General features: G+C 33.2%; 3 protein-coding genes and 1 pseudogene across 4 annotated transcripts in view; 1 reads left to right on the top strand and 3 right to left on the bottom strand.

Annotated features, from left to right (window-relative positions):
• Window positions 1–10,976, bottom strand: part of LOC147384002 (hexokinase-3-like) — a 20,215-nt gene extending 9,239 nt beyond the window's left edge. Inside the window, exons 1-3 of the mRNA XM_086425135.1 lie at window positions 10,462–10,976; window positions 8,480–8,630; window positions 8,201–8,383 (exon numbers count right to left, since the gene is read on the bottom strand). Of these exons, the coding sequence (XP_086281261.1) occupies window positions 8,201–8,383; window positions 8,480–8,630; window positions 10,462–10,733 (606 nt within the window). The 5' untranslated portion in view covers window positions 10,734–10,976. The remainder of the gene's footprint in view (window positions 1–8,200; window positions 8,384–8,479; window positions 8,631–10,461) is intronic.
• A 13,133-nt stretch (window positions 10,977–24,109) lies between these two features.
• On the bottom strand, window positions 24,110–32,600 carry LOC147384001 (ubiquitin carboxyl-terminal hydrolase 24-like). Of its 2 annotated transcripts, none has more exons than XM_086425511.1 (7): window positions 32,150–32,600; window positions 29,628–30,212; window positions 29,087–29,274; window positions 27,911–28,158; window positions 26,574–26,719; window positions 25,538–25,714; window positions 24,110–24,655 (listed from the first exon to the last, which is right to left on the bottom strand). In XM_086425511.1, the coding sequence occupies exons 1-7, from the start codon at window positions 32,162–32,164 to the stop codon at window positions 24,497–24,499; spliced, it is 1,518 nt and encodes a 505-aa protein (XP_086281637.1). In that variant the 5' UTR covers window positions 32,165–32,600; the 3' UTR covers window positions 24,110–24,496. The 2 variants fall into 2 exon arrangements, with proteins under 2 accessions (XP_086281637.1, XP_086281636.1); XM_086425510.1 differs by having other exon boundaries at window positions 24,110–24,635; window positions 32,150–32,588.
• Window positions 32,601–37,366: 4,766 nt separating this feature from the next.
• Window positions 37,367–42,961, top strand: LOC147384000 (glycosyltransferase-like KOBITO 1; annotated as a pseudogene).
• On the bottom strand, window positions 42,555–46,181 carry EMB3131 (Pentatricopeptide repeat (PPR-like) superfamily protein). Its single transcript, XM_086426040.1, is given in 2 exon segments — window positions 42,555–45,383; window positions 45,386–46,181. Coding segments are annotated over 2 exon segments (2,175 nt in total). The 5' UTR covers window positions 46,125–46,181; the 3' UTR covers window positions 42,555–43,947.
• Between the last annotated feature and the right edge of the window lie 25,908 nt (window positions 46,182–72,089).

Raw genomic sequence — 72,089 nt, 5'->3', positions numbered from 1 at the left:
GTGGTTAGCTTGACTCTACTTGAAACCATACCCCACTATGGAACAATGAAACTTTTCATACCATGCTCAAGGAGACTATTTCAAGGCATATAACATCTTTTTAAGTGTACACACTTTCCCTTCAACAGCTGGACATTTAAAAGTGGTATCATATACACTTCTTTCAAATCACCATGCAAAAAAGCATTCTTCACATCAAATTGTAGCAATGCTCAATCTTGATTAGCTGCAAGAGATAACAACACTCTAATAGAGTTCATTTTTGCTACCAGAGCAAATGTTTCACAGTAGTCAATGCCATAAGTTTGAATGTAACCATTGGCGACAAGTCTGACTTTATTCTTGTCCACTAATCCATCTGAGCGATGCTTCACAGTAAATATCCATTTACATCCCATTGGTTTCTTTCCTCTAAGAAGAACAACCATATCCCAAGTATTATTCTTCTCAAAGGCCTGAATTTCCTCTTCCATTGCCTTTTTCCAACTTGATTGAAACAGGGCATCAACAACACTACGAGGAACAGATGTTGAGGACAAAGCAATAGCAAAAGCACGATAAGAGAAAGACAAAGCATAATATGAAACAAAATTGGAGATAGGATGTCGAGTACATGACCGAACACCTTTTCTAATTGCAATGGGAAGATTAGAATTATCAACTTTAAGAGTAGGGATATTACCTTTGACAGACAGATTTGGGGAGGATTCTTGGTTGGGCTCATGAGAACTCTCTTTAGTGCCTTTGTCACGTAGAGAATACATAAGTAATTTTTTCTCTTCTTGTATAATAGGAATCACCCCCTGGCCATTATTATTGTCGACTTGTAATTCTTTCTCTTGTATAATAGGAACCTCCCCCTAGCCATCATCACCATTGTCATGACCACCATCATCACCACTATTGTGACCACTGTCAACATTATCAGAGGGAAGAGGACAAGACAACAACTCTTGGGGAAAAACCATCTCTCTACTTTCATTTGTCTCCCCCTGGAGAGATGTGTTCCAAGAAGAATAAAAAGAGGTAGACTCAAAAAATGTTACATCCATAGATACAAAATATCTATGAGAAGGGGGATGATAATATTTATAACCCTTTTTATTAGAGGAATACCTAAGAAAGACACATTTGATGGCTTTAGAGTCAAGTTTGGTGCGGTCAACTCAAGAGACATGAAAAAACACATACACCCAAAGACTTTGGGGGGAATGAGAAACACCTTATTAGGAGAAAACAAAACCTCAATGGGAATTTTAAATCCCAAGATATGCGAAGGCATGCAATTAATAAGAAACGTAGCAATCAAGAAAGCATCTGACCAAAACACTTTCGGTACATTCATAGTAAATAAAAGAACTCTAGTAACTTCCAATAAGTAACAATTTTTTCTCTCAGCCACGCCATTTTGTTGAGGAGTACTTACACAAGTGGTTTGGTAAATGATACCATACTCACTAAAAAAATGAAGCAAGACCATTAGACATGTATTCTCCACTATTATCATATCTAAGGACTATAATTTTGCACAAAATTGTGTTTCAATAATTTTGTGAAAGAGTTTAAATACAGAATACACATCATTTTTAGCTTTAAGTAAACCCAAGTAACACGAGAAAAATCATCCACAAACGTAACGAAATAATGAAAACCACGTAATGAGGTAACTAGGGAAGGTCCCACACATCAGAATGAAAAAGAGAAAAAGGTGAACTACTTTTGTTACAACTGGCAGGATAAGAGGTTCGACAATGTTTAACAAATTCACACATCTTACACCGAAGATCTAACACAAAAATAGAACAAAATAACTGAAGAAACAAGCGTTTAAGCAACAAAAAAAAGGGGTGGCCAAGGCACTTATGCCACTGTAATAACTCCTCAAAACGATGGCCACTCCAAACAGTAGATGAAAACTTCTGGACTGAGGTAACAACCCGTGATGGGGGATCCAAAAAATAAAATCCTCCTTCCTCATGCCCCATACCAATCATTCTCCTCATATCCAAGCCTAGAAAACATAATGAAAAGGAAAAAAAAAAAAGAAAAAAGTGGCACTACAATTTATGATTTCATGATATGATTTACAAAAAGGAGGTTTAAAGTAAAATTAGGGACATGAAGAACAGATGATAAGGACATAAATGGATGAGTAATAACACTACACTTGCCAGCTATAGAAGAATAAGAACCATCGGCAACTTTTACTTAGTCCATACCAGAACAGATATGATAAGATGAAAAAAATGAAGACATACCAGTAATATGATACGATGCCCCTGAATCAATAACCCAAAAGCTATTAGGAGTGGAAACAGATGCACTAAAGGCCGAGGCCGAAATACCTGAGTAAGTGACCGTTGATGTAGAAATCATACTAGGAGACTCCAATCGAGCCATAAAACGCTGAAAAGCCTCAATCTCACCTCGAGAGAGGTTAGTACTATTAGATGCCGATGTCAGAGTTGGAGTAGGCTATAATGTCTCCATATAAGTAATAGAAAGAGCACTTGAAACCCTTCTACTATTGTAACGACTACCTCCTCGGCCAACTGCAAATGAACCTCTATATGATGGACGGCCATGAATATCCCAACAAGTATCCCTAGTATGACGAGTACGACCACAATTGTCATATTTCAACTTATCTTTATCATCAACAGTTGTCCCTAAACGACCACCACCTCGAGTACGACCACCATTGCGACCTCCTCTTTGGGAGGTCAAGGCTAAGGCTGATCTCTCATGAATGGTAGGTTGGAGCATAGCATTACAACGACACTCCTCACAATGCAAGTAGGAATATGTTGTAGTTAATGATAGAAGAGGCTCCTTTCCTAGAATTTGAACACTGACTTGTTCGTACTCGGAGTTTAAACCGGCAAGTAACTCAAATACATGATTTTCTGCAACCAACTTCTTATACGCAATAGCATCAATGGGCCTGAAATGTCTGACAATGATACAACTCTTCCATAGACGTCGGAGAGTGGAGTAATATGTAAACAAGGGCTTATCACCTTGCCTCATCTGCCAAATACTATGGCACAACTCATACACACGAACTGTGTTGCCTACTTTTGAATGTCTCTGTAACTGCATCCCATATCTCCTTAGCGGTATGTAAAAATAAGTAATTACTACTAAAGTTGGGTTGCATAGAATGGAGAAGTCAAGACATAACAATAACATTCTCTGCATCCCATCTGTCAAAGGTTGGATCTTCAGAATCAGGAATTGGTACACTACCGGTCAAATATCTCATTTTGCCCTTTCCTTTAATGTATAGTATGACCAATTTAGACCAAGTAAGGAAATTATGGTCATCTAGCTTCACTGAAGTGATCTGAAGAGTAGGAGTAATACTTTGAGGCATACTCAATACTCCCTTCACCATTCAAAGGTACATTCGAAAACTGACTAACCTCAGACATTGTAAAAAAACCTTTTTGAAAAAAACAACAAACACCTTGTGAGCACGAAATACACTCCACTAGATATCCGAAATTGATGTACACTTCACCCGATGAAGAAACACACTTTTATCCTCTTTAACAACACATGGCAAGCATTAAAATATGGAGAACTAGTCAATCCAAATCAAAAAATAGCACAAAAGATCAGATTTGCATAAAAAACACAATTTTCAGCAAAAAAAAATCAAAAAATGGGTCCAAAGAAAGGATCACTGAAGCTTCAATATCTGACCAATCGATCAAGGGCTACCACCATTAAATTCCTCATAAAAAAACAACCAAACTACTCATGTCCAAACTCAGAAGCAAGTGATCGAAATGAACAGACAGAGAGAAAATAACAGATCTTGAATTTTCGTCATTTTTGTTGATTTTCCACTAAAAACATCATAACTTACTCAAAACAACTCCAAATCGCATGAAACTTGTTTCAAAAATTCTCTAAAATCGCCCTCTTTTAGAAACAATCAGAAAAGATCAAAATATCCGACTAAAACAGTGTCAGATCACGTTAGCACACCAACTGCTGACATCATTAAACGTAGCAAGTAAGAGAGTATTCTTCTCTCTACTTTTTCTTTAAATTTGTTTCTAAGGTCCTTTTTGATCTTGAGTTCTGATACCAAGTAGATTTGAGAGTTTTAGAGTTAGGATTTTTGTGGAGAAGAAAAGAAATGAAGAGAGAGTTGTTTTATTTTCTCTCTCACTCGTATATATATATATATATATTAACATCATAAGAGTATTACTAATAACAAAAGAACCCTTGGGAGATTGTAAATAACCAAGAAACCCTTATAAGAATTTCTACAGTGATGAGCCTTTCGAAAAGGCATGGAGGCCTTGGTTAAAGACTGATGGAGATCATATTAAATCTTGTATTTGAGGGGACTTAGTTTTCAGGAGGTACGTTAACAATTGGGGATGGATGATTTAGGCATTCTTTCGGACAAAAGGGTGATGAAAATGGAAGAGAATAAGAGGATTTGGAAGTCGAAACGAAACGGATTATTCTCCGTGAAGTCATTTAATCTAGATAAGCAAAGAGAGAAAAATATAAAAACAATGAGAATCAAACACATCTTCTAAGGAAAAAAGAAAGAAAAAGAATTACAACATAGCTAACATCCCTCTCACACAATAAGATTCCATAAATATATTAAATTTTGACATTCTCCGCCCAACATATCGAAATATTTCCATTTCCACAAGGCTTGATAGAAATTTCAATTTCTTTTTCCATATATTTCAGTGGAAATCATTGTTCATTTAGCGAGATATGTCAGTGATGTATAAATATCAACCAAAACAATCAAATTTCAAGTACAAAATTGTCAGATTTTCTTGGAAACAAGGTATTAAATTTTAATTTCAATATATAATTTCATCAACCTAGAAATGGATCTTTTTCATAGAAATAATTCAATAAATAAGAAAATTAATATAACGAGAAAAAATTCTTTGAAATTCTAAGAAATGACTAAATTGGTACCAAAAAAATATTAACAAGTCATCAAACTACAATAAACAACCATACATAGGATGGAAATGAATATCAGTAGTGTTTAGCTACAAGTTCAAACAAGTATGTGTTTAGCTATATTCATCGTGGGAACAAGTTTATAAAACAATGTCATCCAACAATTTATGTATTAAACCAAACAAAAACAAAAAAAAATACAATCATTAATCTTAAGTAGAAAAACTATTGAGTACTATAAGCACATATTATTATATTTTTTATTTTTAAATATGCAAATAATTATAATATCGACAATTGCATGTATGAGCTTATATGAACATGTTAATATGCTTAACATACACAATATAATATTACGTATTGATATCTAATTAATTATAGTCGTTTTTAATTTATACTAATGATAATGAATGGATATTGCGTGTAATTTACAAGTCCTTTCTAAAAGATTAATAAATTTTATTATTTTTATATAAATTTTATCAAATTCTTCTTTAGAATACTTCGGTCAAACTTTATTGTTTATTGAAATATTTCCACCAAAATATTACATTTTCATACTTGCAATTTGATTATTTCTATCAAAATTAGTATTACCGGAATATTTAGAGAAATGAAGTGATTACGGTTTATAAAAAAATGAAACTATCACTTTGAGCCTTATCGCAATGGAATTATACCATTATTTTTTTTTAATTTATACTAATGATAATGAATGGATACTGCGTGTAATTTGCATGTCCTTTCTAGAAGATTAATAATTTTTATTATTTTTATATAAATTTTATCAAATTATTTAGAATACTTCAGTCAAACTTTATTGTTTATTGAAATATTTCCACCGAAATATTACATTTTCATACTTGAAATTTGATTATTGCTATCAAAATTAGTATTACCGGAATATTTTGCAAAATGAAATGATTACAGTTTATAAAAAAAGAAACTATTGATTAAATTTCACGTTGAGTCTTATCGCAATGGAGTTATACCAGTATATTTCATTGAAATATCTTGATATTTAATACTATGGATGGAAATATTGAGGTCAACAATAAATTTCTAGCAGAATACGTTCGTATGTGCATAGTGGGTGTGGGTATAATTGTAATATTTGTTTTAGTATTAGTGCAAGACAAGTAGAGCACATTGCTCTAACCAAGTCATTACAGAAAATCAAGTTGGTATTAGAAGTTAGAGCACTCAATTCCAGGGTTTCTTTTTTGTTGATGTTATTTAACTCTATCTTTGAACCTATCTAGTCTAATTTCTCATCTTTTTGAAGTTTTGTGGAGGTTCTTAGGCATTGTGTGGGTCACCTTGTTTTTGGACTTTGTGAAGCAGATTCATTCCTATGCTTGGACTTCTACCCAATGGAGTCTGCGAGTCTTGCCCCCTACTTTTCTCTCTGATTTCCTTGTTCATTATATCACCAACATAAAATTTAACGGTGACAATTTTATGGCTTGGTCTCGAACAGCCATGCTTAATATTGGGGATTGTTTGACGGTGGATCATTCTGGGATGAATTTTGAATTCAATAGAAGCTCAATTTGCTGCAAAATATATATTTTTAAGAGACTGCTTCTGAGTTTTGGGAAGCTCTCAACCAAACTTACGCTATGCAAAATGATCTAATGTTCCTATATTTCCTTCTAAGAGATCTTGACTTCAATGGTATTCAAAGTTGTGTCCCTTACTTTTCCAACCATTCCCCCAAATTACCTGCATGAAAAGGTATCGAAGCAATTTTTTCCTCAAGTAATCGAATGAAGATTCACAGATTTAAAGGATTAGCACACTCATCACATGATACAGCTAAAAGATTGGAGGTTCTAGAAGACCTTGATGTTGAGGTAGCTAACCCAAGCGAAATGCTTTTATTCTCATCATGATTTAACAAAAAATGAAGATTAATCTTCAATAAATATCCAAAATTTGAAGAAATCTAGATCTAGTTATGGAAGAAAGAAGAAAAGGCAGAAATTAGATAAGAGAGTTTTTTTTTTTTTTTTTTTTTTTTTTGTAAGTATAAAAACTTTTATTGATAAAAGTGGCGAGATGGGCCCAAATACAAGAAAAAAGGGAAGGAAAAAAAGCAGCCGAGAATATTTATGTTTTTGAAAATTTCTTCAACAATGAAATCTATGACGTTCAATGTTGTTCTTAGCAACTTCCTTGAGATTGGAAAGATTTGTAAACAAGAAAATCAAAGAGAGACTGTAGAAGGAGTGTTGGACACATACAAAGTGTTCAATCAAATGTGAGTTTTACGGGGGGATGATACAGCCCAAAGCAATAGGCCTTGTAAATCAAATGGCCGAATCAAATACCATGTTTGTGAAAAGCCACAAGAAATATAACATCTAGTCTCTCACATCCCGTCGGATCTAGATATTACTAATGTCCAAGAATCAATTTTTTTACTCGAATATTTGATTAAAATGTCGGGGGGATAGATTGAGAAGCTCATTCCGAGATCTAAACTATGTCATAACTTTTCTAGAAATTATGATGTTTTGGACGTCAAAACTATGTTGTGATTGTTGTATAAAAGAAGTGACTTAAATTAAGAGTATTTTGGTTATTAGTAAGAAAGTGGTATGCTATCATAAATGTAATGTTGTGATTTGTTACTTCTATCCTAAGTTAGGTTTGGGATTTTGTTTTCAGATGATTTTAGGAGAACATTGTAAAGAGACTAGTGATTATTGAATGATATGTTCCCTTAGCATGTTTTTAAGCTCTTTTTTGAATTCTTAAGATTTCTTCTCTTATCACCCTTCAGGAGATTTTCCTAGATTTCCCTCCAAGAATTCTTGATTTCGACCCTACTTGAAGTTGAGACCCTTACTTTTCCAACCATTCTTCTAATTTTCTGCATCAATCACTTTATAATGGTATCTATGCCACAAATCCTACAACTTGAACTAAATCCATAGTAATTAAATTGGGTCCTTCAAGTAACTGTTTAAACATGATGATCAGTCTTCAAGAAAAGACTTGATTATTAGGTTCAGACCTTCATGATCAAAGGTGGCACTTCAAGAATCAGTGGTTTTTAAGCATTACAAAATTTACATCATAAAGCAAAAAAGAAAAGGTTCTATTATCCAATTTAAGCATTAAAAAAAGATGGATTATGACCCACTAACTTCTATGGTGGAACTTTATAAAGCATAAAATGGTTTTGAGTATTTATGAACAACTAAAATGCATTAGCTGCAAACGTCATGCCACTTACCATGTCTTCTATGGAAAATCCTTTAGTCCATTTGATAAGAAAGCCAGAAGAAACAGATGTTTGTCTAACAGGAAAAGAGAACGTAAATCCAAGCTCCCTTGTACTGTCCAATGGAGTCTCAGAACCATTGCCTTCTTTTTCGACAAACTTCTTCAATCTCACTGCAATGAAATCGAAGAGTTCCTACGTGCAAGAAAAAAAATCATTGATTCACATCCATGATACTGCTTAGTATCAAACAACGGTAATCTAAAGCCCGATGGCGCAAAATTCGCCTACCTCGGTTGTACTAGACATTAAATGTTGAGGAATGACTTGTCGATCCACTTCAGGTCTCAAGATCGTGGACCTTTTATTGTCTAGGTGAATCCTCAAGACTCTAAAATTTGTGCCTCCAAGATCAAGAGCATAATAAGTTCCACTTTCATTCCTGAAGAATATATAACATATCAGTAACTAATTTGTTACATTCAATAACCACAATCACTAAATGAAAGCAACAAAATTAATTAAAAATATTTACTTAGCAGATTACAAACCATCTGTCCTTTTCCATAAATCAATCCAAAACAAACATTGTCAAAAACCCTAGTTAAGGAAATAGTCAAGCAGATTACAAACCATCTGTCATTTTCTATCAAATCAATTCCAAAACCAACATTGTTAAAAACCCAAGTTATGGAAATATTCATGCAGATTATCTTTTTGTATAGAGAAATAGAACATATTCCTTTGAACTGACTAAGGAAGAAAAGGACCAAACTTGTCATTTTTATACAACCCAACGTTAGGGAAATAGTATGCAGATTATCTTTTGAGTTAAAAAAAAATCTGTAATTTTCCATAAATCAATCCAAAACAAACATTGTTAAAAACCCAAGTTAAGGAAACAGTCATGAAGATTATCTTTGGAACTACAAACCATCTGCCCCTTTCCATCAAATCAATCCAAAACCAACATTGTTAAAAACCCAAATTATGGAAATATTCATGCAGATTATCTTTTGTGTAGAGAAATAGAACATATTCCTTTGAACTGACTAAGGAGAAAAAGGACCAAACTTGTCATTTTTATGAAACCCAATATTGTTAAAAGCCCCCAAGTGAAGGAAATAGCCATGCAGATTATCTTTTGAATAGCAAACCACCTGTCATTTTCCATCAAATCAGTCCAAAATTACAAACTATCTTTTGTGTAGAGATATAAAACAGATTCCTTTTAACTGACTAAGGAGGGAAAGGACCATATGACCTATCATTTTTTATACAACCCAACATTGTAAAGCCCAAGTTAAGGAAATAACTATGCAGATTATCTCTTGAATTACAAATCATCTGTCCTTTTCCATCAAATTAATCTCAAACCAACATTGTTAAAAACCAAGTTAAGGAGATATTCGTGGAGACTTTCTTTTTTGTACAGAAATATAACAAATTGAGATTCCTTTGAATTGACAAAAAGGGAAAAGGACCAAACTTGTCATTTTTAAACAACCCAATGTGGGAAAAAAAAACTTATTCCCTCATTTAAAAAGCCATAGAAGAATATTTCGAAAACCAAAAGAAGAGGAGGACAAAACAAGAAGTGATGCTTCTTCAAATCAAACTATTGCAGTAAACCCAAAGTTACATGTAACCCAATCTACATTACCATTATACAAGACATTAAAACTCAAAACATCCCCCCACCCCGCAAAAAAAAAATATATGTCGAAATTTGAGACAACAAAGCAAAAAAACATAAACACACAAGAATAATACTAAACTTCAATCCTACCAAAAAAAACTAACAACCCATTTTCAAAATCAACAAAAGAACCCAAATACATTCAAATTCAAACTTTTGCAGTAAACCCACAGTTATGTGTAACCTAATCTACATTACCATTCTCCAAAACACTTGAACCCAAAAACATCTCAAAAGAAGACCAAATTGCATCGAAATTTGAGACAACAAATCGAAACACATAAACAAATAAGAATAACTAAACTTCATCAATCCTACTAAAACTAACAACCCATTTTCAAAATCAACAAAAAGGACTCAAATACATTAAAAAAACTCCATTATTGTAACAAAAATCACAAATCCTTAATCACAGAACCCAAAAAGAAATAAAAAAATATCAAATTTTTTATACCAAACTAACAACCCATTTTCAAAATCAACAAAAAGAACCCAACCCCATTATTGTAACACAAATCGTAAATCTTCAATCACAGAAACCCAAAACAAATAAAAACTATCAAATTTGTTATACCCATTGGGAAGATTATCGATGTAAGTGAGAAGCATCTTGAGCTTGCTTCCACCTTCGGATGCCAACCCTGCGTGCATCTCGACAGCCATGGCATCAACAACTTGTCTCAATCTCCCTATTGAGGTCGAACAACCTTCTTCAAATTCCCTCAAAACTTCCACAACTCGATTCCATTTTCTTCGATTCTTCACTCTTCTACTTACTAAAAACGAAGCGATCGCACACGAAGCCACTGCGCAACTCATCGCCAACCCAAAACTCAACTTACCCATCCTTCTCTAACTCTCTCTCTCTCTCTCTATGATTCTCACGCCATCGAAAGAACAACAAGGATTCCCCCGCCCTTCTCTCTCTTCTAGCTTTTCCTACTTCACCGGAGGATGGCCGGACTGGTTCTCCCGGCGACAAAAACGGCTAGTTTTCACCGGAAGATAGATGAAGACGAAGTGTTCGACGAAAAGCCGACTAAAATCGCGTTTTTGCAGAGAGAGAGAGAGAGAGAGGAAAGGAAACTATCCTTCTCTGATCCTAAGTAGTGTTGGAAAGCGAAACTGCGTATGTAAATTGACTGATTTGCCCTTTCAAATATTCTATATTTCCGGATATGTTACAATTTTCGCATGGAAATTGACTTGTGTCGTTTTATAATTTTCAGAGGATTCGTTGTTTTTATTTTAGTATTTTGCTTTCGACACTGAAAGTTATAGATATTACATGTTTGCCATTAGTCAACTTCATTGACAATTATTAGTTATAGTAATTGTGTTTGATGAAGACCTTCTCTTAATAAAGTTTAAGAAGAAAAAAAGGGAAAGATAGAATAAGATGTTTTATTTGGTAAGATTTTCTCTCCAAGTGGTATTGTAGATGTTGATGTTGATGTTTGAATTTAATATTTATAAGAAAATTACACAATTTTCTACACTAAATCAACTGCGTCAGGAAGCTTACGTATACTTGTGAATCCTTTTTTTTCTTACAAATAATTTTGTTTTTGGTGTCTGTTATAAAAGATTGTCAAATGAGTCACTCAATTACCTAACTTGTCGACAAAACATAAAATAATCAATTAGGTTTGAATTCATCTTTTCAAACAAATTAAAAATCAAGTCAAAAAAATTTATATTTACATACATCATGTGTTTATATTAATTCAAGTGTATTCGTATTCACTCTAATTATCTTAGTTCATCTTTACTTTTTGTTATTCTTATTATTTTAGAATATTCAATTTACATGTTTATTTTAATTAGATAATTATTAATATTTATTTTACATGATCAAACCAACTTAATTGGCTTTCCCAAAAAATATTAAATTTAGAATCATAATGTCTATTTTAAATATAAGTAATATTTTTTTTGGATAATCAAGTATCCTTGTGAACAACGGACCAAGCCTGTATCTGGGTTTTACCTGGTCTAGAGACCATTTTCCTGTAAACACTCTCACTTATTTAGTGTGTGTGATATGCGAGGGTGCACCCTCACAGGTGGCTCTAAGGAATTATTGCTCATACTGGATATCAAACTCATAATCAACGGACTTTCATTGTTTATCGATTCAAAATAAATAAAAATTAGGATCAACATCCATGATCTTTCGTGGAATAAAGATGATTGAATTTGCTTATTAGGGAACTAATTCTCCTTTAAAAAAAAGTTTTTAAATTTTTAAATGATGAACGAATGAGACGAGAAGATATTCCATAGAGATTCTCTAATGGAACTAATCCCTAGGAAGCCTGTATTTCTAAAGATTTCCTAAGAGAACTGATACCTCTCTAAAAAAAAAAATATATTCTAGTGTCCAAATGAATAGTAGTCGAGATAGGAAGATATTTCCTAGGGATTCCCAAGGGAACTAATCACTAGGAAACTTTTCGTTTTTAGGGTTTCATGGAAAATATCTTAAGAATGATGAACAGGACATATAAGGAAATTTCTACAAAGGTAAGGACTTATTCGGAAATTTGCATAAGGGCCACTTGCGGCCCATGCTTTTATATTACTTTCGAACACAGCGCGGCTACAGTTCTAGACAGAAGAACGGCGTCGGTAGCTGCATATCCACCACCGTACATGACAGCTGTACCACGCTAGCTCCAGCTAAGCAAAAGCTACACCGTACGATCTTGGTTTTATTAAAAGAATAGGAGAATCATTATGTTGTCCTCTTATACATACCTTTATCAAGATGTACTGTCTATTTGATTGATTATGACCGTCTGATTTATGGATCAATGACTCTTTAACTGCCACTCTTGCATTTACAACCGTCGGATTTAAAATGAGATTGATTTGATTGGTGGGAATATCTTAATGAATCTAACTCTTTATCTTAAGAAATTTCTATCCTGGGACCCACAATAATGAGGCAACTTGTCATTTTTAGGGCCCATACTATTAATGGTATTGTAGTACGGTAAGTACTAGATCTGTACCCTATACAATAAAAAAAATGTAGGCGCTTAGACTTTAGCGTCACGTGGTAAATGCAGTCTTAAAAGCCATTTGTTTCCCATTGTCCTTGAGATTTTTCTAGGGTACAGCGACGTTGGATGCTTACTGTCCAACAAACATGTAATATTCGAAAGTAAAATAGTTTTTCTGGGATTGGCTTCCCATCTTTGCCTTTTATGTTTGCTAACGTTCGGTCAACTCATGACGATCAATCTTGACCATCAAATTGGTAGAGATTGAATTATCAGAAATCATAAATTGGATTATCATCTTGAATCACAACCATCAAATAGGTGGACTAGCAATGAAATTACAAATTTTTTTGTGTATCAATTTTCAAATATCATTCTAGGTAAGCATCCAGCCTATTCTTGTTTGTAGGAGTCGGGGACGAGAGGGTAGCTATCGCCTTGGAAGAAGCACACATGGTTTTAAAACTCGTCCGAGATCGAGATGTATTGCCCGAGTTAACTCGGTATCGGAGATGAACAAGACCAACTCACAAAGTCACTTTTTTAACCGAGATTTAGGACTTATGTTCAACTTTTTTATTTGTCTCACAAAACATCTCAAAAGTATCAGAAAACTTGTCCAAGACGACTCGGTATCGGGCCTACACGAGACGAGATGAGATGCAAAACCGAGTTTTAAAATCATGGGATCACATGATGTTAAAAGTTAGCTAATATTGGTATCGAGCTAGCTAATATTGTACTTGTTCCCACAAGAAATGTTAAAAGTTAGAGTCGTGATATTCTGACTCCCCCACGTAACATACTCAATTGACTCCCTGACGTGGGGTATGTTGGAATTATGGATTTCCTTTCTTCAGGATACATAATCGCATGGGTTTATGGGGATGTGCGATTGTGTATCCTGAGGTATAAAGTGGTTCTAGCAAACCCCATGTCAGAGTAGTCGATTGAGTATGCCATGTGGGGGAGTCATATTACACCATTCTGAAAGTCATAAGGATTTTCTGACACAACCACAAATAATAATGGTCAACGAAAAAAAATTGTCGATATTGCCCCCACTTTGAGAAAATATTGGCTCCATCCCTTGTCATCTCTACATGTGAATAATGACAACATTCTAAAACGAAAAATAAATATCAGTTGTTGAATAAATGATGGAATTGGTAACAAAATGAATAAGAATAATTTTCAAAGAGAAGAACGAGCACATGCCTACATAAGCAGAGGAAGTATTTTATTTGAGTTTTAATATGTGATTTTGATTAAAATTTGACAATTAGTCTGGCTTGGGCTCCAAACATGGGCGGATTTATGGTGTGGGCAATGGAAGAACTTTTCCCCACAATTTGACATATTTTGAGTTTGCCCCCATGCCACTCAATTTTTTGGGTTAATTAATGTAAGAGAATATGATGCAAGAAATACATTGTATCATTATCAATGTATTTCATCACAAAAAGAAGGTAGTAATGAAAAACAATATATGTACCAATATCAACTAGGATATTCTATATTTACAATATTAATAAAGTAGAATATTTATATATTATGCTAATTTTCATATTTTGGTTGATGTAATTGTCGGCAACAAATTTCACAAGTCTACGTCGAGATTCATGAAATAAAATCGCAAATGATTTTATATTGATTTTTGATAATAATAATAAAAAAGAATACAGATCTTAGCATTTTCCTCTGATTAACAATCAAGTACAAAATAGTGGTGACATGTGTATAGTTTTATTCTCTTCGGGCATCGTGCGTAATCTGTTAAGATGGTTGTTTTGACAGTGATTTTGTTTGTACTTGATATTTTGTAGATTTTCTTTTCTCTGGACTTCGTGCTTTATTGATTGAAAATAATTTCTTAATTTTCAGAGAATGAGCTTTAGGCTTGATATTTTCTTTAATTGGAATTCAAATCTTTTGAAGAACTTTACTTCATCTTTAAAAAAAAGCTTGAGAGTTTCTATCTTTTAAGAGATAGTGATCTAGATCATGCCCCTTAATTGAGGGAAGATTTGGTATTTATAGACTTAAGGATAATTTAGCTTCACAATTAAACTTTGACTTAAAGAGCTTTGATTGGTTTATCTACAAGTTAAATTTGTCAAAATCTGATTAAAAAGATTCTATGGATTGTTAGTGGGGCCATACTCATTTATTTGGGTGTAGAACCCAATACTTAATATGTGGATCACTTAGATTTATTGTGGACCATGGGCTTTTATTTATGAAAATCCAAAACCCCCATCTTTAGAAGGTTAGTCAATGGGTCATAATTAAAATGTATAGGCCCAAGTCTAATTTTAGGGATTTTCTGATAATTTAGAGAGTTGCAAAGTCTCTTAAATTTTTTTGATACCTACAATAATCTCTAGAAATATCCTATTAGGAATCATGCAATATTCATTCAAGAATTCTCAATAAAATTCAGATTTCTTCATGGTATCATAGCTCAAACTCCACTAAGCACATCGATCTTGGTTCGTCGTTCTTCGAGGATGATGCCACTTCTATCATCACCGAACCTAAATTATTTTGTTTCCATTATTAGTATTTTTTTTTCAATAAAAATATTGCTTTTCTCTATGTTTCTTCAAATCTCTCTACTTCATAAGTTAATCCTTCACGATTTCAATTTTCATTTTATCTATAATCTCTTCAATAAAAGTTTTTGTATTTAAACCACATGATCCTTATTTGTGTGCTTATAGAGAGATCAAACCTAATCTAGTAGGTTACCAACTCTGACATACTCAAAAATGAGCGGGATGCTATATTGATGAACTTCACAGACAGACGGTGACCATCATCAAGCTTGATTAAACATTTGCGAATATCCATCATCAAATATTTTATGAGATCAAGATGAATTATTCAATTAAACCAATTGCATACTCTTTCATCAAAAGATCATGCAATTGTAGAAAGATGTAAAAGAATACGATGCATGAGATATATTGTATCATTATCGATGTATCTCATCACAAAAGAAAGATAGTGATAGAAAATAATATATGTAGCAATATCATTTAGGATATTCTACATTAGGAATATTAATAAAATATAATATTTATATATTATACTAGTCTCCATTTCTTTGTTGATGTAATCTCTATAAATAACCTATTAGAGCAACTCCAACCAATCTCTACCTCTCTATATTTAGAGATAAAGGCCTCTAGACCAAGCTCCAATCGGTCTCTTAATTTTTGACAGAGCCTCTAAATCACTATTTACGTCTTTAGATTGGAGACGAGCAAAACAAATAGAGATGGTCTCTATTTCACTATTCATCTTGTACAAATATCAATTGTGTCTCCATCATTTTACAAATGCCATTCTTAATTTCCTTTTTCAATAAAATATATGTTTTAAATATAATTTTTGTCCCTTATTTATTTTCAATTATTATTATTCAATATTTTTAATTCTTTTTTATTAAACATTTATAAAAATATTTTAAACTCAGATTTAATCAATTATTCGACCAAATTCAACAAAAAATTGTAATCAGGCCAAATTTGATCTCTCATACAATTAGTGGATTTTTATTTAAATTGGGGTGTAACAAATAAAGATGGCTTGCCAATAGCATTTTTCATTTTTTTTTTTAATATTTAACTTGGAGTGTAATAAGTAAAGTTGGGTTGCCAATAGCATTTTTTCATTTTTTTTTAATATTTATCTGGAGTGTAACAAGTAAAGTAGGGTTGTTAATAGCAAATTTTCTTTTCTTTTTTTAATGTTTAACTTGGGGTATAACAAGTAAAGTTGGGTTGCCAAGAGCAATTTTTTTTATAAAATATTTAACTTGGGGTGTAATAAGTAAAGTTGGGTTGCCAATAACAAGTCTATTGTTTTTTATTGTGTGAATAGTGAATTAGATATGTGAATAGTAATTTAGAGGTTGGGACTCGTTGGAGTTTGTTTAGGTTCGGAGGAGAGAATCATCTCTAAAATGTGAGAATATGCCAAAATAGAGACACCTTTAGAGCAACTCCAACAAGTATTTCTATTTTGTCTTTATTTTGGCATATTCTCTCATTATAGAGATGATGCTCTCCTCTGAACCTAAATCAACTCTAAGGGGTCTCAACCTCTAAATCACTATTCATATCTCTAATTCATTATTCGTATAATAAAAAATAATAAACTTTTTATTGGCAACTAAACTTTTACTTATTACACCCCAACTTAAATTTATAAAGTTTGTTATTGACAATCCAACTTTACAAGTTACACCCCAAGTTAAATATTTACACAAAAAAAAAATTACAAATTTACAACAACAAAAAATGAATATTCATGATCAAACTTATTTTTTATTATAAATTTTTGTCGAATTTGATCGAACAATTGATTAAATACAAGTTTTTAAATATTTTTATAAATATTTAATAAAAATATTGAATAATAATAATTAAAAATAAGGGACAAAAATTATATTTAAAACATATTTTTATTCAAAAAGTGAATTAAGAATGGCGTTTATGTAAAATGATGAGGGCACAATTGATTTTTGTACAAGATGAATAGTGAATAAAGACCATCTTTATTTTTTATTTTTTTCTTCGTCTCCAAATCTATAGACGTGAATAGTGTTTTAGAGGGTGTGTCAGAAATTAAGAGGCCGGTTGGAATTAGGTTCAGAGGTCTTTATCTCTAAATATAGAGATATAGAGACCGGTTGGAGTTGCTCTTAGGGTTTCTGTAATATTCATCCAATAATTCGCAACAAAATTCAGATTTCTTCGATTAGAATCCCTCTGTTAAGTCAATATTTGAGATATAACATGTGTTTGCTAACTATGGCATTTTTAATTTCTGAACATTTGAGACACCCCATTGCTTTCAAATTGATAATATGTACCTTCAAATTTTAATGGATATTTGGGATACCCCCTATATATTTATAAACTGACGACATGCCCCTCCCTACCCACTCCATTATTTTTGTTGATTTGGACACTCTCCACATGTGGGTGAATATTTGAGAAGCCTCGATGACATGCCCCCATTGACCTTGTTCTTTTTTCCTATACTAACAAAAAAAAAAACCTAAATACCCTCGTCCTTAACTTATAACTAAAAATCTTTCATTTTCCGTCCTAAAATCGGTCATGATCTTATAACTCTTCAACTTCTTTCAAATATTAATTTTAATTTATTTAACCTCATTGCGTTAATCCCTCTATAGAAAATCCTAAAATTTTCTTTTGAAGAATATTACCTTCTATTTAAAAAATTCTATATGATTGGTTGAGTTTGATGGTTAAAGTAACCATTTCTATGGTAAAATTTTTTTACCCAAGATGTTGAAGATGAGTAGCTTTGGGAATAGAAATCAAATGGCTATTTATTTTAAGTTGAAGCAAAGGGCATTGAGGTCATTTTGTATTAATACTATATAAAGGACCAAGATCACGAAGGCATGTAGGTATTTTTTTTTTTCATATTTTAGATCCCCTATCTATGCTTTTAAACTGATGACATTCTCCCATTGACTTAGGTCCTCTCTCAAAGACTAATGAGAAATGACTTAAAATGCCATTTTCATATATAATTTAAAAAAGAACGAATACTCTCACTATTATATGATACAACAAGACAAGAAATCAAATTAAAGGGTATTGTTTAAGGGTTCTTCTCACAATGTAATTTAGTTGAATTCTCCCATCATACAGCATGTGTTAGAACCATAGATCTTTTTTCCTTGGGATACACAACTACACATTTATGGAGATGTGCAATTGTGTATCTCAAGAAATATATATGGTTCTAGCCCATGCGATGTATGAGGGGTGTATGTTAGAGAGGGCATCAGAAAATCACAACTCTTTAAAAGACTAGCCTAAGTGCAAATTGTTTTCTGCCACATACTTCCCTGGTGTGGTAGTGTGTAGAACCAAAATTTTCTTCTTGGGATACACAATTGCACATACGGGGATGTGCAATTATGTATCCTGATGAAAAAACCTTTATAGCTCTATACATTGCCTCACTAGGGGAGTGGGGAGTTAAATTATCATGACTCTTGTTTATTATCTTGGTCAAGTCATGCTTTTAGAAAGACAACATAACCAAACCATGATGAGAAGAGATCAAATTTGATTCAGTAGGATCTTTCATTCGCATTTGTTCCACCAAAAAAATGTTCCTGAATTTGGAGTTCTTTATTTTCACGTGATTCAGAAGATTCGAAAAGAAATGATATTTTACGAACAAAGTCCAAGTCCTATTCTCTAACTATATGAACATAATCCAAACGACCCAAATCGACTTAGCTACACAAGTTGTCCAATTCCCACATTGAAGGCCCTCCAAATGTGCTTATAGACTTTGCAACAAACCCATGAAAATAATTATTAAAAAAAAAAAAAGTACTCATAAAGACAATTTAATATTCTAAAATCTATAGAAATTTCAAGTGATCATCATTGTCTAAATATGTCGACAATTGTTGTCCCGATGAATATAGAATCAAGCATAACTAATCAAATATCAAATATTCGATTCTAATTCGCCTAAAACACCCTAACTCCTATTTATCTTTGTTGTTCTTTTGGACGTTAATGTGATTTCGTAATCATCATTTGACTTGATTTGACTAAGTAAATAGGAATAAGAATCTATAAATAATATCCCTATTGAAACTGTTTTATCTAACATGGGAATAAGTATTTGAATATAAATAATTTCTCTTCATTTAAATTACTAAAATACCCCTCCAAAAGAGTGATTGTTTGACCACATATTTTTAGGGCATCATCTCCAACCCTTTTTAAGACTAGTGGTACCCACCGAGAGCAACTCTTTTTGAATATTCTCCTTTTTGTAGAATATTGTTGAAAAGGACAACAAACCTACCCCTTTTTCATTCTCCTTTTCTCACTATTTCCATATCCATTGGATCTAATACCTAAAATAGGGGGATTTCAATGGGCTTGGTTTAAGCCCAACATCCGTGGATCGGGTTGATTATAGATTCACATTTAGGGCCATATTTGGGCCTTGGAGGTAAGCCCATATAATGGCTTGGCCCAATTACTTCTACTATTATTATTTTATAAAAAAATAAAATTATATTTGAAACTGGATCTAGCCCAAAAATAAATCGAAAAATTTATGAGTTGGGTTTCGGCTAGGTTTTTGAAACTCGGTTAACATTGGGTCCTGTGTGAGTAAAAAGTAGTACAAGACACGTGGTGTAAATAAGACAAATATTAATGATCGATCACACGACAAATTTAATATGTATCTCAAGGCATCGATTGATATATTTGAATTAATGGAGAATCTTGAATTATTTATCTTTTTTAGGGTTTAGTTTTTATATCTATATAAGAAGAAATATTAGATAATAAAAAAAGAACAAAAAGGAAGAAGAGGTTAGGTTTTGTAAATCTTGTAATGGTTTCAAGAATAGTGGAATGGTTCTTCGGAACTCAGGGACGCACTGCGGATTTATGACAAATCTCGTGAACAAATTTTGATTATTGTCTTTTTTCCTTTGATTATTTTTCTATGTGATTTTTTATTATTCGTGTGCATCAATAATAATAAAGATTGATCATTAGGGACAAATCTCGAGGAATTAGTGGCATCCGAGATTTTACCTTAGTCCAAACCTGACCCAACCCACTGGAACCAATCATTGGTCCCTACTCTTAGATTATTCCTCTACTGATCATAGGAATTGCTTTGATCCTCACACCCTCAAGGGCGTACTCATGTGGAACAAATCTTATAAGATCGAAACATGATTGATCCGAATCCGATCCAGTAGGTTATCAAATCAGACTTAATTGTGTTGGAACAAATCAGGTTTCAGGTCTAATCCGATCCATTTGTTCAAGGTACATGGTTGATCCAAATTCGATCCAGTAGGTTATCAAATTAGATCCTTATTGTTCTCAAATCCTTGACGAATCGGATTGGATCAGGTTACATTGGATCATTTCATTAGTCTATCGTTGAAGACCATAATCAAGGGGTATGGTGTCATAAGTTTGAATATGTAGGGAGTATCTCAAATATTCACCAAAAACCTCACAGTAATACCGATTCCAAGCCACGCCGAGTCGACTTAAACCGACTAGAGTGGAGTCAATTAGCTGTGTTGTGGTCGCATAAACCTCACGTGTTGAAAGGAACGAAAATAAATCCCATTCTGCAGTAATTACGTGGCGTTCTAGGGAATTGACACGTGTAAATCCATTAAGATCAATGATTGGAGACCAACCCATGTTTCTGCGCGTACAGCTCAGATCACCATGGATGGGACCACCACTCCAGCTCTAATTAACCCTAAGTGGGCCCCACTGTTAGTAAAGGATAGTAAATATTTGCAAAATCTTTATTCTCACCTTGTCGTCTACTGGTCCTTCTTCATTGCTGTATCTGTGGGCCCATGATAATTACTGACCGTCAAAATAAATGTAAATTAAAATTATTAATTAGTGGTCGTCTGACCTATAAATAACTTCATCATTGGTGTTGAGCATGAAATAAGGATCCGATCTCGATCATAATAGAAGAATTGTTAGAGATGAGAATAAATTAGTTATTTTATGATGATTAATGCTGGAGTAACCTCAGTGGGGGACATCTTGACGTGGTGGAGCACTCATGCTCATAGATGTATTTTCTTCGAGATACGAGTGAAATGCATTTACGGACATGTGCACACCACCACGTCAAGGTGTCCCTTGCTGAGGGCACTTCAACATAACTCTTTTATGATATATGTTTTAACCATGACTCTTTTATGATATATGTTTTAACCATTTTTTTTGAGTCGTGTTGGAGTAACATTGAAATTGACATCGTTTCACACATCATTATGCACATAACTATAGATGCTTCTCACTCGTATCTCGATAAGCATGCGAAACGATGTTAATTTCAATGGTACTTCATCATTTTCCTTTTTTTTTTATACAATAATAGATCTAAACTATATATACAATATCGATTAAAAAAAAAAAAAAAAATTCAAAGGACCTTGGTGGAGGGACATTTTTTTCGAAGCAGTCCCTAAGTTTTGGGCGGTCCTCTTAATAGTCAATTTAGTAAACTTTCATTTTCTTAATAGTCTCGGGATCTCATCTCATGTTTACAATGTCTTTCAAATACTTAGACTACCCTTTTCTCATCTTCTTCGCATAGTTAGATTTTTCAATGGAGATTGTGATCATTTCTGGTGATCTTTGATCATAAATGAAGACTGGAAAATGATATTATCTTAATTTTAAACATTTAGACATATTTGTATTTATTTATTTCAATCTTTCATTAAAAAAAAAAATGAAGAACAAAGTTGATATTCTAATTTTTTTATTTATGATTACATTGTAACTTTTGATTTGCTAGTATGATATATGCATTTTGGGTATTCCAAGGAGATTTACCAAGTATCGAAGTAAAAAAAATAACCCCCAAAAAATATGATTTATATTACAGTGTTGAGTTCACCACTTTTTATTGTGTAGTTCAACATTTAATTAATGTTAAGTTTGGCAATATTTTCACTAAAAGAAAATGTCGAGCTCGACACTACGTAATTAAATGTTGAACTGAACAATAAAAAGTGGTGAACTTGAGTTCGATACTGGGTAATCTTCTCGAAATGCACAAAATGTATAAATTATAGTTGCAAATAAAAAATCTCAACATTATCATCAAAAAATTTAAAATCTCAATTTCATTTTTTTTTCTTATAAATCATCAAAATAAATACATCTAGATGTTAAAAATTAAAAGAATATCACTCTCCATTCGTCATTCATGATCAAAGATCATCGAAAATGATAAGAGTTGGAAAACCTAATTGTGTGAAGAAGATGAGAAAAAAGGTAATTTGGATATATTAGACACTTGAGATGAACTCCAGAGATTATTAAGAAAAGAAAATTTTATTAAATGGACTAATAACAGACCGCCCAAAACTTAAGGATTATTTAGAAAAGAGTCCCTCCGCCAGGGTCCTATAAGTAATTTTCCCTAAAGAAAAAAAAAACCTATATATGAAATAGTAAAAAGTTAGGGAAGAACGGGTTGGCTTCGTCACATTGCTAGACTGTAACCTTGTCCGAACCTATTTGGCTGAAAAATTGAACCCCACCCTACCTTCAGAGGCTCAAGATCAAGACAAGAGATGGATCAATAAGCCAAATTGACGGCCTTATCCTCGACCTAGGTGTTTAGTATTTCAGCTAAGATCCATTTATTTATTTATTTAAAAAAAAAAAGATTACAAAACTAGGTGCATTTCGAATTTCTAAGCAAAGAAGGCATTTGATGAACCAAGGACTTCCATATCTTTTATTAGCAGCAGCTTGGTATAAGCTTTTTTTAATCTTTCAAGTAGTTACTATATAAAACTTGAACACAAAGCTCTTTCTATTAACATCTTCCAGCATAACTTAAGCACACCTATTTTGTCTGAGTTTTCTAATACGTTTGAGATGTCTCATTTGACAATGAGAAAAATAAACATGGGTTTTAAATCTCGTATGATACGTTTAAATTGTCTATTTGTCTTGTTGGTGGACGATAGCGAGACTTATCGGACAAGTTTTAAAACCATGTGGGTAAGTTGGTTGAACAACTGAACAAATGTCATGTCAGGCAGTGTTATCTTGGCATACAGTGGATGCTAAATCAGTGTCAAGGTGTATGTCTGATATAAGAGACCCTTCCCCGGGCACATGCAACGCCCACACATCACACGCACCAAGTAAGTGAGGTGGCCCCAAGAAAATATTGCTCATACTGAATATTGAACACAACCTACAATCATTGGACTTGCCATTGAACCATACCCTCGTGGTTATACCAATATTAACTTTAAGTACAACAACAAATCTTCTATGAAATCATCACTATTAGTGTGGATTCATTTTTCGATTGTTTTTTTTTCTTATAAAATTTATTTAGAAAAACTGACCTCTACCATTATATATTGACAAGTGCCAAAAAGTCTCAGACACATGATGTGTAAGACTAGTGATTTAAAATCCAGAACGATTGCCCAATTAAACCAGTGAACACATTTGAGAGGATAAGAGAACCTATTATCTTAATTAATTCTCCATGAACTACCTCTGTTTCATAGTCAAAGGATTTCGAATCTTGTTTATTTGGGAGATTTCCAATAGATGATATACAAATAAAAAAATTGTTTAACATGATTTAGACACATACACCAATAATATCACCATTAAGGAGTTCTTCGATACAAGTCGAAAGCCCTAAAATAATAAGAGGAAGGCCAAAGATGAAGATGCACGCCTTGAGTTACGGTTCAACCACCAACCAATCTTAGAATGATTCCATTTTATTAATGAGAAGCCGAAATAACCATTATGACAGATAAGGATCCTATCAAGGTTTTCGTCCAATCTTCACCATCAAGGCTATAACATTATAACCATAAAGGAACTCTCCCAACAGGCCAAGTCCCACTTGTGTAACACTTAAATATCATTTTTGTTTTCTTTTTTACATGGTGACAATTAGGACAGAAGAACTTCTACCCACATACCTGTTTGTAGAAGAGAATGTAAGCTTGGTCGTGCAATACCTTGTTCATACCCACGGCAGTGACAGTAGCATCGTTGTACCGCAGCCACTGCCCATCAGAGTAGCGAGTATCAGCAGTGTAATGCCCCTTTGAAGGTTCCCTTCCATGGTGGGTAATTGTAGCGACAAGCTCGTATCTCCGACCCTGTAAGAAAAGATCACAATCTAAGAGTCAAAAAATGTCGGGTTTTGTTAAATTGTGCCCTAACGGTATACGTTAAGGTGCATTAAATACACCTTGGAATTTTATTTTACTACCAGAAATGCCCTCAAGAAAAAACATTGTTACCAAAAATACCCTCAAATGCTTATTTCCAAGGTGTATTTAATGGGACTTAAATGTGTGTCCCTAGGGCACATGTTAACAAAACCCAAAGGAGTCTACAAGGAAATCATCTCACTTCTCATTGGCATCCAAGATTTGTGGTAGGTAGCTATCATTGGAACGGTAAGTAGGGCTTAAAATGGATCGGGTTCGGTCCGGATCTGACTATATCCATGTTCGGATCCAATTTTTTTATATCTGAATCCATACAAGACTCAGATCCTATTTTAGCTAAAACCAAATCTGAATCTTTGCCGTTCATTGAATTTGGATCCGGATCCAATCCAATCGAGTTGCTTGATTCGGGTTGGATAATCCTGGTCGTTCAACATTTTTTTTCTTCTTCTACGTTTCTTTTCTAATTGCTATATTATTCTATTTACCATTATAATTCTTTTACTCATAAGAATTCATGTTATATTAAACTAGTAGAAAAATGATATTTTGCAGAAACATAAAAATATCATTTTCAAGGCAATACATCATTCGGATCTAGACGAAAATAGGGATGGATCCATATCTGACCTAGATCCAACTCGGATCAAGGGACATCAAACCATATTTGACCCATTTTTATTTGGATCTACTCCAAGGGTCCAAACACGTTAAATTCGGATTTTGGGCCACTAGGATTTCAGATAAAATTCGGCCCATTTTATGCCCTAACGGTAAGGTCATAATGGCTAATGACAATGGGAGGTAGGGATGAAATGAAAACTCACCTCAGAAGATGGAGAAAAGAGTAACTCACGGCCCAGAACAAGTTCAAGAGGAAAGCGTACAGGCTTATGCAATTTTGTGCTTCCTTGGATTCCATACCCGAATCGCATCAGATGCAATACCATTATCTTCGAAAGTTTTTGTATCTTTAAAGACTTGCTAGCACTGACCACCCCAGCCTGCAAGTGAAGACCATTAGTATTTTTCAGAAAATATATCTATATGAACATGGAGCTATCCAATAACTTAATAAATAGAAAAATAGAATGTACGGAGAACTATTGATTGACAATAGAGTGTGGAGGATGGAACCTCAAACCCCTTTTAGATTTGACAATTTGGGCATCTTCTCTGCTACCATAGATTAGTCAATATTGAAGGACTTCAGGCTAATGTTGTAAAATCTAAATTGTATCTAGCAGCAGGTTTTCTAACCTTTCTCAAGTTGGCAAAGAAATGCAGTACATCATATTAAAACGTGAGTCCGATTAGCCTTAATAACTTAGTAAGATTTCAACTCTTACTAAGAGTCGTTGACCTCACCTTCTGGCATCTGAAAACATGATCCAATGGCACAGAGTTGTAGAGGACAAAATTCTATGAACTTAGGGAAAAAAAAATAAAAATAATAATAAGTTCTTTTTCACCGTTGAATTTTAATATAAATTTGTGAGTTCCATGCAAGTTTGGCAGCGGTCCATTTTCAAAACCATGGAAGAAGCCTAAAAAACCATTTTTTTTTTTTTTAAATTATTTTTTTGGATCTGAGTTTTTCCTTGAAGTATAGAGGGCTACGGTGTTGGATTGCCAATTTGGTAATTCATTTTAGTAAAATGACCCTTAGTAAAATGCCATAAAATCTTACTAAGGAAGGTGTTTTTCTTAAAACATCATCTGACTTCTCTTTGTCTTTTTTTATTTTTTTATATAAATTTTTTTTGATAAAATCATCTAAATATATTGCACTTAAGATGAAGAAAGAGTAAATTAAGTAGAAATAGTAGACTAGCGGTAGATAACAGCCAAATGAAAAAGTACCTTCCTGGCTGCAGATGGACGGTACCCCTCAAGTGTTTCGGGGGTAGAAAACATACGAAGTGCATCCACAATATTGCAGACAGCTTCGGGAAAAATGTCAAGGTGGAGCAAGAGGAATGGCTGAACTGTAGCAGATGCTTTGTTACCTGCAAATCATTTTCCGATTAATCATGTTTTCTTTTATATTATTTGCTCCACACATCACAAGTTGCATTTATTTTCAATCAAACCTACAAATCATAAAGAGGGGGGCAACATAATTCCAGCAAGCAAACATTTTCCTAACTTCTGACCAAATCAGGCTAAAGATGTATGATATTTATGCAAATTCAATTTATCCATAAAACAACAATCAAGAAGTATTTGATGCCGAACATCAATAAAAACGGTTGATATCTTTTAACAGATCTCTAGAAGTCATCTACAATGCCGCTTTCTATATCAACATCAAGTTGGAATGGTCAACTCTTTCAGAATTATAAAGACTTCCAAGTTGATGATTTGCTTTTGAACAATGCGTTTAACTAATTCGTGTAGAAAAATATTTGCAAAATCAACAACTCTATAACTTAGATAGATGGATAGACTGGCAAGGACTGAATAAGATTAATGCAAGACACAAATCAAGCTAATATGATCCAATTACTGAATCTCAATAAGAAAACTGTAAAATTTCTTTTATTTCCTTGACTGTTAAAATTCAATTACAATAACCTATATATATATATATATATATATATATATATATAGGCTAGACTCAAAACCCTAATCCTAGAATTACATAAACATTGACCATTTTAACCTTGGAATGTGTAAAATTTTGTATTTATTCTTTTAACATATAGCCAATTGGGATTTCTGAAACTTTCTTTTCGAAAAAACATAAAACCATTTTTTTCTAAAAAAATTTCATTTTCACCACCAAATTAGCCTCTCCACCAAGGGTGGAGTCAAGATTTTTCCCTCATGGGGGCAACCATGAGTGAATTTTTTTTTGGAGGGGCAATTAATCACTAGCGATTTTTTTTTTTTTTTTTTGTGTGTGGGGGCAATTGCAGCAGATTTTTGTATCTGCCATTGTTATCTGTTGCAATAACTCATAAATCCTTCAGGACTTTGAAAAATCTTGTAGGGGCAAGTGCCCCCATTACCCCACTATAAATCCTCCCTTGACCTTTCCCAAAGTAGAACCACCTTAGAATCAAACAATTCTAAGTTGTCCTGCATCAAAGATCCACCACTGTGAATAAGAATATCAAAAAACCACCAATGTAAAGTTATTGGCCACGCAGGGTCATATGCTGGGGGATGATACATAAATTGAAAAATTGGCCTACCTCTTGCCTTCACAATACTTCTCAATTGCCCTCCAAAAATTGCACTTAATTCAGATGGAACAAAGCTTTGTGTTCTTGTCACTGCAGATTTGTTCTTCGGCCCTACAGTCTCCCAACCATCATCTTCTGAAGATGAAAGCAAAGATAATTTGCCGCCGCTTAAGCTTGAAAAGTGACCTTCGAGCTTGAGCAATTCGGCATGCATTTGATCCATGACAAAACTCAAAAACTCTTGAGCATCTTCTTGTCTGCCAAAAGAAAAGTATGTTTATCTCATTCAACATAATCCAAGTGTGCAATAATTTTTTTAATAGGCGAGAAGGTATGGAAAACAGGTTAGTGGCATTAGCACTCACAGAGTTTATTACCAAGCCGCCATCTTGACATGCCAAGATAGTTTCAATATTACTTTTTTTGGATAAAGTGCACTTTTACCCCTTGTGGTTTGGCATATTTCTATGTTGACCCCCTGACATTTTGATAATTGCACTTACCTCCCTTATAGTTATCTAAGGGGCTCACTCACCCCCCTTCCATCGACTTGCTGTCAACCAAACAGTTGAAAAATGGTATTTATTTTTATAAAGATCATTTTACTCTTTTTAAAATGTTATTCTTTTTGATAAACAAAAATATCCTAGTGAAAAAATGGGTTCATAAGTAAGAGTGTGAATGCTTAAATGGGGGCATTTTTAACTATCGTTTTTAAATTTATTTATTTATTTTAATAAAAAAAAGACAATTTGGGAGGATAAAAATCGTAAAATAACATCTAAATTTTAACACCTTCAAGTGAAAAGGGAGCTAAGTGCAATTATAAAAATGTTAGGGGGTAAACATGGAATCATGACAAACTACAGGGGTCAAAGTGTAATTTAGCCTACTTTTTTTTCCCCCAAATTATTCTTCTTGAGTGATGAGGTGAATTGACTGACATTCAGCAGTGAGAAACTTATATACCCATAAATACCAAAGTAGTCAAAAAGATGAAAAATCAATAATATGAACAAAAAAATATATATAATTTCTTTCGGGCAAAAAAAAAAAAAAAACTGGAAAATGCAGCAAAACGGAACAATTTTTAAGCAGAAACAAGTCAATGGGGGTGTCATTTCAGGTAACTGTTTTAAATGATAAATAGACGAAAAAACAAACAAAGATGTGGATTTGGACAACCTTGGCCTGCCTGACATGCTATTTGGCACATCAGGGGCAAAATTTTTCAGAACCGGTTCAAACATAGATGGGCTGAAAGACCTCCCAGACTCGAGAACCACCATCTCGTGCTTCTTCAAGCTTGAATCAGTGGGCATGTCAAAGCCAGAGATCAACTCAACAAATGCACGTAATGTTGGATAGCCAATCTAAAAAAAAAAAATGAGGAGTGTTGATGGCCATGTAACAATAAATATCCTAATATAGGTAACAACTGATACTACATTCTGTTCTACGTATTAGCAGCACCATCAAGTCCACTAGTAGCATATAAAAATAGGGTTTTGTTAACATGTGCTCTAAGGGCGCACGTTAAGATGCATTAAATACACCTTGGAAATAAGCATTTAAGCATATTTTGGGTAGGACTTTTTTTTAGGGCATTTTTGGAATGAAAATAAATTTTAAAAGTGTATTTAATGCATCTTAATGTGTGCCCTTACGGCACATGTTAACAAAACCCATAAGAATAATAAGGGAGAACATCTCAGAGGGACCAAACCTTTGGAATATTACGATTTCTTAATCCCTGCAAAAGCTGCACAAATGGAGAACAGGACAGAAGAGCCTGCAGGGTTGCATTGAGAAAGCATAAATTTCCTGAGTTGCTTAAGCCAAGTGGCAGTAGATGTCTAACAACTGAACCAGACCCATTCAATGCCTTAGGGATATCCACTTCTGGAAAACTTATTTCATTTGATCCTCCACTTACAAGGCCATTGGGTTCTGGGCTTATTGATTGCTTTGGCGGAGAGGGTTTAGCTTGAGATATACACAATGAAGTTAAGTCTTCATTAGTTCCTTCAAGTTCCCTTACCCCATTACTAAGGGGAAAGTGACAGTGCGGTGTATGAGTATTTCCATTCTCGTTTGTTATCTTCACACCGTCGAGTGCATTGTCCTCCGTGATCAGATTCAATGGTTGGACACTTCTAATATTCAGACCACCCAAGGATCCTATAGTTGCAAAATCTAAAGAACCAAATTGCAAGCCTTTCTTTTCCAAAGGCTGCCCCGTGACGTTATCAGATAATTGCTTTTGAAATGATCTGAGTTCATCTTCAGTGAATGACCCAAATACCAATACCTGCTTGAGTCAGAGGCAACCATTAAAATAGGTAACACATCAAAGATGGTGTGAAATGATAAAAGATTCAGTCAAATTCAAAGGTGAAGTAATAATTCAACAAAATGCGTTCGCTTGGTTCATTGAATCACCAACAATGTGATGAATGGAACAGTTTGATGAGTGATTTCAACACAACAAATCAGTGAGCAATGGCATTAATGCAGTATAAAAGTTAGACTATTTCTTACGATGAAGTAGTTTGTTTAAGAGTGACTTCAATCACTCCAACTCTTCATTTTCTTGGCAAGAATGTGCATGTGAACCCACAATTCCATCCATCTAAAAGGAAAAAAACAAGAATATACATACTGGGAGCCAATAGAAACTCTATATCTCTCTTTTTTATTTTTTTATTTTTCTTCTATCTGTTAGATTTAGATCATATTTCTTATTAAGATAATAAATATGATCTTAACTCTGAGTTATAAGATCATATTTCTATTAAGATAATAAATATTTAAATTATTGAAAAATAATTATTTTTATCAAAATGATATAAAACCCAATTACCTTGTTCATGTTCATTATTAGATTGATATTTTTAAAAGATCGAATGAGTTATATTGAATCTTGGATGAGTCAATGTGAAAGATGATTCACATTGAAAACACCACTCATTCACAAATGATACTAAGATGACTCAGGTGAGTTATCCCGATCTCAAAGGCAATCGGGCAAGATGGTCAATGTTAATCGTCCATCACATTGACTCGTTGGAGATGATTTATCGTATATTTGGAAATTTTCCGTGATAAACGAGCACCTCTTGTCACCCATACAATTCTTTATAAATACAAGTCAGTTATGCACTCCATTGATTCCATGTGAGCTTACATGATAACCTCGATGGATGTTAACACTTCCTATTCACGGAAACTTCCCTTATCTGCACCATCAACTTTATATTTTCAACATAAGAGTTGAGTTCCATGAGATTATTAAACTTTAGAAGAATACAGTAATAACTTAGTATTGCTATGCAATCTCCAAACTCGGTAAAAGCCATTCTGCAGCACAAAACTATGAAATTCCAAAGGAATTGATAAATTCAAACTATGAATTGAATCCGTTTATATTCATACACTTTTAACACATCCATAAGAAAACCTACAGTTAACTCAATCACATTCACACCTTTTAACTGGGCTTTCTCTGATAGACTAATTGAAAATGACCTAAATATCATTTTCTTCAACTTATAACCAAAAAACACCAAATTTCTCTCCAAAACCATTCATCTTCAAGCTCTTCAACTGCACCATTAACTATAGTTTGCCCCCACTACAAGAAAATCCTGGCCCCGCCCCTGCCTACCCGTGTCCCAAATTTACTGAACAATCATTAACTTCACCTTATCCACACCACATGATATCCAAATTCAAGTCTCCTGTTTACAAGTTTTACAGTGTGAGAGGCTTAAACTTCCATTAAGATTTCAACATTACAGCCTTTTTTACACATCACATGGCAATTAATGAGTGAAAAAACAAAATCCCAAATTTCTATCAAAATATCAACGTAAAACAGAAAAAAGTTGCAACCTTTATATCTGTCTCCAATCAAATTAATTAAATAAAGGAAAAAAAAAAAAAAAAAAGCAAAAAATCATATAAAAAAACCCTTCAAAAAGGAGAACCCCCACGAATCCAAGAACATAAACCATCAATTGAGCCAAAAAAGGAATACATGGCAAATAATGAGTGAAATTTTTTTTTTTCCAGCTTTCTATCAAAATATCAACATAAAACAGTGAAAAGGTGCAATCTTTCTATCTGTGTCCAATCAAACTTGATAAAAGAGCAAAAACCCATATCCAAAAACCTTAAAAAAAAGTGAACCCCCACGAATCCAAGAACATAAACCCATCAATTGAATCAAAAAAGGAACCCACATACCTTAGAATCAGTCATTGTATCGGGAAAATTGGAGATTCAGAGAAGAAAAACCTAGTTTTTTGGCGATCAAATACGAAAAAAAGTCGTTTTGGAGATGAATTGAAAACTAGGGTTTGTAAGAACATAGTTCTGAAGAGAGAAGAAGAGAGTAAGAAGTCGATAGGAGACATGAAATAGGGAGAGACTGAGAAGGAGTTGAAGAAACAGAGCATTTAAGAAGCGCTTCTTGACTTTCTCCCTGAACCTCCTGTGCAGGGAATCTGTTCCTGCTCCGACGGATCATTTACAAAGCAGAAGCAGAAGCAGAAGCAGAGAGGGAAAGAGAAATACCTTATTATTCAACTATTTATTAAAAATGATCACTGTCATCAAGGGTTCCTAAGAAAGGAGCATCCCATGTAATAATAGTCCTAAATTTACAGGATCAAATTATTCCCCACCAACACCTTTGGGAGATGGCCTTTACTCATCTATTTTAGGGGAAAAAAATGTGTAAATGGAGATAATAGTTACTTGTCTTTCTATCTGTAGAATCATGGTTTTAAAACTGGGTTTCACGTCACGTCTCGTCCATGTTAGATATCGAGTCGTCTTGAACGAGTTTTTCAATATGTTTGAGATGTCTCATTCTGAAATTTGAAAAATTAATGTAGAGTCTTAAATCTCGTTCGATTTGTAGAATTATTTGTAAATTTTTTAACATATATACATTACTTACAATTTGAAAATATCACATTTAACTATAATTTTTTCTTTATTATTAAGAACATATTTTATAAATAAAATTATTTGTAATAATTAAAAAAATTATTTTTTCTTTTAATTAAATTACATTATTGAAATTTTTATCAATATAAATATTAAATATATTTTCATCATCATTAAATTGTTATCAACAAATGCATCTACTTCATTATCGAAATCATTTTGTGTTACAACATTAGATTCAATTGAATCGTACACAACATTATAGTCGATATCGATATTTAGATATTGATTCGATGAGTTAGGCCCACTTTGACCATAATTTGATTGATACGTTCTAATATTTTCATGTTGTACTACAAAAATAATAATACTTTGAGAATTTTGATTATTATTTAATATATATTCTCAAGTTTTTTGGTCAAAAATATTAATTAATTTTTATTTCATTATCTAAATTGATAACTGATCTTATTGAAAATTATAGTCAAATATTGCACATAGAAATAATAAGAGCCTGTAATTCTGAATATGTAATTTGTAAAGAAGTCGATAAAAATCACGTATTTGCACTAATATATGTATTACCTTTAACATAACCTTCATACTGACAAATAATAACTCTTAAAGACGTTTTCAATTCAATTGAATTATAAAATATTGTAAGAGAATTGTGAGAGTGAAAATAATAAGAAAATTGTGAGAATTGTAAGAAGTATGAGAGTGTGATATGTTTATATATAGAAAATGTTTAACGATCACAAATTTCAAAGTATAAAATAAATGGCACTTTAAATGCCATTTTTCCACAACGGATATATAACAGTTAGATTGAAAAATATTCGTCACATTGAATATTTAAAAAAATACAACACTTCAAGTGCCAATTTTTTTTAATTATAAAAAAAAATTGGTACTTAAAGTGCCGTTTTATTATTTTAAATTTTTAATTTTTTTTTTTATTATTTTAAAATATTTCGACACTTTAAGTGTCATTTTTTTTATTATTAAAAAAAATCAGCACTTCTAGTGCCGATTTGGATTATTTTTGATAAATACAAAAAAAATATTTCTTTTTTGATAATAATTTAATTTAATTTTTTTATTTTATAATTTCCCTTTTTGTAAATTGGGGATTTCATTCAATACACTCGATTAAATGTGAAGTAGTGTAGGTTTATATAGGAGGGGCTTCACTTCGTTTCGAATATAGAAGTAAAAAAAAGATATGATTTAGTTTACACAACACATAAAGCATAATTTCTATTAATCAAACAAGAGCTAAGGAGAGGAGAATGACATAAAATAGGTTGATTATTGTCTTGTGAATGGGCGAGTCATTGGTCGTGGATTTTGCCCAAGGGAGCCAATTCAACTCCCTCCTTAGTGTGTGCCACGTCAAGCTAGCAAGGGTAGTTTTGTAAATTAGGGATGCCATTCAATACACACGAGTAAATGTAATTGATGGATCCTAGCTTACTGTGAGCAAAAAATTCCCCAACTTGTAGGAGTTTCGATTTGGATCATAGTATGTGAATTAAACAAGGTGTTTTGTTATTTAATAATCACAAATATATGTGAAAGATCGAAGTAGTAAAGAAAAGAGACTCACAAATAAACACAAGGATTTATGTGATTCAGCAATGTACCTACATTTACAGATCAGATTAAAGTTTAATCACACTATATTCTTTCAAAGTTAGAGATCTAGGTTAGCAAATTGCGAAAGCGAAAAACTATTACCTCTATTTTCCATAAAAAAATTCTAGATAACTTTCTCCAAAAGAGTACATAAATATTAAGAAAAAAAATCGTCTCAGGGACACTACCCTCAATTGCTCACATGGATTGAGTTGAAAAGTTTGATCGGGCCCACTTCAAGGTCCCTTTTGATTTCTCTTAAAAGCCAAGCTCAAACAAGAACTATGTAGGCATCCCAATTGGCACAAACCCATTATGAATTTTCAAAAATATCAAGTTGATTTCGATCAAAGGCCTAAAGCCCTTCAACGGGTCCACATTGCATAATAATTGTCATTTGACACTTTTCTTCATGCATACATGCACACATTCATCATTTCACATTCTTTTGCATGCCTAAACTTGTCTCTAATCCAATCCAATTCCATACCCACTTTCCTAACTCATTTATCTGAATTCACAGACTGACCAAATTTCATACCCGTTCTTTAATTTGAACACATTCTCCATTAACCAATATATTATCCCTATCCTAACCCAATACCAAGTCCACCTTCAAGTCTAGTTCAAATATCCAAACTTAAATCACCATGAGCCAATAATTCAAGTTCAAAACTAAAATCCAATGCCTAGCCCATTTTCTTAAAGAAGACATATGATGGTCTCTTATAAGCCCCCAATGCCCAATGATGCAACCTAATTGGATAATTAACTCCCATTGAGAAAATCAAGAATATCCTCCTAAAAAAGTAAGGTCAAACAAAAAAAGTACTTTGGTCATTAGTAAAAATCTCAAAAGTTGATAGAAATTTCAATCCTATCCCCAAAAGGTAGGAATCTTTAAGTACATTTATGGAGTTCTCCTATTAGTTCATTTCATATCTACATTTTCTTTTAAGGGTATTTATTAGAGAACTTAAGTCTACTTTTCACCTATTACTTCATCTTTACACATGTCACTCTCTTACCCACCATCCCAAAATCATTTTTGTTATTTTACCTTTATTTACTAAAAAATCAAAAACCAAAAATACTTTTAGGGTTTCATTTCACAAATTTCACCTTTATTCTCATAAAGATAGAAAATTCCAAAAGAAACGACCAAAACCTTATGTCCATCTTTTTACTTTTAGGATTGAACTACTTTATCCCCAAAAGTTTTTCAAAAACTTCATGAATAACTTCATTTCCTATGAGAAATTTATGCCCTCAAGCCCTCCATATCTTAATTTTAAATTCTATTAAAATCCCTACTCAACTCAAGTCCTCATCTCTCAACCTTCAAGCTTGCAAACAAAAATCACTACTCTCCTCTTACCTTCAATTTTAGCCAATGCTTTCAACTTTAAGTTCTTCTACTCAAGAAAATCTCATTCAAAACTATTAAGGGACAAGGTGTGTTTGGACTAGTTTTATTTCAAGTATTTTTATTTTCTTCTTCTATCCCTTTTTATTTTTTTTAGAAAACCCTTAGGATGTAATGGGAAAACTTCCTTCATCCCGAGTAGCTTGAATCTCAACCTTAAGCACGGAATGCTTGAGACGGTTTGGTCGAAATGACGGAGGTTAAAGCTCTTTTTAACTCATTTATCTCTCATTAATCATAATGTACACTATGCATATACATCACACATGCTTGACCATGATGAAGAAATGTGTAACTCTTTTGGTAGGGTTGAAACATTAAGTTTCTAGTCAAGTATGCATGCATCCATATTGTGAATCTAAGGGAATTCTATCCATAAAATTTCTCTAAAATCTTAAATCAATATTTCAACTAATGTAAAAGGTGATGACTTCATGGAATATCATTTTTCATAGGATACTCTTCGTGTCAACACTAATATTAAATCAAATTTCAAAGAGGTACATACCCACCATGTGCACACACCCACTTCATGCATTTTTGTTGTTTTGTTAAATATTCAAAATGATTAAATTAAAAAAGATAACCACCCTAGGTGAAAGAATGGGATGCTTAACACCTTTCCCATTCTTTAATCGAATTTTCTTGCCTAGATTTAGGTAGATCACACCCTTTTCCATAAATGAGAGTCACTATAATGCCATGAAAAATGATTTTGTTAAAAATTTAATTCGGGTGTCTATTCACACCCATTTCCAAAAAAGAATGATGGTGATTATAAACACAACTTAGTATTGAGATTCTACGATGAACATCTCATGTTTACAAATTACATAACAACATATTGATCTATATCAACAATCACATTTGATCAGAACTATAATCATGTTCAACAAATTATAAAAAGAGAAAATGACAATTCTAGAAGAACATGCACATGTGATAATGTTCATATACAGGGATAGATCAAAATCGCCCATATTTAATTTGGATGAGTCAAATATCTCTCCATGTGTTGGTGAATATTTGAGATATCCCCATATTTTCAAAATGACGACATGCAACTTGTTCTTGGTCTTCTTTATAGGTTGAAAATGATCTAAATGCCCTCATTTTCACCTTGATCATTCTTTTAAGTCTGGCTTTTGCAAGCACACTTAAACCACTTTGGTAAATTATTTTTAATCTATTTAACTACAATGGAATTTAGTACAAAACCCTTGATTTATCTACCCGAAATTACATCGCATGTGTTCTATTTCTTCAAAAATCGTATTTTGTTTTTCAGGTTTGAAGTTTGAAATAGGTAAAATCTTAAGGTAAAACACAAATGTACAAAATTTACCATCGAGATTGAAGATGATTGGTTTTGAGAAATTTTTTATAACTAAAGGCAAAAATTCCATGATTGCCCATTCATGTGGTGCCATAAGATAGTAGAGTACAAAATTTTAAGAACTTTACGGGAAAAAAATACTAAATTTTCATTGTTGGATTTGAAATTTGAGAGTACAAAATTTTAAGAACTTTACGGGAAAAAATACTAAATTTTCATTGTTCGATTTGAAATTTGAGAGTTCAGTGGCGATCCATTTTCATAATCTTGGATCAAGCCTTCATTTATAATTTAATCTATTTTTGGACATTAACTATAGAGGGCTGAGGAGTTTTGTCAACATGGCAATCCATGTGGACCCAAAAGGGTGACCAACCTAACTGTTCATATAAGGTCAATTTTTATTAGTCTACTAGAGAAGACTAAGGTCAAGGAACATGTTATCAATTTAGAAACATAGGAGGGCATCTCCAACATTCACCAAAACATGGAGGAGTTCATCGAATAGCAAGAAGGTTTTCTTTCTCTCTCTTTTAACTTCCCACTTTCAGTTTCAACTTTTAACTATTTATAATTTTATATGAGAGATTCTATTGCCACATCAACTTTTACTAAGAGCACCTCCCTCATTCAATGACATTTGAATTGAAATTACCACACATCTTGGTCTGTTCTTAGTAAAAGTTGGTGCGGCAATAGAAGCTTTCATTTACATCACAAAAAAACTAACGTTCTTTCTTTAACTACCATTTAAATCTCTCTCTCTTTGTTTCTCTGCTCTCTCTGTTTCTTTCATGGCTACTCTCTACAACTCTTACAAACATTCTCCTTCTCACCAGACTTTCAATTCTCGTCTTCTTCTTCTCCTCACAGCTCTCCCAATAACCATTGCAGCTTTTGCTTTCATTCTTCAATGGCGAGGGAGTCTCAACGACCCCCACAAGCTTAAGTTCCTTGGTATGGGAATCTCTCCTCCCACCAACCTTGCTCATTCATCCTCTTATTGCTCTGACATTCTGGGTCAATGTCAGAGCTCTTCGTCTTCGTTTCCTTACTTTTGTGACGGGAAGTTCAATCATGAATCCAATAAGAATCCAAAGTTGAAAGACCATTTTTGCCTTAAACTTGATTTATTTTGGTTTTTTGGGTTAATGGGTGTTGGTTAGTTAATTAAAACTGATATTTTTCAGATCAATCATTTACGTTCGTCGAAATACATAGAAAGCTCAGTATGGTTCAAGTGATGATGGCTTTAGTTTTAGTCATTTTATATGTTTGTAAACATAAAATCTAGTTATTGCTTAAATTGGTTCTTTCTTTTAGTTTTCGAAATTTTTTACAGTGCTTCACCAAATTTTATCAAAAGTTTTAGCTAAATGCCATTTTTGTCTATTTGATGAAATTGATTTGTTTTTCTTATGAGATCTTTAGCCGGATTTGGAACGAGACTTGGTTATCGCACATCTTTTACAAACCGTGCAATTCCGAGCTATTTGTAAGGCAAACTCTCAATATGAAGATGGCTATTGTCATGGCAAGGGTAAGAATGATTTCATTTTTCACATAGGCAATCTTTTTTGTCTTCTTTACAAGTAAACACGTCTTTATCTGATCTTATTTGTGAAATAATGGATTATTTGTGATATATGTTTCGATCTTAGGACGCTGGCATGGATTGGATCATCCATATTGACACTGGTGAGTTAATATATCCGGTGGGTGGCCGTGGGTATTCTTTGAGACAATTGTTCTTGGATGTTCCTAAGAATGTAGATATGGTTGTCTTTGCAAATTATGTGAGTCAAATTACCATATTTTATTCGTGAACATTTCTTCTATATAGATAATATGATGATATTGATTCCATTAATATTAATAATAATAAAGTTGACGAAATTCTTTCTCCTTATTATTATTAACTATATTGTTGACATTCTTTTGTTGTTTCAGGAGACTATTGTTGAACGAGATGACATCAAGGAACCCTTCATTGAGGTCAGATTTCTCTCTTGATTTCCTTGTGTCATGTTTTTAAATTTTAATTACTAATTTTGAAGTTTGGCAATCTTTAGATAGATTTTATTTTGTATATGTTCTCTCAGGGTGTTTTCTTAGTGAACTTATGAAATAGTTGTGAATCTTTAAACTTTTCTTCTTGTCAACAGTGCTAATTCCAGTGGCTTTTTCTTTTAATTTTAATTTTTTATAAGAGTTGTGCTGGAGTGACCTCAAGCTTGGACCTCATATCGCACATCTTGATGGGAAAGTGGATAGGAACCATAGATGCTTTTTCCCCCGTATGTCGAGGAAAAGCATCTATGGTTCCCATACAATTTCATGTCAGGGTGTGAGATGTGAGGTCCAATCTTGAGGTCACTTCAGCATTATTCTTTTTATAATTTATAATTCCATCTATTTTTTCATTGTTACCTGACAAGTTTTCATACAAACACATATTTTGGTCTGTATTTTATCTACATCACCATTCTGTTTTGTTTGGCAACAGATATCAATGTTCAAGAAGAACTATACCCACTTCCAAAAGAAACATACTATAGAATGTATAAAGAAACAATTCATGGTAATCCAAACTACTTTTTAACTTACAGAAATGGGAAATCAGCTGCTCGGATTCAAAATCATCTCCGTCCTCACGGTGCACATAGATGGCACAACTATATGAAGACCCCAAAGTAAGATAATCTCATTTACAATTATGAACACATAATTCTTTGTATCCGTCTCTTTATCTCTCTATATATAGGCGTGTTCTTCCTACGTAGCATTTGCATGGATTTTGCTATTCCTTCAGTTATGGTCTGTGGAGCTTGATGGTGTTGGTCAGGAAGGAGAACTGTTCATCATTTAATAAAATGGAGACTTCGCCAAGGGTATTTCTGTAATTTCACTGGTATCATGTAAAACCTTAGTTAGGTTTTCCTAGGTGTATCTGTAACTGCGAATTTTCTCTTCATAATGGAATCAGTGTGATCCATAGATGTACCACAATCTTGAGGGAACCACGTAAAATCTGTATTTTCTTTCTTTATTGTTCTTGGATTGATTTCTCTACCAAAGAACACAATAGTGTTGTTTCTGCTTGATCTACGTGCACTTGAAGTAATACTATTTGTAATCGTTGATAGTGAGACCAACTTGAAGGAGGCGGTTGTTCTACATTACACGTACACTAAATTTTCCGACTTGACTTCTAGACGTGATTGGTGTGGCTGTAAGCCTACAAAGGAGGATGTCAAAAGATGTTTCTTATTGGAATTCGACAGAGCTGTAAGTTTTAATGCCTATGTATTCATTATTTTCCTCTTGTCATGTACTATACCTTGATTTAAACTTGATCTTTATTTGAATTGCTTTGATCATTTAAAAAAGAAAAAGAGTTTCCTTTGAATCTTTTGTTTTCATCTCATTAACTTTGCGGTTCTACTACAGGCCTTCATTATTGCTTCGACTGCGACAGAGGAGGAAATGCTACGCTGGTGACATTTAACAACCCATTTTGATTTCTCTCATTTTCATTTGAAGCCATAACTTTTGTAGTTCTTGGTGCCTTAGAAGTATGGTTTTGATTCTAAACTTTAATGAATAAAAAAAATTGAAATTGATTTGTAGAAGTTTATAATTTATTGTAGAAACATTCACTAATACTTCAGAAATGATAAAACAAACTCATTATAATACAACAGCCATTTGGAGTAATAAATGCAAGATTGATAGAGTTCAATATGTTGATGCATATAATGCTCAAAATCATGTCATCTAAATACAGAAAAAAAAGGGCAAAAACAGTGTCTAGGTGAGCTTAGGAAGTAACGACAACATATATCTATGAACCTTATTGCCATCTCCAGCGAATCTGAAACATTAAATTTTTTGAAACGATTTCAGATTGTTTCCGAATGCTTTGGTCAAGACAGTGTCAGTTTTTCTACTGACCAAAGCATTGCTTCGAGACAATAATTTTAAACCTTTACCATTGTTGGTTGCATTTGCTGTTTAATAGTCTTGATCACAAGGGGCTGCTTTGGAAATTTTGGTGACTAGAGTGTAAATAATTTCCATTCACAAGGAGTTGCTTTGGAAATTTCTCAAACAAAGTTTCTGCACTAACAAAATATAAAAATAGTGATCATATATAGGTAGTTCGTCCATTAGATTTCATTTTTGCTATAATTGATGCATACATGTGTCCTATGAATTTCCTTATTATTCCTCTTTTCTAACTTTTCATTATTTTTATTTAAAGATTATTTAATTAGTTTTTAATAAAAGTATTACTAAAGTAATGAAATATATATATATGATCATCATCGAAGCCTTAGACAAAAGATTTGGGTTTGGCTGAATGAATCTTGTTCTTGCATTAATTCTGTCTAGAGACACATCTTCTATTAATGTTCATATCCTCTCTCGATCCATGTTCTTTTGAGTCTTTTATCTCTCATTTAGAGTCTTCTACTTAGTTTATCGCCTTTGTTGAATGTGCCCAAATCATTTCAATGTACTTTCTCTTAGTTTATCGCCTATTTCTTACATTTTCTCAAATCGGTTCATTTCTAATTTATACTTGTCCATCTTATGTAAATGCATCATAGTTCTGTAGATTTGTTGCACCTACTCACTTGACTAGCTATGTGGAATGAAACAATTTACTCAAGGTCAAATTAATATGGAATCATTTGTATTCTTTATGAGAGTAACACAGCCGAATTTTTCAAATTTATGCATGAAAACAGATTACTAGAAGATGCTTAGTACTTGAGCTCAGTTTTTCTAATTTGGATTTGTGAAGTTGTGTTAGCTGACTGTATTCATCGTCCTAATGTAGGTATGGAGAGCATGTTGTATGGGCAGATGAAGCACTAAACTTGAAGCTTCTCAAGAAGGGCATCCTGACTCGAATATATGCTCCCATGGTAAGCTCAAGTATCAAAATCTTTCAAGAAAGATATACCCATTGTTTTCTACACTCTCCTCTATTAAGATATAAAACTTGTAGTCTTTCGGGCTTTGTTACTCTTGAATTATTTTAGGGAATTTAGATATACCCCTCTGGGTTTTGGTGAATATCTGAGATACCCTCCGGCACTTTCAAACTTTTGACATTACATCCCTTGACTGTGGTCTTCCATGAGAGACACAGAAAATGACTGAATTACATAAATCTTGACCCTGTTGCAAAATACCCCAAGCTGCCCCCTCTCCCCCCCAACACACACCAAAAAAAAAAAAAAAAAAAAACCAAGAAAAAGGAAAGAAAAGAAAATCAAAGAAAAAATGCAGGAAGATAGATGGAATAAAAGGCTTTTAGCAAGAGGTTAAAGACGAGGGAGGTTATTTTGGTCATTTTTAGTTAATCTTTCACCCAAGATCATGATCTAAGGGTTATGCATCAGTTTGGGGAAAAAAAATTCAGATGGGTACCTCAAATATTCAGCAAAATCCAGAGGGGTGTGTCTAAATCATCAAATATTTTGTAATTTTTGTTTGATCATTTTTTCCATACTTGTTATATCTTAAATAGGTGATTATTCAAGGTCTGAGGGAGTCTGGCTTGTTCACCTCTGTGATTACCTCAGCACAAAAGGATAAGTTCATATCATCTGTTGAGAGCAGAAACTCTTCTAAAGCCATTGAAACTGAAGCACTATCCACAAGAAATATCATAAGGAATAGAGAATCTTAGGCAACAACTAGGAGGATCTTGGGATTGCAGATACTTGTTTCATGAGGAAGCGATTCCGCCATGTTTCCCCGTCATGTATGATCTCGATGTGGAGGAATTGTAGATAGGTTCACACAGACGTATCGTTTCAAGGGTTTTTCTCAATACAAACACGTGTGTACATTTCAGGCTTAGTTGATAGAATTGATAAAGAGAGTCCATAGTATTCTCATTTTTGGTGTTTCTCCTTGTTTAGAATCCGAAATCGTTATGTGTTTGACATTATTTATAGATACCACAAGGAATATTTGCTTTCATTGTTAATTCATTAGAATGGCAGAGTTCTATTTTTCCTCTTTGAATTCAAGAAAAAAGGAAAGAAGAATGTGTTATTGGTTCGTCCCTAAAGGAGTTTTCGTCCATGACGTGTACTGATAACTATGGCCTCACACATAATTGGATCAGAACTCTTCATGGGATTAGTACTGATATAGCCGCAGAAGTAGAAATAATGGTCGAGAGAGAATATTGTTTCCATCAAGTGGAGACCAATAAACAGAATACCAAGTCAATTGTATCTATTGGAGGGACAGAAACAAAAGCGATAATAAACATAGAAGTTGCAATTAATAAGATGAAAATGAAGTCGTCTACCATTTATATATCAGTATATAAAGAGAATGGAATGCACTCTAGAGCAATTTATATGTATAAAAAAATTAATAGTTATAAATTAAGAAGTAGAGATTACATTGTAATACATCATAGAGATTGGATCCCATTCTAGAGGAGGAGAATCCAAATCAAACTACCGTCCCTAGATCTAGAAATTTTGCTGCCCATCTGGCCTAAATGAACCTCCATTGCACTCAATTTCTTAAAGGTTTATATGATTCAAGAATGTACCTTATTTCTCACAATCTTGGATTCTAATTTTCACAATAATTTGTTTTGGCTAAGCCAAATATCATTAAAATTTAGGTCTAGGTGAGACACCAAAATTTTTATCAACCAGGTAAGATTGTGCTACCCTTTGATTTCAATTTAGATTCCAGGCCGAAAAACTTCAACCCTGACAACACCAAGCCCGCTGTCTTCTTTTTCATATGGTCAATAAGTAGTTCATCATAGACAATCAAATTTGCTTCTGTGAGGAGATTACGATCTCTCATACTTCCAAAAACCTTCCTCGCTTCCTCTAAAGTCCCATGATTACACATGCCCGAGATAATAGCAAAATATGTAACATCATCCGGTGGGCATCCTTGTTCCATCATCTCATTTAGCACTTCAATGACCTTCTCGGCATCACCTGATTTACAAGCATGAAGAATTGTAAGAGCGTATTTGAACTCCATGGGTCCACTTGTAACATTGCCCAAGCAGTCGCGCACTAGTGTAAGAACCGCATCGATCTCTCCAATCCTACAAAGACCTTTTACAAGAGAACAATAGGCAGAAACGGTAGGGATCCAAGACATATCTTTCATCTTATTATAACACGAGCACGCTTCTTTGACATCCCCAACATCAACAAAACAAGGAATTACATTACTATGTGTAGATGAGTCGAATTCAAAATCCAAATCCTTCATTTCCTCAAAGAGGGTTAGTGCATTTTGTGCTTCTCCCTTCCTATGGAGAGCCCCAATGAGGATATTGTAAATTGAAATGCTGCAATAACCTTTTGTTTTTAGATCTTCAAACACTTCTAAAGCCTTCCTTACTCTATCTCCCTTTCCCACCATGAATGAGAAAAACCTCGAAAGATCATCGATGACAGGTAACCCTAATTTTTGCATTTTCTCGAGTAATATACAGAAGTCATCCATTCTACTCTCATCAGCATAGGACACCAAGATGGGATTTACGGTTACAAAGTCTGGATTAAGACCCTCTTGGACCGTGATTTGGAAAAGCTTATAAGCCTTATCGACCCAATTTGCATTGCAAAGGCCTTCTATCATAGAATTATATATTGACAAATCAGCTCGATACCCAGAATCTATCAAATCCTTGAGCAAATCACAAGCTGAACCAATCTTCCCATCCACCACAAACGCTTCAATCAACGACCCATACATTGACCTATCTATCAAACACCCTTTCTCTCTCATCTCCTTAAAGAACTCGTAACCCTTCTCAACTTTATTCCCTTTGCACAAACCTGTAACCAAAGTCGTGTAAGCCATGACATCCGGATCAACCCCATCTATCTTCATTTCCTCCCAAATTCTCAAACACCCATCCAAATTACCCTCTGAAACCAAAATCCGAATCATTGCTGTATAAGCACAAACATCCGGCTTACATAAATTCCTCATTCGACTCAAAATCTCAAAAACCTCATTCATTCTCCCAACCTTGCACAACCCTTTTACAAGAATCATGAAAGTAACACTCTCTTCCACCAATCCATCCTCTTTAAAATCCTCATAAACGAAATCGCCAAATCTACATGACCCGTTTTCACTAACGCATCCAAGATCCTATTATACAAGAAAACTCTAGGTTTTACACCAAAATTCTTCATTTTTTCATAAATGTAGTAAACCCTAAGACCTCTACCGGCATCCGAATGCATCCTAATCAAAATTTCAAATTGTTTCTCAGTTGGTTGATTCCCTTGCATTCTCATGAGATCGGGCACTTGATCGGCTGCCCGAAACATATTCAATCGATTCAAACAATAAGCAAATGCATTATACGAAGCAAAATTATGTCGAAAACCCTTTTGTTTACCTGCCCAATGAAAGAATCTGGATGAGATTCTTGGATCAGTCTGGGCTTTGAGGACTTCGGCTACCAAATTTGGAGGAACCCTTCGAAGCTTATCGAGATCTTCGATGATCGATGGGCACCAATTTTTGTGCTTTCGGAAGGAATCGCAGATGTATCGAGCAATTGGGGAGAGGGTTTGGGCGATTGAGAAGAATTTCTCTGATTGGGTTTTCGTTGGTGGGAATTTTTGGGGGGAATTTGGATTCCATTTGTTGATATCGATGGAACATTGGTTAGGGTTTAGCGTTTTGGATGATTTGTAAAAATTAGGTTTAGGGTTTATGGTTTTGCGATTGGAGAAGAGTCCTCCATGAACAGTGGGTCGGTTCTGAGAAGGCTTGCGGTGGCCATAGTAGAAGTAGAGTTTGTTAGTGATGGTGGAGGGTTGGGACTTAGGGGGCATTTGAGGATTTGTTGTTGCCCTTTTCTTCCACTTTCATATCTGTACTGGTTCTTAGTTTTCTTTGCTTCAGTTCTTCAGTCATGATAGTTGCCAACTTGCCATGGTCTTGACTCGCCCGAGTCATCTCGTCTCGGATAGTTAAACTATTTAACTCGGTTTAAAATATTTTATTAGAGTTGTGATGGAGTAACATTGAAATTGACATTGATTCCCACATTGCTGATGTGGAGGTGCACACATAACCATAGATGCTTTTCATTCGTATCTCGATGAAAAGTATCTATGGTTCCGTACATACATCAATGTCAGCAATGTGAGAATCGATGTCAATTTTATATATGTATGTTATGAAAAAAATTATAATTATTCTTTTAATAAAATATGGAAGATGCTTAGTTACAAGATGATATTTCTATATAGATAATAAATATTTAAATTATTAAAAAAATAATTATTTTTTAAATCCAAATGATTCAGTTGAGTTTACGAATAAAATGATTTTTTTCAAAAATATTGAATGAGTTAAATCAATCTTGGATGAGTCAATGTGAAACACGATTGACATTGAAAATCCCATTTGTTCATAAACGATACTGAGATGATTTGGGTGAGTTATCCCGATCTTTGAGGCAATCAAGAGATATGATCAATGCTAATCGTCCATCACATTGAGGTTTAAATGTTGAATTAGATACTTAATCTTAAGGTTGAAGATGAAAGAAAAAAAAAATTATCCAAGAGATTATAAAGATAATTGATTTTGGAAAGAAAAATCTACGTTAGGTCACATTTAAAGACAATCGCATTAAATTCATTTTTCATTGATTAATAAGATGAGATCAAGTTCAAGTGGCCATGTCATTAATTTGAAAATGTGGTGCCCCGCCAAATGCTAACACAAATCCCAATGCCAAATATCAAGGTAATAGGTGACACCTCGAAATTTCGGCATGGCCTTATCTGAATATGTTAGTGTTCAACGGAACACAACACCTAATAATCCAATATATAACAAAACCTGTATATACAGATGCAAACATAGGAATTTAACATCGGAAGACTAATTACATCTAACATGTAAGTAGATCAGAGCGCGGAAAATTTAACAATATACAGGCTTACCAAAATACTCTCACTCTAACATAGGCCTAAACTCTCAATCTAAAGATTTCATACATCCTGGATGAAACTGACAACACTAAGGGATGTAGCCCTAGTGCTCACTAGGCAATAGACTCTGATCGTCGATCTGACCAACCAGATACTCCTCAATTACTGACTCTACGCCTGCCTCGGTAACTGCAAATACTGAAACTAAAAAAAATAGAAAGGAAAGGGTGAGTAACGAAAGTTACTCAGTAAGTCCACAACCAATTCCTACTAATAACCCTTCCTAAACATGATCGAATAAAGTATACTGAACATTTTAATACATGCAAGATTTTACAGAATAAAATACGATCAACTGGTACATATAGTCAGGGATGAGCAACTAAACGGTTTAAAAGTTACACATAACATCAATCATCCATACTCATTATACATTTTCATTTTATGCAAATACAGTTGACAACGTTAAAATAATAGACATACTTTTCAGTTTATAATTCAAAATATAACAACAGATACATAATACAAGTGGTGGAGTATTGGAATTAAAGAATTGGAATTCACGACTGGATTGCTCTCAATCAGGACATGATATTCTTCAATAACATCGTAATTCCTGATTTTGTGGCTGATCGCTGTTTACCACGCTTGCGGGACCATTTATCTGGCTCAGGCTGGCCGTTTGACGTGACCGTAAGCAATAGGTCTCTTTTCGATGTGTCAGAACGTTCGACTACTCTAGATTGTTAGTGATCACTGATTAATCATCTTCATCTATGCCTATCAGGTGTGCATGTGATTCCCAAAATAACACTCCACTCGTATACGACCACCTTTACAACACATGTTCACTGGTAAAGATAAGAAAGGAATAGACCTGGATTCCAGTTGTGACTCCACTCTCATACGCGTCTCATACCACGTATGAGCTTAGTGGTCTTTACCGTACATCCCAGGATAGTGCACCCCTCCGGATGATGTGACGCACTATCCCTTCAGGCATTCACAGACCCTTTAACAGCTCACAAAATAGCTACGTATATATATATATATATATATGATTTTTTATTTAAAACAAAAAAGAAATTAATAGAACAGGATTGAGAATGGATATCTAGTTCCTACCATGCAACTCTGACCACCCGGCCTAAAATAAATAACAGTACTCAACGCACGCGCTAACATAATCTTAAATAAACATGCAAACCTTTCATTAATAACCTGGATATCCTTTCACCAACCTACATACAACATACAATGTAAAGTGCAGACATCACCTCTTGGGTGTGATTTTGACATTTTACCGTTCATTCCCTTTTTCATTCTCTCGACATTCTCACTTTTCGTCTCTTCAAGTCAAACCATTCATTTTCAATCTTTCAAAGTCATTTTTGGTCTTTCCATCAAAAATCATCGATGTTTATACAAAACGAGGTCCTAGCGATGCACGGGACCAAAACTGTTAAAAACAAGAAAGCTAGTGAAAATTTGGCTAAGTGTCGAAAACTCAAATTTTTTAAGTGTCAGAAACTCAAAATTTCAAAGTTCTCGAAATTGAAAATAGATTTTTGGAAATGAAAGCGTCGATCACGAGATTCGATACCATATAGTTTTTGTAATCTAATTCAAAGTAACGCGAAAGTTATTACATCTTGAAAATTCGTCGAAAACGTCGAAATCTATGTTTTGTTCTTGAAACCAAAATTTGGATTTTTATCCTTTGAGATTCGGATCTCGAAACTATTTCCATTGTTTCAAAATGGAGGGTAAAACCTCAATTTTATTAAAGAACTTAAAGTAAATGGATACTTAAATGTTTTTAATGAAATAAATGATGAAAAATCAAATATAGGCAATGGGGAAGTCAAGCCAAGAGTCAGAGTCTGTTTCTGACTCAGAAAAATGCTGTCGGCGGCAGAAGCTTGTTATGTCGGTGGAACCGACGGTTCCTACGGACAAAAGAATTTCGTCGATGGTAGAAGGTTGATTCTGTCGGTGGAACCGACATAATGCTCATCGACAGGTGTCGGTAGGACCAACGACATCTGCCGATAGAACTGAAATTTCGCAATTTTTGGGTTCTTTCACTCCATTTTTCGGGTCTTTCATCCGTTCTTCGAATCATTCAACCCACCCACAAGTTTATAATTAAAACTTGATAAAACATAGTCAAAACATCTACTTCTACCATGAATTTGAAGTCAAACACCAATTTATACGATTTAAATACAAACAATAAGTTTTGTTTCAAAACCTAAATACACATTTCAGAAATCTAAAGTTATTAACAAGAATTGAAAGTCCCTTACCGTTGTGGACGCCAAGGATATAAGCTAGCACTACAAATCAAGGTTGGATGGCTCGAGAGTTGAGGTTGGGCTGACTTAGATGTAAAATAGGCGAGGGTTTGCAAAGCATTTGACGACGATGCTCTTCTTCGCTTCTACAATAAAAGGTAACTTTAACTCCTACTCAATGGAGCTTTTGGATGGAAGGTGTAGAGTTTCCTTCGCACTATAGGACTGGTTATTGATGGAGGGTAGGGAAAACGAACAAGAATGGACAACCAAAGATGGTGAAGTTGTACTCCTCGTCGTGGCCGACAACTTTGCTTTCTTCGTCGAGGTTCAACTCGGCCTCGATCGCGTTGGAACTTAATGGAAATGGGTCGAAACCCTTGGGTTGAAAAGTGACTGTCGTTTGGTTCTATGAAGAAGAAGAGAAAATAATAAAAAGAAACCACTCTCTTTTAAATAAAAGGCTTGAGGGGTAAACTTGTAATTCTCTTTTCATTGTTCATAGTTTTGGCGACAACTCGGCCATTCGGACCCGAAAAATTACGAACGAGTATTCCATTTCGAATAATTTTTCGCTATGAATCTAATGGTGACGTCGAATTTTCCTGATTCTCTCTCTAACGAAAATTTCACTATTTGGGTCCCGCTTAACATGAAATTCGAGGATTCTATAACTTTTCCATCCGAACTCGAATTCAAACTTCCTTATAGGCTAATGTATATATATTTGATCATTTTGAACTTAGTGGCGAAGATGATTTTCCTTGAAATTAATTATAACAATATTCGAGTATTTTACTCTAAGCCCCCCATCGATATTTTCCTCAAAATCTCACCATTCAATTTCCTTGAGATATGAGTTGAAAATCTGGGGTATTACAAAAACCTAGGAATATCAGCTCAAATGTCTGTCAAAATGTTGCGAGTATGTCTAAACTATTCTATTTTTTAATCAATCTTAAATTTCTGAATGTCCGAGATGATTTCGATTAGTTAACTTCATATCGGAGGAAAGGGAGGGTGTAGATGTTTATCATCTTTAATAAAAGTAAAAAAAAAACCTTTATGTGATATTGTATTAGCAAAATTAATAGTCATGCTATGACATTTTTATTAACTTTTAGGATATAATTGGTACTTATACTTGACACAATTTATTTATTTATTTTATCTTTATTTTCAATATCATTGTTAAGGTAAAAAATTGAGTAATCAACTATGCTTCAAGATTTGTATAAACAATTATGATTTAATTGCACATGAACAGGCGTACATCAAGAACAAAATAGAGAGAGAATGGACCAATTTTTTTTAGGATTTATCACTCAAATCGTCAACTACATGCTCGGACTCTCATAATAAATTCACTAAAGCATGATTTTTTGTTACAAATTATATATGTGATTTTTTAGAATCATTCCCTTCCTTTAGGACTTTTCCCCTCTTTACAACGTAATACTTATAGTGTCTTTCCCTATTTATAATATAAAAAAGTAGGTGGAATATCATATTAATAAGAACAATGAGATAATAACTAAGTATTGTAAGTAAATGATTAATTTGAATAATGCATGCTTAGTATAATCAGTATCTTGATCGAATTAAATTATACCACATGCCTTATTTGTTGATATTAAAAAATCTAGTTCAAATTTGTATTCGAAAAATCAAATATTATCTGAAACTTTCAGATATTGGATTTAGATTCAGATAAATTTTAGTATTTAAATTGATTTTGGATAGTACCATATCCGTTTGGATATTATTCGAATAATATAATAAATTGTATTTATTACTAAGAAGGTTTTCATAAAAAAAATATCTTCTTCGGTTCTTCACACGAAGGTATGTGCTCTTTATAACTAGGGATTGCAAACTCCGTAACTTCAATGAAGGATTTCTCCAGCCAACCTCAACGATCGTCTTTTTTCAGTCAGGTATTTCTCTTCCCCCTTCTTTCTCTCTCTCTCATCTTCAACCTCTCAAAAATCCCTTGATTTTTCTATCAAAACTTATTCTTTTCAAGATCTTTAACTTCTAATGGAGAGATAAATCTACTTTTTAAAAAAGAATTGATTTTTATTTCTTTTTTATATGATTTCAAATCTTTTTTTTTTACTTGCATAGAAAAGGGGCTTGATTTTCTAGAAATCTAACATTTAACCCATCGTTTCACTTGAAATAAATTTCTTATTAAGTTTGAAGATGACTAGTTTTGGGGAAAAAAACCCTAGAGTTTTGGATTACAAAGTAAACTCGGTAACTTCAATGACGGATTTCTCCAACCAACTTCAACGATCATATTTTCCAGTCAGGTATTACTCTTCCCCCTCCCCCCTTTTTTTTTTCTCTCTCTATCTCATCTTCAACTTTTCAAAAATCCCTTGATTTTTCTATCAAAATCTACCGTCTTCAAGATCTTTGACCTCCAAGGAGGACGTGAATCTATTTTTTTTTTTTAAATAATTGATTTTTATTTCTTTTTTGTATGATTTCAAAATTTTTTTTACTTGCATAGAAAAAGGGGCTTGATTTTCTAGAAATCTTATCTTTAACCCATTGTTTCACTTGATTTAAATTTCTTATTAAGTTTGAAGATGACTAATTTTGAGGGAAAAAACTCTAGGGTTTTTGGGTTATAGAGCTTGAAAAAAAATTTACATTTGTCTCTAGTAATATCGGTGGGTTTTGAGTTTTGGTTAATTTTGATTTTTCATGTTTTAATTTATTTATTTTATTCATTTTGAGTAGATCTAAATTTTTAAAGGTTTTTTTTTTTTTTTCATTTTTATTGTGATTTTGGTAATCTAAACTTAAATCGCTTTATTTTCCTTCATTTTGAAGTTTTTCTTTGTTTTCTACATTTTTAGGGGTTTTTTCTTCTTCAACTTTTCTTTTTTTTTTTTTACTTTGAGTTCGAGAAGAACTTTATAAGATTTTTTTACATCTATCTCTGGTACGATCGGTGCATTTTGATTTCCATATTTTATTTTAGTTTTTGATTAATTTTGAGTAAATCTTATTTTTTGGATTTTGTTTAATGTTTAATTATGATTTTGATCATTTAAACTTAATTCTCTACTTCATGTCTTCCCATTTTGAAATATTTCTTTGTTTTTATACTCTAATGATTTTTTCACTGTTTTTTTAGGGTTTTGTTCTTATACTAAAAATTCTTCAACTAAGGGTATGTTTGATTGCATATGAAAAATTGGGTGGAAAATTAATTTCCATGAAAAATGACATTTTTCAAGTGTTTGATTGTACATGGAAATGAAAATTCTTTTTCCACCTCAATTAAAAAGTCCACAAAAACATGGATTTCACTTTCCCACCCATATGAGGGGGGGGGGGAGGGGAGTGAAATCCACCCAAATTTTCCATCCCCAATTCTTCCCCACTTATATCTTCTTCTTACCTACCACCACCACCACTACCACCACCACCATCACACTAATCTTACTGTCATTACCATCACCGTCGCTGTCGTTGTTGCCATCATCACTATCTTCGGCCTCCTTCTCTCTCTCTCTCTCTCTTTTCCTTTTCATCCCTCACCTCTGTCCCCACCACCACCACGTTTTTCCCTCATCTTCCTCATCACCTTCTTCCTCAGTTACTTTCACCACCACTGTCGCCATCGCCACCTCTACCACCACCTCCACTACATCCTCCCCCTCCCTCTTCCTCCTCGTCTTCTTCTTCCTCTCCCCCTCCACTCATCTTCTTTCTCTTCATCCCCTCCTTCTTTTTTCCCATATCATTTTTTCATGATTTTATCTTAAGTAAAATAAAACAATGAAATTTGATTTTCCAACCCTACCTATTTTACCACTATTTTCCATGGATTTCAAATTCCATGGAAAGTCACTTTCTATGCAATCAAACATACCCTAAAAGTCAAATTAACAATTTTTTAGTGTTTCTATAGTAAATCCTCAGGTTCTTATAATCAATTCATTAGAACATGATTTTTTGTTATAAATTCTATTTGTAATTTTTTAGAATCATTCCCTTACTCCTTTAGGAGTGTTTCCTCCTATTCAGAACATTAGAAATATAAGTGAAATATTATATTAATATAAAAAATGAGATAATAAGTATTGTAAGTAAGTGATCAAAGTGAAAATTGTGAACTTAGGATAATTACCTTGATTAAATTAAATTATGCCAAATGCTTAAGTTGATTGGTTGGTATTAAATCAATTCACTGGAGCATGATTTTCTGTTACAAATTATATCTATAATTTTTTAGAATACTTTCTTTTCTTTAGAACTCTACCTCACTTTACAATGTAATACGTATAATGTTTTTCCCTATTTATAATTTAAAAAGTAGGTGAAACATTATATTAACAAAAGAAATGAGATAATTTCTTTAACCTCCAATGGGTAGATGAATTTATTTTTTATTATAAAAAGAATTGATTATTATTTTTTTTGTATGATTTCAAATCTATTTTTTTACTTGCATGAAAAAGGGGATTGGTTTTTTAAAAATCTCATTTTTAACCCATTGTTTTACTTGAAATAAATTTCTTATTAAGTTTGAAGATGATTAGTTTTGAGGAAAAAAACTCTAGGATTTTTGGGTTATAGAGCTTGAAAAAACATTTACGTCAATTTTTAGTAATATCGATGGGTTTTGAAGTTTGTTATCTTTGATTTTTCGTGTTTTATTTCATTTTTTAGTTCATTTCAACTAGATCTAATTTTTTAAAGTTATTTTTTTCATATTTAATTGTGATTTTGGTAATCTAAACTTAAATTACTTTGTTTTCCCTCATTTTGAAGTTTTTCTTCGTTTTCTACATTCTTAAGAATTTTTTTTTTTAAGTTTTCATTCTTTACTTTGAGTTCGGGAAGTATTTCATAAGGTATTTTTTTACGTCTATCTCTAGTAAGATCGATGCATTTTGATATTCCATATTTTACGTTAGTTTTTCAGTAATTTTGAGTAGATTATATTTTCAGGGTTAATTGTAATTTTGATAATTTAAACTTAATTCTTTACTTTATTTTTTTTCATTTTGAAATATTTCTTTGTTTTTATACTCTAAAGATTTTTTTTTACTGTTTTAGGGTTTCGTTCTTTACACTAAAAATCTTTAACTAAAAATCAAGTTAATAATTTTTCAATGTTTCTACACTAAATCTTTAGACTATTATAATCAATTCACTAGACCATGATTTTTTCTTATAAATTCTATTTGTAATTTTTTAAAATCCCCCCTTATTCCTTTAGGAGTGTTTCTTCTTATTTGGAACATAAAAAAAAAGTGAAACATCATATAAATATAAGAAATGAGATAATAAATATGGTAATTGAATGATCAAAATGAAAATTGTGAACTTAAAATACTGAGTACCTTTCCCAAATTTAATTATGCCAAATACTTCAGTTAATTGGTTAGTATTAAATCAATTCAATGGATCATGATTTTTTGTTACAAATTTTATCTATAATTTTTAAAATCATTTCATTCTTTTAAAACTCTTTCATTATTTATAATGTAATACTTATAGTGTTTTCCTTTATTTATAATATAAAAAAATAGGTAGAATATCATATTAATAAAAAAATGAGATAACAATTAAGTATTATAGGAGAATGATTAAAATGAATATTGCATACTTAACATAATCAGTACCTTTATCAAATTAAATTATACCACATGTCTTATTTGTTTGGTTGTCATTTTTAAGGGTGTTAATGGATATTCAAAAATTCAATTCAAATGTTTATTCAAAAATCAGATATTATCTAAAATTTTCAGGTATTGAATGTAGATTCAGATAAATTTTAGTATTCAAATTGATTTTAGATAGTATTATATCTGTCTGGATATTATTCGAATTCAAATATTATATTAAACTATACAATAAATTCTATTTATTACTAAGAGGGTTTTTATAAAAAAAAAAAAATCTTTTTCGGTTCTTCACACGAAAGGTATACGCTTTTTCTAATTAGGGCTTGCAAACTCAGTAACTCCAACGACGGATTCTTTTATCAACCTCGACGATCATATTTTCCAGTTAGATATTTCTCTTCCCTTTTTTCTTTCTCTCTTTCTCATCTTCAACCTTTAAAAAATTTCTTGATCTTTCTATCAAAACCTATCATCTTCAAGATCTTTAACCTCAAATGAGGAGATAAATCTATTTTTTCAAAAAGAATTGATTTTTATTTCTTTTTTGTATGATTTCAATTTTTTTTTACTTGCATAGAAAAGGGGATTAGTTTTGTAACACCCCGGATTTTCAACTCATATCTCGAGAAAATTAAATGGTGAGATTTGGAAGAAAATATCGAATGAGAGACTTAGAGTAAAATACTCGGATCTTGTTATGGTTAATTTCGAGGAAAATCAACTTCGCCATTAGATTCAAAAGGATCGAAATATATACATTAGCCTGTAAGCAAGTCTGAATTCGAATTCAGATAGAGAAGTTATATAATCCTCGAATTTCGTGTTAAGTGGGACCCAAAACAGTAGAATTTCGTTAGAGCGAGAATCGAAAAGATTTGATGACACCATTAGATCCGAATCGAAAAATTATTCGAAATGATATATTCGTTTGTCGTTTTTCGAGTCCGAATAGTTAAGTTACGATCGAAACTAGGAATGATAGGGAAATTACAAGTATACCCTCAGCTTTATTATAAAAGAAATCTTATTTCTTTTATTTCATTTCATTTCTCTTCTTCTCCAAGGAAACCAAACGGCAGCCACTTCTCAACCCAAGGGTTTCAACCCATTCCCTTCAAGTTCTAGCCCGAACGAAGCCGAGTTGAACCTCGATGAAGAAGACAAAGTTGTCGGCCACGTCGAGGGCTACAACTTCACCACCTTTGGTTGTTCATTCTTGTTCGTTTTCTCCATCCTCCATCAAAACCAGCCCGGTAGCTCGAGTAAACCTCCACATCTTCCATCCGAGGACTTCATCGAGTTAGGAGCTAGGTCTATACTTCATTGTAGAAGCGAAGGAGATCGTCATTGTCGGATACCTTGCAAATCCTTGCTTATTTGGCATCCAAGTCAGCCCAACCTCGACTCTTGAGCCATCCAACCTTGAGTTGTAGTGCTAGCTTGTACCCTTGACGTTCACAACCAAGTAGGGGACTTTCAATTTCTATTGGTAACTTTAGATTTCTCAATGTGCATTTAGGGTTTTGGAAACAAAACTTATTGTTTGCTTTTGAATCGTAGAAATTGGTGTTTGATTTCAAATTCATGGTAGAAGTAGGTGTTTTGATTATGTTTTATCGAATTTTGATAACAAAATCGTGGGTGGGCCGAATGGTTCGAAGAGTGGAAGAAGAAATCGAGAAAGGGGTCGAAAAACCCAAAAATCGCGAGTGAGGTTCAGGCTGTAGGTGGGAAGGGTCGGTGCCACCGGCACCTACCGAAGGCATTCTGTCGGTCCCACCGACAGAATGTTGCTTCTGCCGCCGACAAAATCAAGAAGCACCCAAAAATTTTGTTCTGTCGGCAGGACCGTCGGTCCCACCGACATCTGCCGATGACCAATATGTCGGTTCCACCGACAGAATCCTGGTTCTGCCACCGACAGCCACCGACAGACACAATTTTGATGAGAACAGTGTTCTGACTCTTGGCTTGACCTCTTCACACCTTATACACTATTTCCCACCCTTCATTTCATTAAAAAAGATTAAGTAAATGTCCTCTTTAATTTTTACTTTCCATTTACTTTAAGTTCTTTAATGAAATTAAGGTTTTACCCCCCATTTCGGAACAATGGGAATGGTTTTAAGATCCAAATCTCAAAGGATCAAAATCCGAATTTTTGGTTTCAAGAACAAAACGTAATTTTCGACGTTTTCGGCAAGTTTTCAAAATGAAATAACTTTCGCGTTTCTTTGAATTAGATTACAAAAACTATATGGTGTCGAATCTCATGATCGAGACTTTCATTTCGAAAAACCCGTTTTCAATTTCGAAAACTTTGAAAAATTGAGTTTCCGACACTTAGCCAAATTTCACCAGCTTTCATGATTTTTAACAGCTTTTGCCCCGTGCATCATCGGGACCTTGTTTTTGAATAAACTTCGATGGTTTTCAATGGAAAGACCAAAAGAATGACTTTGAGAGATTGAAAATGGATGGTCGATGTGAAAAGATGAAAAGTGAGAATGTCGAGAGAATGGGAAAAGGGAATGAAAGGTAAAATGTCAGAATCACACCCGAGGGGTGATGTCTACATTTTACATTGTATGTTGTGTGTAGGTTGGTGAAAGGATATCCAGGTTATTAATGAAAGGGTTGCATGTTTATTTCCGATTATGTTAGCGCTTGCGCTGAGTACTGTTATTTATTTTAGGCCGATTGGCCACGGTTGCATGGTAGGAACTGGATATCCGTTCTCAACCCTATTCTGTTAATTTCTCTTTTGTTTTAAATGAAAAATCATATATGTACGTAACTATTTTGTGAGCTGTTAAAGGGTTTGTGAATGCCTGAAGGGTGTGGCGCCCCGCCAAACGCTAACACAATTCCCAAGGCCAAATCCCAAGGTACTAGGTGGCACCTCGAAATTTCGGCATGGTCTTCTCTGTTTATGTTAGCGTTTCACGGAACTCAAACCTGATAAACCAATTTATATCAAAACTTGTATATAAAGCTGTAAATACAGGAAATGAACAGCGGAAGACTAATTACATCTAACATGTAAGTAGATCAGAGTGCGGAAGATTTATCAATATACAGGCTTACCAAACACTCTCACTCTAAATAGGCCTAACTCTCAATCCAAAACTAATACATCCTGGGTGAAACTGACAACACTAAGGGATGTGGTCCTAGTGCTCACCAGGCAAAAAATCTGCTCGTCGATCTGATCGACCAATACTCTCTCAATTACTCTTACTGACTTAACCTGCTTCTACGCCTGCCTCGACAGCTGCAAGTGCTGAAACTAAAAAAAATAGGAAGGAAAGGGTGAGTAACAATGGTTACCTAGTAAGTCCACAGTCAATTCCTACTAATAACCCTTCCTAAGCATGATCGAATAAAGCATACTGAACATTTTAATACATGCAAGGTTTTACAAGATAAAATATGATCAACTGGTACATATAGCCAGGGATGAGCAACTAAACAGTTTAAAAAAAAATTACACATAGCATCAATCATCCTATTCATCATACATTTTTTTTTTCATTTTATGCAAATAAGATTGCCAACATTGAAATAATAGACATGCTTCTCATTTATAATTCGAAATATAACAACAGATACATAATACAAATGGTGGAGTATTGGAATTAAAGAGTTGGGATTCACGACTGGATCGCTCCCAGTCGGGACATGATGTTACAACATAAATCTGGCTTTTAGTTCCTGATTTTGTGGCCGGTCGCTGTCGCTTACCACACTGGTGACCATTTATCCGGCTCAGGCTGGCCGTTTGACGTGACCGTAAGCAATGGGTCTCTTTTCGATGTGTCAGAACGTTCGACTACTACTAGATTGTTAGTGATCACTGACTAATCATCTTCGTCTATGCCTATCAGGCGTGCATGTGATTCCCAAAAGACACTCCACTCGTATACGACCACCTTTACAAAACAACGTTCACTGGTAAAGATAAGAAAGGAATGGACCCAGATTCCAGTTGTGACTCCACTCTCATACGCGTCCCATACCACGTATGAGTTTGGGTGGTCCCTACCGTACATCCCAGGATAGTGTACCCCTCCGGATGATGTGACACACTATCCCTTCAGGCATTCACAAACCCTTAACAGCTCACAAAATAGCTACGTACATATATGATTTTTCATTTAAAACAAAAGAAAAATTAACAGAACAGGGTTGAGAACGGATATCCAGCTCCTACCATGCAACTGTGGCCCCCCGGCCTAAAATAAATAACAGTACTCAGCGCACGCGCTAACATAATCGGAAATAAACATGCAACCCTTTCATTAATAACCTGGATATCCTTTCACCAACCTACACACAACATACATGTAAAATGTAGACATCACCCCCCTCGGGCATGATTCTGACATTTTACCGTTCATTCTCCCTTCCCCATTCTCTCGACATTCTCACTTTTCATCTTTTCACATCGACCATCCATTTTCAATATTTCAAAGTCATTTTCAATATTTCAAAGTCATTCTTTTGGTCTTTCCATTATTAAAAACCCTCAAAGTTTATTTAAAACAAAGTCCCAGCGATGCTCGGGACCAAGGCTGTTAAAAATAGAGAAAGCTGGTGAAAATTTGGCTAAGTGTCAGAAACTCAATTTTTCAAAGTTTTCGAAATTGAAAATGGGTTTTTCTAAATGAAAGTCTCGATCATGAGATTCGACACCATATAGTCTTTGTAATCTAATTCAAAGAAACGCGAAAGTTATTTCATTTTGAAAACTTGCCGAAAACGTCGAAAATTACGTTTTGTTCTTGAAGCCAAAATTCGGATTTTGATCCTTTCAGATTTGGATCTTAAAACCATTCCCATTGTTCCGAAATGGGGGGTAAAACCTTAATTTCATTAAAGAACTTAAAGTAAATGGAAAGTAAAAATTAAAGAGGACATTTACTTAAATGTTTTTAATGAAATAAAGGGTGGAAAATAGTGTATAAGATGTGAGGAGGTCAAGCCAAGAGTCAGAACACTGTTCTGATCAAAACTGTGTCTGTCGGTGGCAGAACCAGAATTCTGTCGGTGGAACCGACATATTGGTCATCGGCAGATGTCGGTGGGACCGACGGTCCTGCCGACAGAACAAAATTTTTGGGTGCTTCTTGATTTTGTCGGCGGCAGAAGCAACATTCTGTCGGTGGGACCGACAGAATGCCTTCGGTAGGTGCCGGTGGCACCGACCCTTCCCACCTACAGCCTGAACCTCACTCGCGATTTTTGGGTTTTTCGACCCCTTTCTCGATTTCTTCTTCCACTCTTCGAACCATTCGGCCCACCCACGATTTTGTTATCAAAATTCGATCAAACATAAGCAAAACACCTACTTCTACCATGAATTTGAAATCAAACATCAATTTCTACGATTTAAATGCAAACAATAAGTTTTGTTTCAAAAACCCTAAATGCACATTTGAGAAATCTAAAGCTACCAATAAGAATTGGAAGTCCCTTACTTGGTTGTGGACGTCGAACGTGATAAACTCACACAATGATCAAGGTTGGTGGCTCGAGAGTCGAGGTTGGGCTGACTTGGATGCCAAATGAGCAAGGGTTCGCAAGGTATCCGACAATGACGATCTCCTTCGCTTCTACAATGAAGTATAGACCTAGCTCCTATCTCGATGAAGTCCTCGGACGGAAGATGTGGAGGTTTACTCGAGCTACCGGGCTGGTTTTGATGGAGGATGGAGAAAACAAACAAGAATGAACAACCAAAGGTGGTGAAGTTGTAGCCCTCGACGTGGCCGACAACTTTGTCTTCTTCATCGAGGTTCAACTCGGCTTCGTTCGGGCTAGAACTTGAAGGGAATGGGTTGAAACCCTTGGGTTGAGAAGTGGCTGCCGTTTGGTTTCCTTGGAGAAGAAGAGAAATGAAATGAAATAAAAGAAATAAGATTTCTTTTATAATAAAGCTGAGGGGCATACTTGTAATTTCCCCCTTATTTCTAGTTTCGATCATAACTTAACTATTCGGACTCGGAAAACGACAAACGAATATACCATTTCGAATAATTTTTTGATTCGGATCTAATGGTGTCATCAAATCTTTTCGATTCTCGCTCTAACGAAATTCCACTGTTTTGGGTCCCACTTAATACGAAATTCGAGGATTCTATAACTTCTCTATCCGAGTTCGAATTCGGACTTGCTTACAGGCTAATGTATATATTTCGATCCTTTTGAATCTAATGGCGAAGTCGGTTTTCCTCAAAATTAATCATAACAATATTCGAGTATTTTACTCTAAATCTCTCCTTCGACATTTTCCTCGAAATCTCACCATTTAATTTCCTCGAGATACGAGTTGAAAATCCGGGGTGTTACATTCTCCCCCCCTTAATAAAAATTTCGTCCTCGAAATTTGAATCATATCTTATTGAACTTTTTCGCCACCCTACTAACACAATATGTATAACCAACAACACCTGTATGCGATTATCATTCATTCAAGTTTTCAAGCCCATTTCTTTTATAACTCCTAACCACATGTCACATAGTTTTCATCAACCCAATACATGCATCCATTAATCACTCCGAATCATTCTCATGCCCCAACTAATTTATCATTTGTATAATCATCAAATACAGTCAACTCGTATCATGTCAATTCCCCACCAATTTCTATCGATAATTCATTCATACCTCCTCTATCTTTTATCATTATTTTCCTTACCAACTACATCACCTATTATGCGTACTTGTACCTACAATGAAAATCACTCTTCAATGCGTTGTTTTGCTACAAACACCACTATACTAATACTTCTTCGCACATCACATCAGACCTTTATTCCCACTACACCAATATTTCTACATTCGACTCCCTATTCCAAGTTATCTCCTCAAGGCCTTTGTCATAATCTTCGTGATTTAAAAATCTTAATCATGAGGGTAATTCTTACATCAAACAAATTGTTTCACAATTAAATCACGCGTGAAGGGTTTAACAAATACTTCTTCGGCATAGCACGTAGAACACTCAGTGAACCTACTTAGGATCTATTCGACTACTTCAAACGGTACCATAAGCCGCAAGTCACATGCTTTCTTTCATCACTCCCAAAATCACAGTATTGCCCAGTTACTGTTTAAATATCATTGTAATATCAATTAATTCTTATTCATGTAACTATATATTTTTCCTAGATCATACATATTTCCACTTATCACCCAATACTAATAGTACCATGATTAGCCTTTACAAATCTCACAACTATCTCTTGTGAATTTCAATTCATAGGCGGTATCGTTGTCTTACCTTCTTCATCTATTTTCTCACAATTCCATTAAGTCACCATTAATGCAACCTTATCACAACATTATCCTTCTCGCGCCTTATATTGATCCACCTTGATGTCAGGACTACATTTTTCTACTTAACTCTTTCCTATCGTCATACCAAATCGTTTTAACAATACTATTCACTTATACAATCTTCAAATTCAACATGCTTCCCCATTCAAAAATTCATTTCTTACATCTCCTAATGAAGCGCATCTTTTACACATCAAGTTTTACCTTCAAATACTCGTTCGTTTTTGTTACACACCAAATTTCGGTTTTTGATTACACACCTCTATTCGGTAGATTCCTACTTAATCTTTCCAAAAATCTCATTCTTCCTTTACAAAGCATCATTCCAATCTCACTTTCTAACATTTACTTTTAGCCTTAATCCACACATACTCAACACCATATTATTATCATGTTATGACTACACTTACATCACAACATACATTTCTACTCATAATACTCCTTCCTACCTTACCTAACTGTGCCTATCTCACTAACATTATTTGTCCCATAATTCTCAACAACTTTTCCGATAGTAGTGTAACTAGTTTTATTACTCGATCCGTCTCAATAAATTACTGGCTCCAATAAGTGTGAAAAATCTTAGTAACAATATACGATCTAAAGGAAATCAATATTGTATAGGACTCCAATTTCTAACATTATAATTAAAAATCGTACCTTCTAAGACATTGTCGGAGACAGTTGGTTCCTCTTGGGTCACAATCCCCGTCTGCGACTGCGATAGATGGCACTCTCTCCTAATATGTCCCACTTGACCACACCCATAACATGTTAATGATTTCGTCTTCGTAGATTTCTGTAGAGTGAGCAGTTGGCAAATTGGAGTCTGAATTCTCTGGGTCTGTCTCATTGGTACGCTTGGCCCTATTGGCCTCGTTGGAATTCCAACAGCTCTATGACTTGGTGATGAGGGAACCCCACAACTCGGTGGTTGAGTAGCTCTATTCTGTGGGTAAACTGATCCCGGGGAGATTGACCTCGAATACATTGGTCTCTTGGCTAGGTCTGATCTGGAAGGAAGAGAAGTCGAGGGTTGACTGATCTGTCCCTGGCACGTCTGTAATTCCATCCCTTCCCGTTTACGACCACTAGTTCGGTCCGCTTGTGATGATATAAGCATGCCATCGACCTTGTTAGAATCCGGTGACCTTATTGTTCCTTGAGTTGGCCCATCTAACATCTTTCTGAGCCACGCATCTTTAATCGGTTGTCGTGGACTTGAGCATTGCACCCCTGTGTGTCCCAACTTACCACATTCATAACACGCTATCACTTTTCCTTTCGATCGATTTAACATCATATGATGTTGTTTCTTACAAAACTCTTCCATTTCTTGCACGGGTATTTCTATAGTCTCGCTACTTATGTATGGTCGTTTTCCCCGTGACCCTACTAGTTTCGTAATTGTCTGTCTCTTGTTGGATCCTAACTCTCCTTCTTCAAATAGGCTTGGAGGCGATGATTGTACTATCCTTATTTCTTCCCGTAGTCCTCCTTGTGTTGGAATATTTACTCTAGGGTCTTTTTGGGATTCATCCTTAAAATAATGGTTGAGCTTTTCTTCTATCTTCTCTAACCTCTTTGTCAGTTGTCCCACTATAATCATTTGAGCCTCAAACATCTCTGATTGTCTCTTTTCCATACGTGCTTGACTATGGGATAATTCCGAGACTGCTTCTATTAACTGTTCTATCTTGGTGAGTTTACTCGACCCAGGTAGGTCTTCCCCACCACTTTGACTCTGCGTCGTGGGTCCAGTTGTAACTCTACTTCCTTGCATCTTTCCTAACCTGCGAGTTCAGTAATCTACTATTTATCAGAAGCAAGGTACTCCTTAGATCCATGTCAACATCATTCTTACGAAAATATTAACCATTATTATAATACGGAATCTAGTAATGAACACCATTTTCATTACTGTAGAATGAACCTAAAATCTTATCTTAGGCTTACTAGGCTCTACGGACTTCTAGACACGGGAGAGCTCGTAATCCCAATACGGAACCACTGATAAGCTCGGACATCGGATTCCTAGTGACGCTCTATAATTATCTCTAATGCCTGTGGTATCAGTCTATTCTCCAAAACATAATGGATCTGTATCCCATACGGATCTAATATTGTGCTCTGATACCATCTGTGGCGCCCCGCCAAACGCTAACACAATTCCCAAGGCCAAATCCCAAGGTACTAGGTGGCACCTCGAAATTTCGGCATGGTCTTCTCTGTTTATGTTAGCGTTTCACGGAACTCAAACCTGATAAACCAATTTATATCAAAACTTGTATATAAAGCTGTAAATACAGGAAATGAACAGCGGAAGACTAATTACATCTAACATGTAAGTAGATCAGAGTGCGGAAGATTTATCAATATACAGGCTTACCAAAACACTCTCACTCTAACATAGGCCTAAACTCTCAATCCAAAAACTACATACATCCTGGGTGAAACTGACAACACTAAAGGGATGTGGTCCTAGTGCTCACCAGGCAATAAAATCTGATCGTCGATCTGATCGACCAGATACTCCTCAATTACTGCCTCTACGCCTGCCTCGACAGCTGCAAGTGCTGAAACTAAAAAAAATAGGAAGGAAATGGTGAGTAACAATGGTTACCTAGTAAGTCCACAGTCAATTCCTACTAATAACCCTTCCTAAGCATGATCGAATAAAGCATACTGAACATTTTAATACATGCAAGGTTTTACAAGATAAAATATGATCAACTGGTACATATAACCAGGGATGAGCAACTAAACAGTTTAAAAAAATTACACATAGCATCAATCATCCATTCTTTTATTTCATTTCATTTCTCTTCTTCTCCAAGGAAACCAAACGGCAGCCACTTCTCAACCCAAGGGTTTCAACCCATTCCCTTCAAGTTCTAGCCCGAACGAAGCCGAGTTGAACCTCGATGAAGAAGACAAAGTTGTCGGCCACGTCGAGGGCTACAACTTCACCACCTTTGGTTGTTCATTCTTGTTCGTTTTCTCCATCCTCCATCAAAACCAGCCCGGTAGCTCGAGTAAACCTTCACATCTTCCGTCCGAGGACTTCATCGAGATAGGAGCTAGGTCTATACTTCATTGTAGAAGCGAAGGAGATCGTCATTGTCGGATACCTTGCGAACCCTTGCTCATTTGGCATCCAAGTCAGCCCAACCTCGACTCTCGAGCCACCAACCTTGATCATTGTGTGAGTTTATCACGTTCGAGTATGGATGATTGATGCTATGTGTAATTTTTTAAACTGTTTAGTTGCTCATCCCTGGCTATATGTACCAGTTGATCGTATTTTATCTTGTAAAACCTTGCATGTATTAAAATGTTCAGTATGCTTTATTCGATCATGCTTAGGAAGGGTTATTAGTAGGAATTGGCTGTGGACTTACTAGGTAACCATTGTTACTCACCCTTTCCTTCCTATTTTTTTAAGTTTCAACTCTTGCAGCTATCGAGGCAGGCGTAGAGGCAGTAATTGAGGAGTATCTGGTCGATCAGATCGACGATCAGATTTTATTGCCTGGTGAGCACTAGGACCACATCCCTTAGTGTTGTCAGTTTCATCCAGGATGTATGTAGTTTTTGGATTTGAGAGTTTAGGCCTCTGTTAGAGTGAGAGTGTTTTGGTAAGCCTGTATATTGATAAATCTTCCGTACTCTGATCTACTTACATGTTAGATGTAATTAGTCTTCCGCTGTTATTTTCCTGTATTTACATTTTTATATACAGGTTTTGTTATAAATTGGTTTATCAGGTTTGAGTTCCGTGAAACGCTAACATAAATAGAGGAGACCATGCCGAAATTTCAAGGTGCCACCTAGTACCTTGGGATTTGGCCTTGGGATTTGTGTTAGCGTTTGGCGGGGCGCTACAAGTTTTCTAGAAATCTTATATTTAATCCATCGTTTCACTTGAAATAAATTTCTTATTCAGTTTATATATGATTAGTTATGAGGAAAAAAATTTTAGAGTTTTTAGGTTATAGAGTTTAAAAAATATTTACGTCTATTGTTAGTAATATCGGTGAGTTTTGAGATTTGTTATCTTTAATTTTTCATGTTTTACTATATTTTTTGTTTATTTCAAGTAGATCTAATTTTTTTAAGTTTTTATTTTTTTATTTTTATTTTTTATTGTGATTTTAGTAATCTAAACTTAAATCGCTTTATTTTTTTCCTATTATGAAGTTTTTCTTCGTTTTCTACACTTTTATGGGGGTTTTTTTTATTAAAGTTTTTGTTCTTTACTTTGAGTTCAAGAAGTACTTCATAAGGTTTTTTACATCTATCTCTAGTAAAATCGATGTATTTTGATTTTTCATATTTTACTTTAATTTTTGGTTAATTTCGAGTAAATCTTATTTTTACGATGTTGTTTTATATTTAATTGTGATTTTGATCATTTAAACTTAATTCTCTACTTTGTTTTTTCCCATTTTGAAATATTTCTTTATTTATATAGTTAATTTTTTTTTATAATATTTTTAGGATTTTTTCTTTACACTAAAATTTATTCAACTAAAAATCAAGTTAACAAATTTTCAGTGTTTCTACTTTAAATCCTCAGACTTTTATAATCAATTCACTAGAGCATGATTTTTTTAAAATAAATTTTATTTATAATTTTTTAGAATCTTCTCTTATTTTCCTTAAGATTGTTTTATCTTATTTATAACACAAAAAAAAAAAAATGAAACATCATATTAATATAAGAAATGAGATAATAAGTATTGTACGTAAGTGATCAAAGTGAAAATTGTATGCTTAGGATAATGAGTACTTTAATCAAATTAAATTATGTCGAATGCTTCAATTGATTGGTTGACATTAAATTAATTTACTAGAGCATGATTTTTTGTTACAAATTATATCTGTAATTTTTTAGAATCCTTTATTTCCTTTAAGACTCTTTCCCTATTTACAATGTAATAGTTATAGTGTTTTCCTGTATTTATAATATAAAAAAATAGGTGGAACATCATATTAACAAAAGAAATTAGATAATAATTAAGTATTATAAGTGAATGATTAATTTGAATATTGCATGTTTAGTATAATGAGTGCCTCAATCGAATTAAATTATATCACAAGTCTTATTTGCTTAGTTGGCATTTTTAGGGGTGTTAATGGATATTCGAAAATTCAGTTCATATTTGTATTAAAAAAATCAGATATTATCTGAAAATTTTTAGATATTGAATTTAGATTTAGTTAAAATTTTAGTATTCAAGTTGATTTCGGATAGTACTATTTTCGTTTGAATATTATTTGAATCCGAACATTGTATTAAATAATATAATAAATTATTATTAAGATGGTTTTCATAAAAATATAAAATTTTTGATTCCTCACACGAAAGGTATGATCTCTCTCTAACTAGGGTTTGCAAACTAGGTAATTCTAGCGACGGATTTCTCAAGCCAACTTCGACGATTGTCTTTTCCAGTCAGATATTTCTCTTCCCCTTTCTATCTCTCTCTTTTATCTACAATCTCTAAAAAATCTCTTAATTTTTCAATCAAAACCTATCGTCTTCAAGATCTTTAACATCCAATAAGGAGATGAATCTATTTCTTTTAAAAAGAATTGATTTTTATTTCTTTTTTATATGGTTTAAAATCTTTTGTTTACTTGCATGAAAAATGAGATTGATTTTTTAGAAATCTCATCTTTAAACATCATTTCACTTAAAATAAATTTCTTATTAAGTTTAAAGATAATTAGTTTTAAGGAAACAAACTCTAGAATTTTTGGATGATAGAATTTGAAAAGAAAATCTATATCTATCTCTACTGATATCGCTGAGTTTTGGCTTTTGTTATCTTTGATTTTTCATGTTTTACTTTATTTTTTTGTTCATCTCGAGTAGATCTAATTTTTTAAAGTTTTTTTTTTGTTTAATTGTGATTTTGGTAATCTAAACTTCGTTATGTTTTATCCTATTTTGAAGTTTTTCTTCGTTTTCTACACTTTAGGTTTATTTTTCTTTAAGTTTTTATTTTTTTACTTTGAGTTCGAGCAGTATTTCATAATATTTTTTCATGTCCATTTCTGGTAAGATCGACGCATTTTGATTTTTCATATTTTACTTTAATTTTTAGTTAATTTCGAGTAAATCTTATTTTTGATTTTTTTCATGTTTAATTTTGATTTTGATCATTTAAATTTAATTCTCCGCCCTATTTCTTTCCATTTTTAAATATTTCTTTGTTTCTATACTCTAACTATTTTTAGGATTTCGTTATTTACACTAAAATTATTCAATTAAAAATCAAATTAACTATTTTTCAGTATTTCTACATTAAATCCTGAGACTTTTATAATCAATTCACTAGAGCATGTTTTTTTGTTATAAATTCTCTTTGTAATTTTTTTAAAATTCCCCTTATTCCTTTAAGATTGTTTTCTCCTATTTATACATAAAAAAAAAGTGAATGATCATATTAGTATAAGAAATGAGATAATTAGTATTGGATGTAAGTTATCAAATTGAAAATTGTATGCTTAAGATAATGAGTGTCTTGATCAATATAAATTATGTTAATTGCTTCAGTTATTTGGTTTGCATTAAATCAATTAACTAAAACATGATTTTCTTTTACAAATTATATCTTTAATTTTTTAGAATCATTCATTTTCTTTAGAACTCTTTCACTATTTACAATGTAATGCTTATATTGTTTTCCCCGATTTATAATATAGAAAAGTAGGTAGAACATCATATTAACTAAAAAAATGAAATAATAATTAAGTATTGTAAGTGAATGATTAATTTGAATATTACATACTTAGTATAATGAGTGTGTCTCGATTAAAGTAAATTATACTACATGCCTTATTTGCTTGGTTGTCATTTTTAGGGGTGTCAATGGATATTCAAAAATTTAATTCGAATTTGTATTAAAAAAACAGATATTATCTGAAATTTTTAGATATTGGATTTAGATTCAGATAAATTTTAATATTCAAATTGATTTCAGATAATACTATATTCATTTGGATATTATTCAAACTCGAACATTACATTAAATAATATAATAAATTATATTTATTACTAGGAGGATTTTCATAAAAAAATATCTTCTTCGGTACCTCACACGAAATGTATGCGTTCTCATTAGTTAGGGCTTGCAAACTCGGTAACTCTAACAACGAATTTCTCTGGTCAACCTTGACGATCGTTTTTTCCAGTCAGGTATTTCTTTTCCCTCTTGTTCTTTCTCTATCTCTTTCTCTCATCTCAACCTCTCAAAAATCTCTTGATTTTTCTATCAAAATCTATCGTTTTTAAGATCTTTAACCTCTAATGAGGAGATGAATCTATTTTGTTAAAGATAACTGATTTTTATTTCTTTTTTATATAGTTTGAAATCTTTTTTTTTATTTGCATGAAAAATGAGATTGGTTTTCTAGAAATCTCATCTTTAACCCATTATTTCATCTGAAATAAATTTCTTATTAAATTTGAAGATAACTAATTTTGAGAAAAAAAACTCTAGAATTTTTGGGTTATCGAGCTTGAAAAAAATCTACGTCTATCTTTAGTAATATTGGGGATTTTGAAGTTTGTTATTTTTAATTTTTTATATTTTACTTATTTTTTTTGTTCATTTCAAGTAGATATAATTTTTTTAAGTTTATATTTTCATGTTTTATTGTAATTTTGGTAATCTAAACTTAAATAGCTCTGTTTCCCCTTATTTTTAAGTTTTTCTTTATTTTATATACTTGTAAGATTTTTTTTTCTTCAAGTTTTCATTCTTTACTTTCAATTCGAGAAGTACAACAATAGGTTTTTTTTTACATCTATTTTTGGTAAGATTGGTGCATTTTGATTTTATCTTTTTATTGTTTGGTAAATTTGGTCTCTTTATTTTCGTTTGTTTGAGAAGATCTTATTTTCGGGATTTTATTTTATGTTTAATTGTGATTTTGATCAATTAAACTTGATTCTCTACTTTATTTCTTCTCATTTTTAAATATTTCTTTGTTTCTATACTTTAATGATTTTTTCACTATTTTTAAGATTTTGTTCTTTACACTAAAAATCATTCAATTAAAAATCAAGTTAGCAATTTTTTAGTGTTTTTATACTAAATCCTCAAACTCTTATAATCAATTAGTAGAATATGACTTTTTATTATAAATTTTATATGCAATTGTTTAGAATCCTCTCCTTATTGCTTTAAGAATGTTTTCTTCTATTTATAACATAAAAAGTAAGTAAAAGATTATATTAATATAAGAAATGAGATAATAAATATTATAAGTGAGTGATCAAAGTGTAAACTGTATACTTAGGATAATAAGTATCTTAATCAAATAAAATTATGCAAAATGCTTCAGTTTATTATTTAGTATTGAATCAATTCAATAGAGCATGATTTTCTGTTACAAATTATATCTGTAATTCTTTAGCATCCTTCCTTTCCTTTAAGATTCTTTCATTATTTACAATGTAATACTTATAGAGTTTTATAAGTAAAATATCATATTAACAAAAAAAATGAGATAATAATTAAGTATTGTAAGTGAATGATTAATTTAAATATTGCATGCTTAGTATAATAAGTGCTTTGATCGAATTAAATTATATCACATGTCTTATTTGTTTTGTTGTCATTTTTAAAGGTGTTAATGGATATTCAAAAATTCAATTTTAATTTGTTTTCAAAAAATAAGATATTATCCAAAATTTTAAGACACTCGATTCAGATTCAAATAAATTTTAATATTCAAAATGATTTCGGATGGTGTTATATCCATTTGGATATTATTCAAATTCGAATATTATATTAAATAATATAATAAATTGTATTTTTTAGTAAAAGGGTTTTCATAAAAAAATATCTTATTCGATTCTTCACAAGAAAGGTATTCGTTTTGTCTAACTAGGATTTGCAACCTCGGTAACTCCAATGACGGATTTCTCCGACCAACCTCGAAGATCGTCTTTTCCCATCAGGTATTTCTCTTCTCCCTTCTATCTCTTTTTCATCTTCAACCACTCAAAAATTTCTTGATTTTTCTTTCAAAACCTATCAGAATTTTTTCTTCTTCAAATTTAAGCTTTTTTACTTTGAATTTGAGAAGTACTTCATAAGGGTTTTTTAAGTATATCTCTTGTAAGATCGGTGCATTTTAAATTTTCATATTTCATTTTAGTTTTTGATTAATTTCGAGTAGATCTTGTTTTCGAGGTTTTGTTTCATGTTTAATTGTGATTTTAATCATGCAAACTTAATTCTCCACTATGTTTCTTCCCATTTTAAAATATTTCTTTGTTTCTATTGTTTAATGATTTTTTTTCACTGTTTTTAGGGTTTCGTTCTTTACACTAACATATATTTAATTAAAAACAAGTTTACAATTTTTTAGTGTTTCTACATTAAATCCTCAAACTCTTATAATCAATTTACTAGAACATGATTTTTTGTTATAAATTCTATATGCAATTATTTAGAATTCTCTCCTTATTGCTTTAAGAATATTTTCTTCTATTTATAACATAAAAAATAAGTAAATATTATATTAATATAAGAAATGAGATA

This window comes from Akebia trifoliata, chromosome 15 (genome assembly GCF_017979445.1).
Source record: "Akebia trifoliata isolate Shusen 1 chromosome 15, ASM1797944v1, whole genome shotgun sequence".
Lineage (NCBI taxonomy): Eukaryota > Viridiplantae > Streptophyta > Magnoliopsida > Ranunculales > Lardizabalaceae > Akebia > Akebia trifoliata.
Note: the sequence above shows the minus strand (reverse complement) of the source record. Positions and strands in the feature narration are given on the sequence as shown.

Excerpts from the sequence above, each read along its gene's own strand:
- LOC147384001 (XM_086425510.1), bottom strand. Across the intron at positions 29,275-29,627 it reads GAAATCGTAATATTCCAAAG|ATTGGCTATCCAACATTACG; the intron begins GTTTGGTCCCTC and ends TTTTTTTTTTAG. Across the intron at positions 28,159-29,086 it reads AGCATGTCAGGCAGGCCAAG|ACAAGAAGATGCTCAAGAGT; the intron begins GTTGTCCAAATC and ends TTCTTTTGGCAG.